Below are 60948 nucleotides of genomic sequence, written 5' to 3'. Positions count from 1 at the left end.
TAAAAATACAGAAAAAATTTAAAAGAAGTGGTTGACCGAATGATCATACAGTACACTGATACTTATAGATGAAAGTGATGACCAATAAGTCATTTCTTGATAGTGTTTTTGGAGAAGATTTGTTGTATAGTAGGTGGAGGTTTAGTAATAGAAGAGCTAGGAGCATTTTGTCCCTTTGAAGGTGGAAGGTTTTTGGGACAAAGAACATTTTGGATTGTAATCTTTTTAGGTGGTTCCATTATACCCTTAACACTTGCAAATTAAAGGCTTTGAGAAACTTACCCTTGTTAAGGTACAATTTATAGGGTGAATTTGTATTAAAATAGTCCAACATGATGGTGTTTTGCCCACCATATATTCTCATGCATGCAAACCCTAGATCACATCAGATTCTCCTTTATTTTATATATTCAGTGTATCATACTACTATGATATAATGTACCATATGCCAATGAATGAATGTATACAATCGGTTATGTATGTTTGATTAAAATCAAATATAAGTACACAATAATTTTACACGGTTGAAAATGTTGATTAAAATTTATTTAATTTTTTTTATTTGTTTGCAGTTAAAAGCTGTTTGTAATTTGTGAGACCATTAATGTAGTGAGAATTCCACTCAAAATCACGTACCAAATATTAGTTTTTTGAATTATCTCTCAAACTCCAAAAGCTCAATATTAAAAAAGAAAGAAAGAAAGAACTTAACAGTGACAAGGTCTATTATAATGTTAAGATTATATATATATATATATATATATATATATATATATATATATATATATATATATATATATATATATATATATATATATATGAATTTGAGTTCCATATTAAATAGAAAAAAATATAAAAAAAAGATTTATTTATATATATATATATATATATATATATATATATATATATATATATATATATATATATATATATATATATATATATATATATAACTTTAAAATGTTGAATCTGTGGTGATAATTAATCTTTTATATAAGTATAATTCATATCTCATCAGTCTAGAACTTTTCTTGAATTTTTTTAAAGATCCATTTTATAATAAATTTGACACCAAGCTCCTCCATAATTAGAAAAGGTATTTGAAAAAGATAACGTTTCAGATCAAATGTGCTTGTCTCTATTTTAAATTACCAAAACAACATTAATTTATTTGATATTTATTGTAAATTTCATATAATTATATATATTTTCATTATTATTTAACATTATATAGGAAAAAATATATTCTCTTCACATTGAATCTTCATTCATATAATGTTTCATTTGTTTTTATTTTTATTTAAAAATATTTACAAAATATTAGTGTAGATGTGGATAAAAACTACTTTTAAGAGAGACAAGATATAAATTTTATAAAATAAGTATGAGTTGTTGCCTTGAAATCAAAGATGAGTATAATCATTCTCGTTTCACTTTATTGTTATTTCGTAAGTTAAAATAATTAAAATTAAAAATTTAATCCATAACTCAATAAATTACAGTTTTTCAATAAATTTATAAAAGTGATCTCTTCTGATATAAATATTTTAATTGATGGGTGGAAAGATAGAATAATGATAATTTGATATAATTAAGAAAGAAAGAAAAAAGAAATTTTGTTTTATTGCGAGCTGAATGCATGTTCAAAAAGGAGTTGTAAATGCAGTTACTTTTTATTAATAAATCTATCATATTGTTTATAAATACTTTTTTTATATTGTTAATATACATATTACTATTTATAAAGTTGATGTTTCTTGGCAAAATCAAGTCTAATAAAAAAATAAAATAAAACGTAACTTATTTAAGCCTTTCACTTTCAAACACTCTATTTGTAAGTTTTATAATTACAAGAATATATATAGTGACCATGGTCAAAATAATGTTATTCATTTTCTTTATCAGCTTTTAGATAATGGTGCAAGAATTCAGGAAAAAAGGAGAAAGATATGGTCCTGATAGAAGTGAATTTTGAAAGCATAAACTTTTTTTTAAGGTTTGAATGACTTGACTATAGACTCTGTAGATCCTTATATTCATTTGAAGTTTTTCAGCCTTTTGACTACATTTCTTCAAAATATACATTTCCATATACTCTTTACTTAGTAAAAGTGGACCTCAAATTTATTTAGGAGGATAATAGGTTTAAAGGATGCTTACTTTCTTGTCTTTTAGTTTAGTGCAAGAAAGAAAATAAATTCCTATAAATAAATAAACATCCATGTCCTTCTTAAAAAAAAAAATATGCAAGTTCGGAAATCAATTTCTATAAGTAAATATTGGAAAAAAATTAAATTTTCAGTTGATTCACATATTTATCCAAAAAATTTAGTTAGTCTCAAATAAATTCTTATCTTAATTTATTTGTTTATATTTTTTTCTTAATTTAGTTCTAACTATGTTTTAAACTAAAATAATTTTATTCCTTTTCAAATTAATACTAAATTTTACTTTTATATAAATATTATAATTATTATAATAATATTTTTATTAATATATTTAATAAGATTAAATTCATTTAAGTTAACGAGATGATATATTTCAATTTGATGATCTAATTAAAATTTTCAAATAAACACGAGAGTTTAAACAAAAAAAAAACCTATATAAATTTTGAAAATTCAATTGAAATAAAAATAAAAAAATATAAAATTTACATTTACATTAAATAAATATATCAAAGTTAAATCTTTTACAAAAAATATATATATATAGCTAAATTATTGTTTAAACTATTAAAATAACTATAATAATAATCAATATTAAACTTAAGCAAGAGAAACTACCTTATAAATTAACAAGTAAAAATATAACAAAAAAGAAAATAATTTTTTTTTATATAATATTATTTTTTATGGATTATACGGGTTAATCCGTCCACTTAGTTATTGGTCCATACACAAACTGCAAATTATAAAGAAAAGATCTAAAGAGACCAATAGATTAAAACTACTCAACTCACACTATTTATAGCACAATGACCTACATATACTACTATACATTGTCATTCATGTACATGAAAATAATGAAAGATAGAAATTTTATCTCCAAACTTTCAATTTCATGACTAAGGTTACCAAACAATAAACATATATAAAACATTTGGGTCCGTATAGCCATTCCAAAAAAACGTATGATTTTGTTTCGGGCCGGGTTAAACAGAACCACGACTGCTTCTTCTACCCACAAGCGCGATTTTGACTACCACCATTCTGTTCCGCAATTCGGCGACGGCCAAAGCAGCTGCCATGAACCGTCATGCAGAAACCGTTTCACCACTGTCTTGATGTGGTGGTCGGCGACGAACCGCACCTACATTCCGCCGTGGCCGTTATTATTTTTTTCCATTTCTTCTAATCTTATATTTTGGTTTGCACCTAACAAAATCTAACAATTCTATATAAAATCGCAAACATGTCATAGAAGATAGGAATAGGAAATGGTGCCATACATATTTAAAAACATCAGAAAAGAAATCAGAAGGGAGTAATCAACTAATCGACCACAACTAGTTTCTGATATTCTGAACCAGAAATTGCTGCTTCCATGGTTTCTACGGAGTCTAGCTCCCCCTCCTTGTCCAAGAACAATGTGAGCAAATTCTTAGAAAACCCACTGAGCAATGCCACTCCTTTCTGAGTTGCTGGCACTGGGGTGGCCTTAGAGTCTCTCAGATTCCAAAAAATCATCTGAGGCACCACATCGCCAAACCCTTTCTCTCCAAACTTCCTAGTGATTGCTTGGTAATCAGTCTCCCAAGGGTTTCTTGAGGCTCGATCAAACTCCATGTCACTGAACACAAACAACTTCTTTATCATCTGATCCGCTTTCAGATTCCCACTCACAGCCACCTCCAAGATCAGATCAAACACCTTCTGAAAATCAGTGTTCCCGCCCGCATCCATGTTATTCACAACCTTCCCCTTCCAAGGCTCCTCACACAACTCAGACACTAACAACCCCAATGCCACACACACCTCCATGGGCAACCCGTCCATACTCCCAGATACATCACAAACAGCCAAACAACTCTTCATCGTCCCTTTCTTCTTCAAATCATCAACCACCCTCTTCCACTGCAACTCAGACACATCCCCACAATCCCCATTATCCAATGACCTTATGATCTGATGGGGAAGCAAAGCACCGGCAGCAATAGTACTCTTCCCTGACTTCACATCCTCCAAGTAAGCCTCAAACCTCTCCTTATCATGCTTCAAAAACTTCTCTTTATAAAATTCCATAGCCACAGAAGCAACCCTATTGTAAGGAATCAAATCCCAACGATTGGCCCCTATAAACACCTCAGGCAACTCCAACACCTTCCTCAAAGGCACCAACACCTCCTTCCTCAACCGATCACGAACTCTATAAGCATAATGCGCCTCATCAACCCCCTCGTACTCATTATATTCCTCCCGAGGAAAAACCCTCTTCGCAATAGTTTCACACAACAAAGTGTGTCGATCGAAAGATGAGTCCACAGAGGGACACCATTTCGCGGCAAGACTGATTTTCGTCACCGACCCAGATTTCAAAAACTCGAGATCCTTCCTCAAACACTCGGCAAAATAATCAGAGACGCGATCATGAAGGAATCGAAAATCTGGGTCGCTTGTATAACGATCAACGAGCTTCTTCGCCAATGCCACCCTTTTCTCTTCTCTTCCAACATGTGAAAGTTCTTTCTCGGAAGCCTCAGTTTTGTCCTTCGCCGCGTCGACTATTTCGTTCAAAGCCTCCCTTTTCCCCTTTTGCGTAGTCCTACGTTTTTTTCTTCTGTTGATCATCCGCCGTTTTGCCTTGCACCGCAGTTTTTCCTTGCACCACTCTCTTTTTTGAATTTCGCGGGCATCGGAACCTTCTAGAAGGAGGTAAAGGATTTCGGGGAGGTCCTTGAAGTATCCAAAGTCAGAGAGGGAGGGAATGTTAGAAGCGAGGGTTTTGGGGTGGTGGCGATGGAGCCAGATCGCCGCGCCGTAGAAGTTCCGGCGGTCGGACTTGCCGGTACCGCGGATTCCACGGAGGTTGCAGACGAGTTTTAGGGCGGTGAAGGAGTTGTGGGCCCACGCAAGTTGGAGTCTTTGGAGGAGGGTCGCTGGTGGGGTGTCCGGAACCACGTGGAAGAAGAAGTCCAGACATGGGTTCCCCGTGGTGAGAAATGTTGGGGATAAATTTTCCGTTAAGGTCATGTTTGGGGTTGATGTGGTGTTGAATGCGGACACCATTAGGTCCATGAAGGGGTCACTTGGAGTGGTGCCTGTAACTGTTGGGATTGGAGCCGGGTCGGGGGTTGGGGCTGGGGCTGTTTGGGCGAGGGTTGCGGTGGGTTCGGCGATGTAGAGTTCAGGTGGACCTATAAGGGTTGGGTTGCTCATTGTGTTGACGAAGATAATGGATTATGTGATTTTGGGTTGTTAGGTATGAGCTTATGCGAAGAAATTAGAATTGAAAGAAAAATTTAAGTTGTGATGAAGTAGATTTAGTTAGAGAAGATGAAGTTCTGAAATTTTGGAATGATTTAGACGAAGGTATGTGTAGAAAAAGGGGGCGGAGAAAGGTAAAGTGATTTCTGCATGGGATTTGCCGAAGAAGATGGTGACACGGATGTATTCAGAGCTTACTCTTTACTTCGGAATTAAGTTTTCTTTACTTTGGAAAAAAGTCTTTACTCCGAAATAAGTTTTAGGTTAAAATATTAATTTTATTTCTACTTTGTTTTTGTTAATTCAATTTTAATATTTTTTTAATATGGTTTTAATTTTATTTAATATAAATCTTTTTGTTAAATGTAACGTGTCATGATTCTTTTAATTTTTTCATTTTTCTTAATTTAAAAAAATTACCTATCATATCAATAAAAATTATGTGTTAAGAATAATTATATTTTATATTTAATTTAGTTTTTATATTTATTATTTTTGTTTAATTTAATAATTTTTTAATTAAAATAATTTTATTTTTTTAAATTAAGATTAAATTAATTTTTATATAAATGTTACATTAATATTTTTATTAAACTTAAAACGAAAATTTTAGAAATAGAAACATTAATATTATTAATTTAAAACTTTAAGAAGTTAAATATTACATAAATTATTTAATATTTTATGTGATTTTTAATTTAAAAATTAATTAAATTATTTAATACTTTATTTAATGATTAAGTTAAAAATCAGTTAAATAATTTAATCTAAAATTAAGTATAAAATTTAAATAAAAATTTAATTTAATTTTAATTTGAAAAAAATACAAAATTATTATATTTTAAAAAATAAAGTAAATTAAATAAAAATAACTAATATAAAAACCGAATTAAATATAAAACAACAATACGTACACAATTTAGACTGGACATATGGATATTTTATTTTAAAAACAATTTAAAAAATTAAAAAAATCAAGTTACATGTAATATATATTATTTTTTTCTGTTAATTATTTAAACAATATTAGTAAAGATGATTAAATTTAACACAATTGATAAAAATTAGAATAAAAAAATATATTATGATTAAATTTACAAAACCAAATAAAATAAATGACTAAATTAATATTTTAACCTATATTTTATAAATTAAAGTCTCTTGTCAAATATTACAAATTTAATAAAGTCTCTTTTAAGTAAGCAGCATGTCCCGCATTGCAAATTTAAGAGTAAGTTTAACAAGGTTGTATAAAAGAGATTTATTGTATGAATTTTTTCATTTTATTATCTAACCTCATTTTTAAGATAGTTTTATAATATTTTTGTGGTTTAAAATTAACAATTTAATTATTTTTTATTTAATTTGATAGTGTATACTTCTAATACATTAAACTTTCGTTTTACTTTTATGATTCCTTAGTACTGTCAAAATGGGTTGTAACGCACAAGTCAATTCGGTGCATCACAGGTTTGAGTCGAGTTAGGTTTAAAAAAAATATAATTTTTTTTGCGAGTTAGTTTTTAATTCGGCTCACCGGGTTGAATCCATTGTGGGCCATGTTAGCTCACCAACTCACTAATTTAATTTAATTATTTATTATTTTGTGTTTCAATATTATTAGTTAGTATTTTTTTATTATATTGTAGATGATGACAAATAAGATATTTTAAAGAGAGAAAAATATAATAGATTTATCTATTGAAAACTCTAATATTATAAATGGACAAATGATACAAAAATTATCAATATTAAAAACTTATTTGTTCACCTTTTGTACACGTTTTTGGATTATGCTTGGATTGTATGATGTTTTTTATTTATTTATTTTGAATTGTCTTTTGAGTTTAACATAATTTTAGTGTGAAATTTATTTGGATTTGAATTAAAAAAATTATAATTTTTTTTTAAAAAAGATTATAATTAAATAAATCAGTAATTCAACCCGTTTAATCCTTTGAATTTTTTAAGTTGACTAATAAATAAATCGAATTAAATTGACTCACTGATCAATCATAGTTAACCAAGTTATCGGTTTTCACAATTCTATAATTCATATGATGCAAGAGTAAATCCTTGCATATCTCTTCCTATCAGCACGGATGAAAATTTTAATCTTCCCACAAATCCGTCACTTCATTTTCCTTCAAATACTTTGAATTAAGTTATTATTCACCTTCAAATACTTTGAATTGAACACGTTATTAAATGCAAATGTACAATAAATTAAACAGAACGTAAAATTCTAACAATTTCATGATATTAAGGTGCTTTACATCACTTTATAGAGTTTCTTACAACCTTTTTCAATTGAACAGTATACATAGTCACGATTACAATGTTATACAATTTTAGTTTTTATTTTATGTAATTTTTTTCTTCGTATTTATATTTCAATTGAATTTTTTTCTTTTATTAAATTATTATTCAGAAGGTGATCATATATTGGTTATTTTTTCACTTTAACATATATTCATTTTAAAATTATCTATATAATATATAATATAATATATTGTGCACCATATTAACACAAATATTTTAGTTCAGAATTCGATTCTCAATAAATCAAACTCTAATCTTCAATGGTCAAAATACTTGTCAGAATTCGATTTTCAGAGAACCATATTCTCCTCCAGTTTTTTATTTTTGTTTTGAATTTTATTAAAATAAAAGGAAAAAGAAAAATTAAAAATTAAAAACTTTAAAAATACATTAATTTAATTTTTTATTAAATTTATTTAACATTTTGAACGTATTTTTTAACTAACATAAAAGCAAAAATGTGTTAAATAATATAAATATTAATATGTATTATCATGAACAGTGTGATACTGTCTGAAGAATGTGAGAACATCTTTGAAGTACCCCAACTCTCCATGAAGAGGTGTGGACAAGAATCTTTGTGAGAAATTTTGGAATGAAAATGCCCGTTGGACCCAACATGGCCCATTTGCAGTGCCAAGCTCTGTCTAAACATTCCATCTCAAGCTCTCCACAATATACTTTTGTTGTCACTTGAATTCTCAAGAAAGAAAGTCTAATGTTAGGATGATGCACATAAACAACAGATAGGTATCTAACACATGTGATTGATTATTCTAAAAATACACAAGATACAAAATGTGTAGAATACATATATAGATATGTATAATTGCAATTCCAGAAATCCAGAAAGGGAACATATTTCTTTGACATCATAAATCCTTGTCATTATAGATCATTTTCTTGTCTGCAAATGAAGAGAGTATCAATCTCATCCCTTTCTTCGTCTTCTACAAAGAACAATTTACTTTTTTCTGTTTCATTAAGCAACCGTACTTCTATGTCTCTATGTTATAAGTTTTCATACTTTTCTTAAGGCTTGGATAATTTAAAGAACTGAATTATCCGTGTTAGATATATGCAAAACAAATGAAAGTATCAGTGTGCTTCATGTAGGAATAAGGTGTTTACCGAGAGGATCAAACCCAAAATCATTTTTGAAATTATGCATTATATAACTCTTCCCCTCAACCTCCTTCTCTTCCCACAAACCCAAATCTTCCTTCTTAACCATTGTAGGAATCACATCTGCCTGCCCATGAAACAAATACAATTCAGCATCGAATAAATTCCATGAAAGAATAAATTTAATAAAAAGATTAGAAAAACACATTTCATTTACCTTTTCATCCATCAAAATCATCTCCATTCAAAATCATCTCATATGTGTATTAGAATCACGGTTCTAAACAAACCACAGTTCTCTAATCCTAAGAGCTAGCTTGAGCGTCTCCCTCTTTCCATCAATGCCACTAATCAAATTCAATTTCCAGGCCATTCTGACCAATATCTTACATACATACAAAAACATTAGAAAATAAAAATTTTAAAAACATCTAAAAAAAGAAACGTAGAAAGACAAATAGGAAAATGTTCAAATTTCATATCGAACCGCAAACAACATAAAAAGCAAATTTTCCATGCAGAAACGAAAAATGATAAAAATTAAACCTTTTGAAAACTTGGATAAAGACATCAAAAAAGAAGAAAACAAGTTTTACTTTTGGAAGCTCGAAAACTTAACATGGTTCGTAATATAGAAAGAAATTACCTTAGGTTTTAAGGGTATAATCTTTTACTTTTGGAAGGTCGAAAAGGGGTTTCTACGGCATATGAAGAGAGAAAGAAGGAAAGTTAACAGGATTTTTGAAGATGAAAAAAACCTAGCACCGTGTCTGAATAGAAAGAGAATGACCGGGAAAGGGAAAATGACATAAAAATCAAACAGTTAAAAAGAAACGTAAAAGGACAAATGGGGAAAAGACTTAAAAACCTAAAAGAAAATATTGTGTTGAAATATTTAGAGAGGGTAGAGGAGTAAATTTAGTGGACGTTTCGTTGTTTATATTTTAACTGTTAATCTTTTTCATAAAAATAATCGCAACGAACAACCATAGAAATTTTGGAACATTATTATGATTAGTACAATGGAAACTTCAAAAGTATCTAATCTAGCTCATAGCATAACATGTCTTAAAAGGGGAAATCATTTCATAATAATTGGGAGTTTATTATATTGCACTTTTTATCATATCAGTTTAACCAACCTTTAAAGAACATTATTTTTGGAACCAGTTCATCCTTCAGTTATCATAACGTTTGGCAACATTTTCACTTTTATGGGATTTATTCACGAGCAAAGGTTCCAAAAAAAATTATCAAATTCTGTGAGATCATACCTATCAATTAGCTAGGACCAACAAGACTCAAACTCCTCAATGGACTCTGACATTTATGCAGGTCAGCTTCAAACGAATCAGGATTAGAAATTCCCTTAGGCATCTTTCCCAACTTCACTAAACAAGTACCCAACTAAAGGAAAATTTTACACGAACACCAAAACAATTTTCTACACCCCAGTAATCAAAATAGTATTAACCTCTCATCGAGACTCTTTGTCCAAAAATTAGAGAGTACAGGTGCATAATACAAGCACGCACGGCAAATGTATTTCCATGGAAATGGCAAGTTTTCAGATGGTGCATATTGATCATCAGGACCCACCAACTTTTTAACATTTCTTAACAAATCAGCCAATGCATCTAACAGAACAAAATCTTAAAATTATAAACAAAATCACAAACATGTTATGCAAGATAGGAATAGAAAATTGCACCACATCTTTTGTGTTTCCGATTCTTTTATATTATTTTAAAAGCATCAGATAAGAAATAAAAATTGAGTAATTCACTAATCCAGCACAACTAGTTTCTGATATTCTGACCCAGAAATCGCTGCTTCCATGCCTTCTAGAGGGCTTATCTCCCCCTCCTTATCCAAGAACATTGTGAGTAAATTCTTAGAAAACCCACTAAGCAGTGCCACTCCTTTCTGAGTAGCTGGCACTGGGGTGGCCTTCGAGTCTCTCAGATTCCAAAAAATTATCTGAGGCACCACATCACCAAACCCTTTCTCTCCAAACTTCCTAGTGATTGCTTGGTAATCAGTCTCCCAAGGGTTTGCTGAGGCTTGATCAAACTCCATGTCACTGAACACAAACAACCTCTTTATCATCTGATCCGGCCTCAGATTCCCACTCACAGCCACCTCCAACATGAGATCAAACACCTTCTGAAAATCAGTGTTCCACCCCCAATCCATTTGCTTCACAAACTTAGTCTTGGACTTGAGATCATCCCCTTCAATCAAATGAAGTTGAGGTTTATCAGAAAAAGTCACAACCTTCGCCTTCCAAGGCTCTTCACACAACTCAGACACCAACAACCCCAATGCCACACACACCTCCATAGGCACCCCGTTCATACTACCAGACACATCGCAAACAGCCAAACAACTCTTCATACTCCCTTTCTTCTTCAAATCATCAACCACTCTCTTCCATTGCAACTCAGCCACATCACCACCATCCTCATCATCCAATGACCTTATGATCTCATGAGGAAGCAAAGCACCAGCAGCAATAGTACTCTTCCCTGACTTCACATCGTTCAAGTAAGCCTTAAATCTCTCATTATCATGCTTCAAAAACTTCTCTTTATAAAATTTCATAGCCACAGAAGCAACCCTATTGTAAGGAATCAAATCCCAACGATTGGCCCCTATAAACACCTCAGGCAACTCCAACACCTTCCTCAAAGGCACCAACACCTCCTTCCTCAACCGATCGCGAACTCTATACGCATAATGCGCCTCCTCAACCCCCTCGTACTCATTATATTCTTCACGAGGAAAAACTCTCTTCGAAATAGTTTCACATAACAAAGTGTGTCGATCGAAAGATGAGTCCACAGAGGGACACCATTTCGCGGCAAGACTGACTTTCGTCACCGACCCAGATTTCAAAAACTCGAGATCCTTCCTCAAACACTCAGCAAAATAATCAGAGACACGATCATGAAGGAATCGGAAATCTGGGTCGTTCGTATAACGATCAACGAGTTTCTTCGCCAATGCCACCTTTTTCTCTTCTCTGGCAACATGCGCAATTGCTTTCTCCGAAGACTCGGTTTTGTCCTTCGCCGCATCGACTGTTTTTTTCAAAGCCTTCGTTTCTCCCTTCTGCTTCTTCCCAGTCCCCGGTTTTTCCCTCTTGTTCAACCCACGTTTTGTCTTAATCCCCTTTTTTTTCTGAATTTCACGGGCATGGGAACCTTCTAGAAGGAGGTAAAGGATTTCGGGGAGATCCTTGAAGTATCCGAAGTCAGCGAGGGAGGGGATGTTACCTAGAAGGGTTTTGGGGTGGTGGCGGTGGAGCCAGATCGCTGCGCCGTAGAAGTTCCGGCGGTCGGACTTGCCGGTACCGCGGATGCCACGGAGGTTAAAAACGAGTTTTAGGGTGGTGAGGGGGTTATGGGCCCACGAAAGTTGGAGTCTTTGGAGAAGGGTCTCTGGTGGTGTGTCCGGAACCACGTGGAAGAAGAAGTCCACACATGGGTTCCCCGTAGTGAGAAATGTTGGAGAGAAATTTTCAGTTAGGGTCATGTTTGGGGTTGATAAGGTGTTGAATGCGGACACCATTTGGTCCATGAAGGGGTCACTTGGAGTGGTGCCTGTGACTGTTGGGATCGGGGATGGAGTCGGGGCTACGGGTGTTTGGGTGAGGGTTGCGGTGGGTCCGGCGATGTAGAGTTCAGGTGGACCTATGAGGATCGGGTTGCCCATAGTGACGAAGATAATGGATTACGTTAATTTGGGGTTCTTTGTGACTGAGTTGTTGCGAAGAAATCAGACTTGGATGAAAGATGAAATTTTGGATTTTGGAGATGATTTGGAGGGAAGATGTTGCTAAAAGACAAGGGACATTTTTCTGGGATTTGAAGAAGAAGATGATGGGTACATGAGTGTATTTATAGCTTACTCTGTCCTTGGGGATTACTCTTCCCAAGCAAAATTTGCTAAATTTTATTGATGCTTAATTTGGATCTCGTCCATATGTTAGTCTTTTTATCGTTACCGTTTTTATATTTTATTTTTTCTCAATTGCTTATATTTTATTTGTATTTAGTCGAGTAGTTGGAAGTTTTTAAATTTGGGGATGATATACTTCAAAATCGAAGGTATCATTTATTTAAAATGTGATGTATTAAAATCAAATGGATTTCAAGATAAAAATATATATATATAGAATTTTGGTATATGACATTTTCAAAGGATATTAATGATATTAATGTTAATTTAAGAAAAGTAGTTACATTGACTTTGTATTTGTTTTCATGGATATATATAGTTACATTAAATGGGAAAACAAGTATTTTCTGTGTTTACTTTCACTTATTTATGTTAATTTGTGAAGAATTGATTTGAAGGAAAGAAAAAAAAAACTAAATCTAATCCTCACATTGATGAAGGGATTAGAAAAGAAAAATAACTTAACATAGATTTTTTTATACATATTTTTAATTAAATTATTTTACTTTTATTTCATTTTTAACCACGATTTTCTTTCTATTCCTTTAAATTCATTTATTCATTTTTCATTAAATTCATAATTTGAAACAAACACAAGTCTTTAGGTAAAAATAGTGACCTGATTATATATATAAAAAAAAACTAATTAAATACAAAGACAAAATTAACATAAACAAGTATGCACGCTTAGTATTTTTAAAATATTTATAAATTATTTAAATTTTAAAAGTAATAATTAAAAAAGTAAAATTAAAAATTAAAATGTGTATATAATTATATATATCTTTTAAAAAAATTAGTTATTAAAATAAAAATAGTATAAGTAATATTGTGTAATTAATATTATGAGTAATTTTTTTTTAAAAAAGTAGTTATTACAATGATAAAAGAATAAATATTTATTTTATGACGAGTAATTATTTGAATTAACAAAATAATTAGTAAAATGATCAAACTGAAATATTTTTGTATTATAAATAATTAGTTAAATTAAAAAATAGTAATTAAGAGGATGAAATTGAGTATAGATATCTTCTTTATGTAATGATGATAGAACTATAAAATAATTTTTCATTATATATAATTATTTAAATTTAAAAATAGTAATTAAGAAGATAAAATTGAAAAACCAAAAAACAAAACCATAAAAATGTATCTTTTTTATATAAATTTATAAATTACTAATTAAATATATTATTAACAAATATAGTATAAATTTAAGGATAAATTTATTAGAAAGATAAATTTATTATAGATTTAATTAAGTTTTATATTAACATAAATTTTAAAAAATTTAATTGAGTCTTCATTAAACTTTAGTTTAATTAAATTTTAAGCTCATCATAAATTTGAAATTTTAAAATAAATATAAGTTAGAACTTAATAAAAATTACATTTCTTAATTAAATTTCTACTATTTATATTTGACGTGTAAGAACCTATAAAATAGAATATTATAGTAGATAGGTCTATTAAAATAATGAGATCGAGTATTTTATTTTAAAATAATCTTATAGTATAAATAGAATTTTCTAAAATTTGTTTCATTATCTAAGTACATTTTATCTCTCTAAAACAATATCCTCTCTGTTTTCTCTCACTTCTCTCTAACTTTTCTCACTCTTGGGTCATCTGTTCAACGATCAGGAAGTGTCTAGACAATCCCTGTATCAAGGGCTACCAATCTGACCGATCAATTGGTTGAATCGAGCACGTAAGTGGTAAACCCCTTTCTTTGGTGTTTAGGGTTCTTGATCCTAAAAAGGATTTATGTTTGCATGGATCAAGAGTTACTCTTATTCAATTCTTGACTCAATTTAGGCTCTAAGGTTTCTCTTCTATCACCATTCGATGATTTGTAGGTGTTTTTAGAAGTTCCTTGCGGCACAAATCACAGTCGGGTATTTTCTAGAACAGTGTGAGGTTACTAGAGGTAAGGGAAGCTAGATAATTACTTTTAATCGAAGTATGTGGTGTGAGTTTTATGGTTTATGATGATTTAACTGTTTAGTTAGAAGATGTGGTTTTTTGTTAATAATACTTGAAGTAATTTGGTGAAATTTATGCTTTGCATGTTGATGGATGTTGTAAATATGTGGAATCTATTGTATGTATGTTTATGATGTTGGATTTGATGTGGATGAACTGAATTGTACCAAATGGACTGTTAAAGGAGAAAAGTAATATTGGTTATTGGTTATTTGGTCTAAAATGGAGGTTCAAGGTAGTAAAATGGTGAGAGAGGGTTGGTGAACTGTTTGGTAAATTTGGAATTGGTTATGAAGTGTTTGAGTCAAGTTTAACACTTGGAAATGTAAGAAAATTGAGTTAGGAGTGTGTGATAGTAATGAGGTAGAGTTCTACTTGGTTTAGAACTCAACTTTGAGGAAGTGAATTAGTGAAAACTTTAGTTTGGGGTGTTATGTGCAAATGGTAAGCTTGGAGAGTTTTGGTAAGTCATTTCAGATTTATTAGAGTCCTTAAGTTACTTGAAATTGTACCATAGATGGTAGAATTCAAATTTTTTTAAGTTAAGTTTTTGCAAGTTCTTGGTTGAGATTTTATGATGGTTTGTTTATAATGAGTTTAGAATGGGTTAGATACGCTTGGTTGAGCATAATTAGTTGTATAACACAATCTAAGAGGATTAGAAGTTGAGAAAATATTTCAAATTGGTAAGTTTTGGTGTAGGCTCATAATTCTGCAGTTTTGTGCTGTAGACTTATGCAGACTTGCTGAGCGAGTAGAGTCGCTCAACGAGTAGTGGTAGAGTCTGATACACTGTCTAGTGGATTCGCCTAGCGAGTTGTGTTGCTGAGCGAGAAGTTGGGGTTTGGTATCACTGTGAGTTTTATTCTATCAGCGAACTGGGTCGTTGAGCGAGGAGTTTGGAGTCTGGAGGTATTGTCTGTGGATTCGCACAACGAGTAGGGTCGTTGAGCGAGAGAAATGGGGGTCGCTCAGCGAAGGGATTTGTTGAGCGACTGGTCCAGGTTGTGATGTACTCTTTTCTTATTTGTTCTTAATTGGTTTGAGATATGTAATGATTTGATTGTGGATGATGTATGATTGTGTATGAGTTTATATGAGTATCAAAGTAAAGATATATGGTTTCAAATGATGTGGAAGAGAATTCCAAGGACAAATTTCTCAGTGGTGGTTTCAAATGTTGTAAGTATGAATATGGGAAGCTCAATCTTGGAGTTCATCCTAACATTCTAATGGTCACCTATTCTCAAGTAGAGAGGGGTGAGACATGTCGTGAGAATAACAAGAAGTCCTAGTCTAGGGGCTTTACCCTAGCCTAAGGTGAGTGATAACGGACTAACCTTGTGTGGTAGCTTAGGGTGGGCCAGCTGTTTCACCACAACAAGTGCACGAACTACCATAGCTGCATATTCATACTAATCCGGATGGTCAAGTCTAGGAGTGATTTATTTATATAAATTTTATTTGGAGTTGATATGTTATGTGTGAATTTTTTTACAAGAATGATTAATATGTCACTAGTGTGTATTTGTATATCACTATTTGTTTTCTTCTAGCTTACCCTTCTACTTGTGTTTGTGTTATATGTTTGTATTTGTTTCTCTTTTCGCTATGATCATCATGTGGGTGTGAGCAGAGGGAGATAAGGTGTCTTTGGAGTTGGCTCTTGATAGGGACGATGTTGCAGTGTAGTTTTCTTCGGAGCAATGATTATAATTAGTTTTGGTTTAGGATGTTTGTATATAAAGTTTAAAGCTTATGGTTATTTTGGATGACTGTAAATCTTTACTTTATATGTTAGTTAATAATTGTGACACCCGGGCACTGACGAGAGCGGGGAGTGACGCCGGTGCAAGAGGCATGGTGCAGGGGCACAGACAAGGAGCGGCTCCTGGCAGCTTCGGGTGGAAGGGGTACATGGACAAATCGAACATACACCGGAATGAGAGGGATCTGGAGACTGTGTAGGTATGAGACTATACAGTTGAAGGATAACTTAAAGGAATTGATTTGACTACTCATATCACCAAATGCATTTGCTTTTCGATAGCCTGACTCATAAGAACTCCATGGTTAAGCGTGCTTAGCCTGGAGTAATTCTGGGATGGGTAATTGTTTTACCATATCATACATAATCAAGTGAATTTATAATATTATAAAATCATTTTTTAGTTATAATATTATTTTTTATATAATTAAAGTAATATTAAGATAACAAGTAAATATATTAATTAAATTAATTTAAAAAAATTGTAAATTAAAATATAAATAAAAGTTATTTAAATGTGAATGTTATAATCTCCCACTATCTAAAGAAAAGGAAAAGAGGTGTAAAGAATAGTATGACACAAGTCCACAAATTATTAAAATTAATAAATAAGAAAGCAGGTAGAATTTTATTTTTATTATTTATTTCCTTTAATAAATGAATGAAAAAGTGGGGATTTTTTAATTATTTTTTACGTACTTAAATGTGAAATTAAATACATAAAAACATTTATTTCTGTGTATTAAACATAATTAAAACATTTAATATACATTAAAACATGCATTGAATACTAATACTTATGATTTTTTTTATTTATTGATGTGTATTTTAATATTGGTTAGTGTAAGAGTTATAAAATAGTTTAATTACAGCTATAGTTTTAAAAGATGATGTTCATATGTTATTATTAAAAATTTAAATTATAAATAAAAAATTATTAATTGAGCTTTATTTTATAATTTTTTTTTTCAAATTCTTTACCATATTTTCGTTTATACTCTTTTAAGAAATTTTATTTCATTTTCATGTTTATTTAATCATCAATTTTTTACTCTATGTTAAGTCACCTTTGCATTTTGAGTTATATATATAACTCTATAATCCATGCATGTGATTTAAAATAGTTGAAAAATGAATCTCTATTTGTCTATTATATGTTTATATTTTTTAGCTAACTTTTCTTTGTGTAGTTAGAAATATTTATAAAGTTTGAGTATGTAATATTTGTGAAATTTTAGGATTTTTAATCCGTAAGGAAAACTAGTATTATTTTTGTACATGTTCATGCTATGATTGAACAAACTAATATGTTTGAATGTTGATGAATTAGTATGATTGGTCTTTGGTCTTAAGTGAAATAACTTGAATATGTGATATATATCTTATATGTGTGAAATTTGTGTGATTTGAAGTAGTGTTATTGTTGAATAGTCTATGTATCATTTTGGTCAATTTGATGTATTTTGAACTTGAGTGGATGTAATTATTGAACTAATAAATGTTTAATAATAATTAGATGAACTAAATACATGATATGATACATCTGTTAAGTTTTTTTATTTTATACAAACTCATTAGGCAAGCAAGTAGCTAGTTATACAAAAATTAAATTTAGACATTCTAGTGATCTCAAGTGACACTAACATGGAAGAAACTTTTTATTTTTGATATTTTAGGTCTTTTGATAAAGACCCATTTTAGAAATATATATGGTAAACCAAAATTTATGTCTATTTTGACCTGTTTTTTGTTTTTCATATTTTTATGTCAAAATTTGCATCTGTTCATGCTATAACAGACATAAATTTATGTTTATTAAAGTAGTAACATTACTCTTGTAGAAATGTCTTTATTTTGACGTTGAGTTTCTTATTAATAGAATATAACCAACATAATCACGGACTCTTGAAGAATGATGACTATTAATTGTCAATAAGACCTACAATTAAGGAAAAATTGTTAGTTAAATAATTACCGTAACTTAAAAAAAAAACTCACTAAATAAGTTCAAGTCTTTTTAGTTTTACTATTGTGAAAAATTAGTTGGATGTCCAACAAGATTGTCATACTTTCTTCCATTTACATGTCATGTCAGGTTTTTGTGCATCTTCTTTCATCTAAAACAATTATTTGAACATAAGTATTATGGAAAGGTGCTGCAAGACCTTACTTGGGACCATATATTTCTTTATTAACACTATTTCCATCAACTTTTGTTTTTTAAACTGTGATTATTCACATGTTGGGACACATTTAATTAGAGCTGTCAAAACGGGTCATTCGATCCGTCCCGGGTCGCCCCACCACGGGTTGGTCACTTATTGAGCCAATCCAACTCAGCTTATTTATTAGTGAGCCAAAAAAATTCGAACACGGCTCGACCCATCACAGGTTGTGGATAAACGGATTGGCTCACTGGTTCACTTAATTACAATTTTTTTTAAATAAAAAAAATTTACAAACTTTCTATAATTCAAATCTAAACAAATTTCACTTCCAAATTTTACTCCCCCAACATGGGTGTTTAATTAATTTTGGAAATAAAGAATTTAAATAATTTTTTCAAGCAAAAAATTAATAAATATTTTTTTATAGAATTAAAATTAAATTTTAATAAAATAAAATAAAGTAGGTGAGTTAGTGGGACAATCCGGTCCACTACGAGTTCAACCCGCATAAACCGGGTTTAAACGAGTCAGATTGAAATCTGATCCGTATAAAAAATATACAATTTTTTCAAATCTAACCCGACTCGAATCAATGATAACTCAGATTGATCCGCAGATTATGATCCATTTTCACAGTTCTTCCTTCTATACAACAAACTCATTTACGTACAACAGGATATGCATTTATTGTACTCCAAGCTTACTCGAGATATAATTTCCTTCACATAGTTACGAGCACGTGATAAAAAAATGTTATATATCTTATGGTAAACTTTAATTGTTAAGGTGAGTTGTATTTTACCTAAATTCAAAAAGAATTCTAAAATCACTAATTTAAATAAAATCATATAAAAATTATATAATGTAGGTAAAATACCAATATATATCTATACAGCTACTACAAATATTATAGATTAATTTTTTGGTGGACTACAGTATATACTTATTTAAGTATTATAAAAGTTATTTGATAAATATTATAGATTATTTTTTTATCAAAATTACATATTCATAAAAAAACAAAAATCATTAAAAAATATAATCAGGAATAAAAATAAAATGTAGTCATAAGCAATGATGAAGCTGAGGGCCATCATGACTAATTACAGCGCCAGCGTAACTGAACCTTTTGCACGTTTTCTTCGTTACCACCAACTGATTGTTTAACTGAAATCACGTGACGAAGCCAAACTGTCGTTTTATACTTCACACCTCTGCACTTTCAACAATTTCATAAGGCTCCTATCTCATGTTTCCATCACCCATCAGCGTGCTTGTGCACTCTGTTACTCCAAACGACGCCGTTCCCTCACACCCTCGGAGCTCGGACCATGGCGGCCATTGACGACGGAGGCAAGGCGGAGAAATTCATCAGTGGGAGAGAAGAATTCGGCAACTCATCCAACACGTTCAGCGCGATTCTAGCGATGGCGCTGTGGCTGGGAGCCATTCACTTCAACATTGCCCTCATCCTCTTCGCCCTCTTCTTCCTTCCTCTCCCCAAATTACTGTTGTTCGTTTTCTACCTCTCTCCAAATCGCCGTTCTTCATTTGTTTATTCACTATAATTGAGTTTTGGTGTTTCGCGTGCCAGGGTTTTTGGTTTTCTGTTTGTGTTTGCAGTGCTTCCTATCGACGAGAAGAGCAGATTTGGCCGAACATTGTCGAGGTAGTTTTTTGACCCCGTTTCCTTTTCGCTTTTCACAATGCATGGCTCGAATCTATCTATTTGTACATTTCAGGTTCATTTGCAAACACGCTTGCAATTATTTTCCCATCACGCTTCACGTAGAGGATATGAACGCCTTTGATCCGAACCGTGCTTATGGTTTGTTTGCGCTCCTTCTTCCCAGCCTAAGATGAATTTCTCTTGAAATGGGAGATAAATTAGAAAAAATCGAACGAAAGATAAAATTTGTTTCCTATTTTTATTTAGTGGGCGGAGTTGTTTTTAGGTTCTTTGTCTTTGCTTTAAGAAGAAACATAATTCTTGGGAAAGTGGTACTATTAGATGAATGAAGGTTTAAATCTTCATTTCCTTAAATGGCTAATTTGTGAAAAGTTTATTAAATCCAAAGGGGATTAATTAACTGGTGAAATGCTATTTCGATCTGCTCTGTTGTACTTAGCGAATGAATTGCAATCGTGCAATAGGCGCTACAATTTTAGTGTAACTTAAGCTTATCTCTCCTCTTTCCTGTTCCACACGCAGCAGAGAAATGTCTTTTTCTTCTTAAGTTACCAGGCTAAATCTTATTATATTTTGTTATTTGGTTAACGCGGTGCTCCTTGATGTGCCTCTGCTTAAAGTTCTATCTTGTATGGGACTTGTTCTGTGTTGTTAATTGGTAAAACGACAGGATCAGTCAATTCCATGAGATTTCTACTTTGGTACCTTTTCCTAGTCCAAATGGATTTTTTTCCGGCTTATCTGTACAAAATTAGGCTAACCATTGAATTTTTACTATTAATATTTGGTCTTTTGTTGGCTGCATAGACCAGCTTTTCATAAAACTACATATTTTGTTTAAATTAAAACCTCAATTATGATGCTAACTGTCCTTGTTGAAATAACTTCTAGCTTAACCTTGAAATGAACTAGATAAAAACTATGATTAAGCTTTAACCAAGCCTAGTCTCTTGTTGGCCTTAGTTGCTGGAGATCTATATGTGTAATTAGGACAGCTTACAATATACTTTATATTTTGCTGTTGGTTAAGCCTCGGATAATTCCTATAATTGCTTTCTATGAAAGACAAACTCACTGTTTCTTTAATTTTCCAGTTTTCCTGGCTTTTTTGTTCCTATGGTTGAATGGTGCTTAATTTGCCAGCAGAATTTAGCCTAATAAGCATTGGAATTCTGTCTAGTCGTATCTTGAATCTTCTTGTTCGTGGCTCTTATGTAACAACAGTGTGCCCAACATGCAGTTTTTGGTTATGAACCACATTCGGTTTTGCCAATTGGCATTGTGGCACTAGCTGACCACACTGGTTTCATGCCTCTTCCAAAAGTTAGAGTTCTTGCTAGCAGCACGGTAAAGCTTTTACTTGGGATCCTGCAAAGATGTATTACGGTAATTTCGGATTTCATTTCAAGATTTTCTCTTCACGTTTAATGGATAGGTGTTCTACACACCATTTTTGAGACACATATGGACATGGTTGGGTCTTACACCAGCAACAAAGAAAAACTTTATCTCCTTGCTAGCGTCTGGCCATAGTTGCATTTTAACACCTGGTGGAGTGCAAGAGACATTCCTCATGCAACATGGCATTGAGGTGCATTTCTTTTCACTTCTCTTACTCAATGCTTACGGGATTTTTTTTTGGAATAAATTAAAATTTGACTTTCCTCTACATATAGTGTTGAGTAGGATGAGATATTATCAATTGTTATAATTATTACAATTAACATGCTGTAAGAATACAAAGAGTTGTTTTTAATTGTAATTATTTCTGGGGAGGTATAGTTCTATATAGTAATGGTTTACATTTAAGGAATTGAATCAGATTTTAAAGTATTTTCAAGTTATACGATTGCTATGGATGCCCAGTTTAACAATACAGCAGTCGGTGCAGGCAATTTTCCCAACTTTTGTGTCACTGGGACTCAACTAAGAATTGCATGCGTTTCAAATTTCAACAGTATATTACTTTTTGTTCCCTATTATCTGTCGTATATAATTTCTATGTAGTCTTAAGGGAGGAAAGAGAAACGCAATTCGTTTACTTCATTTAGTCTGAGTTTTAAGATCAACAACCCTAAAATTCAGCTCACTATATTGTATTTTCGGCATGCCAATAACACTTGAGCTATCTCTAGATGTGAAATTAAAAGCTTGTTGAGTTGACGAGAAAAGATGATGAGTAATGCCCGAATATCAATACAAAAAATGTGTATATATGTGTATGTGAGAAGTAATAAAATGATATCGATGTAATTTACACCAACTACGATCTCTAACACTTTACAATATATAATTTTAATCAATCATACTGTTGAATATAACTATATATTATGTTGATTGTGTGTTAAATTTTATAAAATATAAAACAAAAATAAGATGATAATAAGAATACTGTCTAATAAGCTTTGGTTCTTGGTTCTTGGTGATTTTGATTTTTTTACTTCGTAAATATAGCATACATAAAATAGGCCTTTTAAGAATGACTTTGCTCTATTCAATATATATCTGTTTCATAGAAATAACTGAGCAGCTTGAACTCTTCTTATTGGTAGATTGTTTTCCTTAAGGCACGAAGAGGATTTGTCCGCATATCAATGGTGAAAGGCCTACCTTTGGTTCCAGTTTTCTGCTTCGGTCAGGTATTTGTTTCTGATGGAATCAAATTTCAGTTTACTGTGCAACAATCATCTGCATCTCTCTCTCTCTCTCTCTCTCTACATTCTTCTGCTCATTCTCTGGTATCCGGAACCATAGTTTCCATTATGATATATCATAGAGCTCCTTTTTTATTCATGAATGCATTCATGATGACTTCCTCTGTGATTCCTTTGACGATTTTCTCGTGGACTCCAATCAAGCTCGATGATAACAATTTCCTCCAATGGCAATAGTAAGTTGAAGCTAAGATTTGAGAGCGCAAGCTTCAGGGTTTGATTGTGAAACTGGAAGTAAATCCAGCATGTTTTGAGTGAAATCACAAGATGTTCTCTCTCTATCATGACTTCTCTCATCTCTAGATGATTCTCTCAGCTTGCATAGTTGGATTCTATCATTCTTTGCAAGTGGAGGAGGAAGTGCACATTCACTTCCATGCTTCCACTCATGCAAAATCACATCAATTCTTTTAGTGGACTGTCAGGTGAAAAGGGCAAATAAATCTGAGTTTCTTCTTTGGATGCAATCCGTTGCTGATATATTAGGGCCTTTTGGAGACCGTCTCTCCTCCCACTCACCTAGATGGTGTTTTGGGTGGACTACCCAATAAATATGACTCATTTGTCACCTCTGTGCTAAGATGTCCTGATCCTGTTTCAATCAGAGATTGAGTCCCTATTGTTGGCTCACAAAGCTCAAATGGCAAAGCACAAGAATCTCTCTCTCACTAAGTCGATCTAGGCAAATGTTGCACTAGTTCCAACTTCAGTTCAACCACCTCAGTTTAAGTAGCACAGGCTCAAAAACATCTGCTAACTATGGTTGCCTACTGGTGACTATCAAAATGCAGCTCAAGATTGTGGTAACAGTTTTGGCGGATCATGTGGAGGACCTTAATCCTCAGTCTCCAGTCCAATGACAAATATGTCACTAGACAGGAACATGAGACCTCAATCTATTATCACCAAGGGCTGGGACCTCTTGTGTCCAACTTTTTCCTTTTGGCTGTTGCCCTGGCTTTCCAAGCTGTTGTTCTTCAACACTTCATCCCAGTCTTGCCATTCCATGCTGAATGCCCCTGTCACAGTTTGAAGCTGTCCTTCACATCAGTAATGTAGAATTGCCGACTAAGTTGCGTATAATTAATTTCTGCATCTCCACAGCTGGCACAGTCTTTACTTACTGGCTTTGAGGTTTATGAATTTCAGATTCATGCACCACCGATCATGTTACATCTGACCCATGCATCCAATTCAAAGCACTCCTCCCTTGTGCAGATCAGTTGAAGTCATCATGGGGAATAGGCAAGGTCTGTCCATCAAATTGGTTGATTTACACTCTTTGGTCCTCAATAGTTTACTCCTTGTTCCTGACGCTAAGAACTTTGTTAGCATTAGCAAATTTGCTCAAGATAGTAATTTCATTGAATTTCTTCTCTTCAACTATTTTCTTAAATCGCAGGACTCGTATACAGTGCAGCTGGCGGGGACTCTGGGACATGATGAACTGTACAGATTGACAATTATTGTCATTCCAAGAGATGGTCCTCCTGCTAGTCCCCGGTGTGAAGAATTCCAACATTTTACCCTCTACCTTTTTTGCAGTATATACTACTGTCTGTATCTCCTACGTTTAGCTCTTGTAATTCCTGATAGACATGTTAGTTCACCCAATTGGCACTGTTAATTTGCGCTTCGTCATAATGACACAAGCAAAAAATTATGCCACTCTGCAATATTCCCAGGCCTAATAAATATGCCAATGGTTTAGAGCTTTTTTGTCCGAGAAAGACCCATTACCATCCCTTTTCCCAATCCAGTATGATATACTCCAAACTTCTTGAACTCTAGTGGCTATTCGTGACATTTGGGGACCTTTAGCTGTAGATTCTTCTTGTGGCAGTAGGCTTTCTCACTACTATAGATATATGTTTTGTCGTGACATTTCTTTGCACATACAGTAGAACTTGAAGATAATTATCCTTTTTGCTATAACTTTTTTTGCAGTCAAATGTCTATAAGTGGTGGAAACCAGGTGGGAAGTTCTTCCTGAAAGTTGCAAGAGCTATCAAATTCACCCCAATATGTTTTTGGGGAATTTTCGGGTGCGTTTTTCTTTGGTGACAACCTGCAAGTTTTTCTTATTACACCTGTTTATACTGGCTATGTTACTAAAGAATCTTCAAAAAGGAATGAATCTAACTAATATTTCATGCTTGAAGTTGAGGCTGTGAAATTGATTAAATTGGGGAGAATGAAACGTTCAATATAATAAATCCTACCGTAAAAAGTGAAATCCTGCCTTCCACATTTAAAATGTTATGGAGGATGGCTAGAAGTGAGAGAAGTTAATTTCGGCCATACAACTTTTCAAGGATGGATGAAATTTTCACTTAAATTTAATCTTAACCATTCATTTTGGCTTTATGATCAAGATTAATTTCTTACATGTTCTCACCTAATATGTTTCCTTTTATGTTTAAATTAACAACAAAAGGAATTGACACGTAATAGTATTAGGCTAATACATGTAGAAACAATAGTAAAAATGATTGTTCGAGTTTAGTTGGGAATAAGCTTAAAATATTAACTAAATGTGATTGGAAAAGGTGGATTCAAAATGATATTATGCAGGATGTATATCTTTCCCCCATCAAATTTTTTAATACAATAAATTGCACAGACCACCCCAAAGTTTCTTGAAATTACCCTAACTTTATCTATTTTTTTCTGTCCTATAATAATTCCTTGTTTCAAAACCATTACATCAACATCTTTTACACATCACGCTATTTCCCCTTCATTGATTGAAAAGTATTACAGTGAGTTCACCTAAATGAAAGGTTAATGTAAAGGTAAAACATGCTGAGGAAATTTGTGTAATTTCAAGATATTTTAGTTAGATATAGTTTATGCAATTTATGTTTTTTTCATAGCTTGCAAGCTTGTGTGGTGAAAATATTCAATCTATGTTGAAGACATTCACGTAGCACTGAGTAATTGATCTGAGTCGTATAGCCATTTGTTGGTACAGAAAGATAGAGTCTAAACTAGCTAGCATGGAAGTTTCTGTTCTTACTATTAGTTTTTATTGTTATAAAGCAGATTTTCTAATATCCTTTTCAGATCTCCATTACCGTTCAGATACCCAATGCATGTGGTGGTGGGAAGACCAATTGAGCTCACCAAAAACCCCAACCCAACCACCGAGGAGGTATGTGCCTATTGGGCAGCGTTTATGTTAAATATAATTTACAAGGATCCAGTAATTTAGATCCCTCCCTAGCTATTAAATTTTCTTGTTAAATTAACAAAGATGGTAGTGAACAGAAGTTGGAGTAGTTAAACAAAACACTTGCGTCTGGTTTGATCGATAAGTCTTATCCTTGGCTAGAGTGTTCGAGTACGATGCAATCTCTCCCCCATATGACAAACTACGATCTTCCTTCTCAGTAGGACCACCCGCATTTTCTGATACAAATATTCTGGGTATATATGTTAAGCACAACCAATATTATTTTCTTGTCAATTAATTACTTATCCTTAAAAGACTTCTATTTTCCTTATTTTATCTAATCGAATGATCAAATTTATTCAATTAACATTAAGGCATAAGGGAATTTACAAAGTGATTAGTTAGTAATCTTGTATTAACTGAACTATTTTTATTTATTTTTTGTATTTTTCAAAACTAAATTTCAAATGTCTGATTTTTATATTTTAATCTATATCTTTAATGAATAAACCAGCTTTATAACTCTAACACCTAAATGTATCCGTTCAGTCCACGAAATACTTGTCTGCATAGTTTCATTATCGAAGACTTAATTATGAATACCGCCAATGCGTAAATATGATTTCCTAAAGTTAGCATCATATGATGAATTGGAATTCTTGTTACTACGATTGATATCTTCAAATATTGAGGTCCAGTTGGCTGAATTTCTAACCTCTTTCATTATTTAATCCTTCTTTTAGGTTGCCAAGATACATAGTAAGTTTGTGGAAGCACTTCAAGATCTCTTTGAAAGGCACAAAGCTCCTGCTGGCTATCCAAACCTTGAATTAAAAATTGTTTGAACTAGGCCTTAATATTGTACCATATTTTCAATGGTTTTTTATTTATTATTTTTTTGGGATGGAGTTGGTAAATGTAAGTTAGGCTATAAATTGCTAGTAATACGAACAACTACCATCTTGGGAATAAAATTGATGAATAAAGGGAAATGAGGGAGTAGCTATCTTTTCAATATTGCATATTAACTGGTTGTAAACCGCATAACTGCCTATTTATAGCTTATAAATAGAAATAGAGCTCAAATTCTGTATGTAGATTGTAACAAACTATTGTATTCTTTGTATATCAATAACATTTTTCGGATTTCTGAATTCCTGCTGTGTTTCTCTGTTCTACAAATTCAATAGAGTTTCTAGTTCATACTTTTACTCAACAATTTATTACTTTTTAGTATAAATTATAGATTTCAGTTCATGGACGCATTTATACCTAGCCTTAATATGGTGAATGGTGTCAAAGTATTTGTTAGTCTGGAACCTCTGTTACAATTAGCAGGATATAATAAGAATAACACTGGCAAAACTACGAAGGGTTGATCAGGGTATGTGTCACAGGAGCAGATTTTTCCTGCAACTTCAAAATTTAAACCCGTAATCCTGAAAATTTTTATATTTCGGAATGTACAGTATATAATATAATTTTATATTTTGAATTATACATTTTAGAATATAAAATAAAAAATATAAATTGTATAATTTGAAATAAATTTACATTTAAGAATATATAATTCAAAATATAATTTTTATATTCTGAAATAAAAAAATAAAAAGTATATTGAAGATTATTCAGAATGCAAAATTTATATTAGATATTGTATAATTTGAAATATAAAAATTTATGGAATTGCAAACTGAAAGGAAGAAGTTGTCGTCATGCGACTAGCTGGAATTGTATAAACCAGGTTCAGTCCGGTCTCTTAATGTAGTACTAATTTAAAATATAGAAAATACTTAATACGACTTAATAAATACTTAAACATTTTAGATTAAATTAAAAGAAATTAAAACACTCAAACCAGGTTTTCTTCTCCAGTTTGAATATTAAATTTTGTAAACAACGGAAACAAGTAGTTCAACAAAAAAATAAAGAGAACCAAGTGAAATAATAGCACTAAATAAGAGTAATTGCATACTCTATATTGGTAGAGAATAAAAAGGTTAAGCAAGAAAGATTAAGGTGAATGATTGAATGAATGCTGAACTAAAATTAACAAATATAAAGAAGATAGATTAAAATGTATAGTAGAAAACGTAAGCATAAAATTAGACTATGTAAATTTTGGGTTTCATTCTGATTTGGACTGTAATGAATTGGTTACTTGGTATGAATTACTCTTGGTTCTCTTATGATGATGGGATAGGTGTGATCTTTCACACAGTTTTGATGATTTTGCACTCAAGTTTGAAACCCTCAGTAAAACTGGTTAGAAATTTGCCTTAGGAATCTTTCTCAACTTCACTAAAGCATGTACCCAACTAGATGCTTTACAAGAGGGTGAACCTACAATTACATGAAAGAAATACATTAATCAATTCCATTATTGACAAATCACTCTTTCATTCCCAACTTAACATTTTGGACTTTAACTGATAATTGTAGCTTCTGCTCTTCAATGTCTTTTAAAATTGACAGCAAGTTGGACCTGTAAACTTCACATTTCCTTCGAGCTCGGTCTAGTTGCCGTGTCAACTTCTCAATTGTTCTATCCTGGTCATCCTACAACAAATTATATTGTTCGTTAGAAACATTAGAGGATAAGTTGGGAGAGGGGTGGAGGTTAGAAAACAACAAAAAGTGTTTGTTTTAGAAGATCTAAATAAATACATGTGTAATCCCTCTGAAAATATCATACAGCAAATTAATAAGATTATCTATGATAAGGGACCAAGATTTTCTTGACAAATTTTAATCTTTCAGAACTATTATCACTAATATAGACCGTCAAAGTATCTATTACAACTCTTCCAGTAACAGGAATGGTGTCCCTAGGTCTCGAGACATTTAACCCTCTCACTAACCAAGCTCTTTAATTTCCTTAAACCAGATATGCCAAACCCTCTCAGAAAGTTTGATTTTGATTTTACTCTTAAAAGTTAATCATAAAATTGACATTGTTTGTTTGATTTGGATTCAAGGTGTCTTCTCCTGATAGAATCAGAATTAACAAAGGGTTCACTTAATTGCAAAAGAGAGTAATTTTCACTGGCAAAACTGAGTTTGAATGAGGATATCATAATTCTCATCAGATAATGATATCTCTCTACTCTTCGTAATTTTTTTGTCTCCTCTTCATTGTTGATTGTACTATTCAAATCACATCCAATGGTATCAGAAATCTTTGTCCTACATCAACTAGGTTTCAACTAACTGTAGCATGTCAGTTTCATACGGGTACGTATGATATTTTTTGTACTACAATTACAAGATTATATATACCAAAGGTCTATATTGATAGTTATTCTGGATGCAATTGAACATTCAATTGGCTGAAAAGCTTTAGCAACTATAACTAGCAGAAAGAGGCTCCAGGCAGCCTATGTGCAAACAATGAAATTCCAGAACAAGACCAGAGACTATTGTTTAAAAAAAGAAATCTAAATTGATGCGGAAGAATTAACTGAATGCACTGGAGCAGGGCCTTTTCAAGTCCTCACCGATTTACTTTATGAGAGTTTTGAGGGAGAAGTTCTCCAAAATTTGAAGGGAGAAAGTTAACAGTTGAACTGTTAATCTTTTTCAAAAAAAATCACAACGAAGAATGTTATCCATAGAAATTTTGGAACAGCATCATTATGATTAGTAGAATGGAAACTTCAAAAATATCTAATCTTTTAAATGGGAAAAATATTTCATACCAATTGGGAGAGTTTTTGATATTGCACCATATTATCATACCAGTTTAACTGGCTCATAAACAACCTTTGAGAATACTACTTAATGAAGAGGACAAGTGGGACTTATTTTCCTTTGAAATAAAAGGTTAGAAGAATTACTGTCTTCTCTTATAAACCACTTTCCTTTAAACTTGAAAAGAGCATAATAATACAACATATGAGAAAATCTATGAACAACAAAAGTACAGAATACAGAAATGTTCCAGCAGAAAAATATGCTATATCATAAATTACCAAAAACAACAGACCTTATATGAAGATTGTTGCGAGCAAAATGGAGGATCACTGCTTCTTATAGTTGTTTCATTGTTCTGACGAAGGTATTCTTCACAAGTTCCGTTTACAATAACCTGTCTTCCATCATTTTTTGTTGCAGATGCCACCTTACTCGCAGCTTCCCGAAGAGCACTTATTGCTACATCATAAACTTCCGAAGAGGTTACTCCCTCTTCAACATATTTAAGGGCCTGTTGACGAAGATTTCTGAATCGGAAGGTTAGAGATTCGTGAGAACCATTTGACAAATTAGTAGTATGTTCATCCAATATGACACCACTTTTAGCAATCCTGGTCCATCTTTTTAAAATATAATGAGATGGTAAAGTAAGAAGGTTTGTCACCCTAAAAACAGTCAATATATGTCTACAAACTAGACCACAAAACTCAAACATCTGGCAGCTACAAGTAGCTTTCATCTCAAACGAATTAAAGTTGACAAAGTAGGCTCGGTGCATTTCCCCATATTTGGCAACTCTGTACACGGTAATAATTTCTTCTTCGTCTACTTTGTTTGCCAAGAATGTTAATGTCTCAACCAATTCTTCTTGAAATTTGATAAACAACCTCCTTGTGTAAACTCCCGCTGCCTGTTTCTCCATAGGTGATGGAGTCTTCAGAATTGGAGTAGTGTTAATAGTATCATAGTCAGCTTTGACTTCTTTTTCAAAACGGCTCTCTAAAGCCTTCTCATACTGCTTGACAAAAAGCTGAAGCGTTGTTGATGCATTGATATATCCATCAAAATAAGAGTTTATGCTATCACTTCGCTGTGTTATTGACATTTCTGCAAAAAATGTATCCCTCAAATACACCGGTACCCACTGCCGCCTATCACTGTAAATTGCTTGAAGCCATTCATGTTTCGTGAGATCATACCTATCAATTAGACAGGACCAACAAGACTCAAACTCCTCAATTGACTCGGTCAGGTTAATGCATTTATGCAGGTCAACTTCAAAATTATGATGTTCAGAAAGCATATGAGACAACTTCTCTTGGCACTCCTTAAAAATGTGCCACTTACAAAATCGGTGACGGGTACTGGGAAATACATGGTTGATGGCTGCACATATCACCCTATCATGATCAGTAGTAATTGAAACTGGAGGTCTATCTGACATTGCTTCAAGCCAGGTTTTGAAAAGCCAGACAAAAGATGCCTCGGATTCATTTATCAGGAGAGCACAACCAAATAATACAGGCTGTCCATGATGATTTATACCAGTGAAAGGTGCAAAAGGTAATCTATAGCGGTTAGACCTATATGTTGTATCAAAGGTGACAGTGTCTCCGAAGTAAGTATAATTAGTCCTAGCATTGGGATCAACCCAGAGGATATTACTCATGCAGTGATCTTCGTCACCTTGTACATCAAAGAAAAATGAAGGATTCTCTGCTTGTTTGCTCTTCAAGTAGTCCAAAAGGATTTGAGTGTCACCTCCAAGGGTCCTTTGCCTACTGCTTCTCATATAATTCCTACAGTCACGCTCAGTGAAACCAATATTGCTAATTCCACCGTATTCTTTTATTAGAGCAGACATTATTCCACTAGGTCCTATTCCAGCACTCTGCAAAGTATCAATCAACGACTTAGCTGGACCCGAAACATGACGATGAGAACGAAGGCAATGCACCTTGTCCGGCGGAACCAAGTCATGATTATGTTCTTTGACAAATGAAGAAACAACCCATCTGCCAGAATCTTGAATTTTCACAACCAACATGGCCTTGCAACCAACGCGGGTTTCGGCACGTGGCCGCTTGACTCTTCCATCGATCAAATGCTTCTCCTTCTCCACACGAAAACCTTCCTTGGCACACACAAAGGACCTCTGAATTATAGAACCGTCACGCCTGGAGCGCCGAGACATGCTCACCCGCGTGCTAAAGCCAACACGGCGAGCGTAGGAATTGTAGAAGGCCTTTGCAGCCTCTTCCGATTCAAAGTCCATACCTTGACAAGGTTCGAGATTAGTGTCCCCTCCAAAAATGTGAGGGCCCACACCAGCAGCAAGAACAGAATTAGCAGCAGCTGGACTATAATCAATATTAACAAGGTCCTCACCGTCCTCAACAGGGTGCTCCATGTCAATGGTAGCATCATACCCCAAACCAATCATATCAAATTCAATAACCTCGTTGCTCAGACTCAAAGGCTCAAACTCCATTTTACAGAAAACCCAGTAATCAAAATAGCATTAACCTCTCAACAAGACACTATCTTTGTCGAAAATTAGAGAGTAGTGGTGCATAATAGAAAAGGGGTTAAAGGGTTCAAATAATTAAACACAACTGAAGCCATTAAGAAAACATACCAATCCTTCATCATCACCGTCATCGTTTATGTGCATGGATAACACAATTTGACCTCTACGAAACCATCACAATGGAGATGCATGCATAATCGGAATAGAGGAAAGAAGAATGGGAGAATGAATCAACATGAAGATGGCGGAGACGAATTATTCAGGGGAGAATAACGATTTAGAAGTAAAAATTGGATAAGGAAAAGGGACAAATGCGGATCTTGGAAGGAGAGGGAGCAGGAGTAGAATGAAAGTGAAAAAAGAGAAGCAGAATCGATCGTGCTGGATTGTTTACAAGTAATGGGTGGAACCAAAGTTGGGTTTTGGGTGAGGTAAGTGAGAAACGACAATGAGAAACAGCAATTACTGTGTTCAGCGTTACATTTCAAAAAGTGGAGAGAGAAATTTGAACAAGAAGAAGAAAGAAACATGTTTTGTATAAAGGCAAACCGTACCATAACTTGGTTATGCTTTCTCAAAGCACGTCAAATTTTGCATCTAAGAACGAGACATTGATTTTTTATTGGCAAAATAAATATCATAGGTAATTAAAAAAAATACATAAATAAAAATAACGATGACTATAGTAATAAATATAATATAGTAATCTCAATATATTTAATTTGACGTGCTATAATGAGACAAATTTATACAATTTCTTTATTTCAACTCCTCTAATCATCATGGTAAAGTTATGAAGCATCTTCTCTTGTAAAAGAAATTGTAATTTATCCGAAGGGTCAATCATTTATACCATCTACCAAGCAAACACGTATATTTGATAAATTTTGCAATATGTTACAGATTTCATCATTTTGAGGAAGCTTGTACAAAATTACATTCAGCATAGGTACTTCCACTAACCATGGCTGAAAAGAGAGAACTTATTAATGTCAAGAAAATAATAATAAAATTAAGCCACAAGCCACATGAAGTAGGTTGACCATAAAGTGACTGCAACTGACGCCAAAGCATATGTCCATAGCATGATAACTGAACATTCACCTTCACCTGCTCCAAACAGCTGGGCAATGGTTCCTGAACATAGGTATATATGTCAAATGTAAAGTTCCTTATCTACTGTTACTACTGTAAAATTGCAAAGGTAAAAGAAGTAGATACAAACGATATCATATATAAGAATGCCATGAAACCTTATAATTGTTTATGTAGTGTGTGTTTTGCATGATCCATGAGAGACAATTATGAAGTACATGTTTGATGATATTATTATACCTATAGCCATTGCTGGAGGAAGTGCATATTCAAGGAGAAGAACAAACTGATACAAGGGATCCGGTTGCACCAAACCCAATTGAGTTGCTCCTTTAATAACTAGAATACCCAAAATTGGAAGCATGATATATCGAACTACTAATATTCCAATGATTGTACTGAATGAAGTATCTGCTCCCTTCAAGCCTGTTCCAATGTTCATCCAAGAAATTAAGAAATTATTCAAAATCTGCCATTGCCAAAGAGGAGTAGAAACAAAACGGTATGGCTATGCCAGAAACTATTGCCTTTAAGGAGGTTTGCTCCCATTATAAGAGTTATAACTGGGATTGTAGCTTCACTGCATGTAATAACACAGTGTGAGGTTCAAAGCGAATTCAGTGATCACCAAGAAAAGTAAGAAATTGGTCGTGTGTTAGAGTTTTCCAAAGTACAAACTTTTATTCATTGGTTTCTTGGGATTTTTAATCTGAAAATCTTAGAAGTTTTGGGTTGCAGACATACCCCAACATGGTAACAGAGTCTTCAATCACATGAAGTGGCGCGTCGCTGCCAATCATGAGTTTACGTATCAGGGGAACCACCCCAACAATAAACCCAACAATCTGCATTACCAAAAACAATCTTCAGTATTTCACTAACGTAAGTTCAGTTCAATGATGTCCAAGGGAAAAACATGTATCCTACCGATCCAAGAGTTGTTGGTGAAAATACGGCTTTGAAATTGGAGTTGCCAAAAAACTTTCCTGATAGGTCTTTGATTTTAGCTGAGATTGATACCTGCAATGAAACATCCAAAACTTGTTTGAATTGTGTTTCTAGTCATTCAGATATTTTGAAGAAACAAAAAATGTTTGACCCTTATAGGGAGCTTTACTACTCCTGCATAAGATAGAAACTCAACAATTTTAGAATACTTTCAAATGAGGTCATGTTAGTAATATGATGAATACTTTCAGATAAATTTTGGATAATTAACAGAAAGATGCAAGGTGATACTTATGAGGGTTATTGGTAGCAACCTTCACTTTCTCCTCGGATTGATTTGAAGAAAGCAATAGGGTGTATGCATCATTATCACCACCCATGTTATCAGGATTTTTTGGGTCTTCTTCCTCAGAGAGGAAATCTAGTATCTCTCCTGAAGCCTCCTGTGTGAATGAGCTAGTTCTATGTTCTTCTTTAGGAACTATACTTGCTGAAATTCTCATTATGTTGTAGACATAAATCCATATGTAAACAGCTCCAACCTACAGTTTCATAATATGAACACCATTTCAGAAATCGAAAGGGAAACAACTATAGCCAAATAAATTTTACCATTTTTCCCAGTTTTGGTTGGAGAACTTCATATTTATATGTACCATTGTAATTTAAGATTTAACATGAAAGAATCTGATGAAGTTACAAACCGCCATAGAAAGCGAAGCATAAGCCATTCCATATTCATAGCATACATTGGAGTCTCCGAAAGGACTACCTTTGTCTTTACATATATCCGGGATAATGATTACAGGCAAGTTTCCTAAATTTCCTGTTCATGTTCATGTAAGTCTGAAAATAAGCTCAACAACATGATGTATCCGGCAAAAACCTATGCTACAGCTTTAGCTTTAGCAAAAATATGAAGCATTTCAAACATAATGGAAAACAACAACCGGGCAACAAACAGTTAGAAGGTTTTGTGGAACTTTCATGGATACAAGTTCATTTCTTTTTGAAACAGAAATATTTGGACTCCCAAATTATAGCAATAAGTTACTTTGTTTGCAACATTAGTAGATGTGCATGTGCGCACCATTTATGATAATAGTTCAATGAAGCAACATTTTTATATTAAGGAAATTAGGATTCGAATGCTGAGTTATAAACACTTAAACTGTCCAAATTCCTAATGAGCACTCAATTTTCTTTCTTCTATGTCACATCACGTCATATGAATAATTTATTTCACCTCTCTTTATAGTTATTGGTGTGCATGGATTTTTTTCCTAAAGGTGTGTTGATTTGTAAGCATCTAATTGAAACTCTCAATTTCTCAGTATCTCGTTATATCAACTACATACTTTTGTTTTGGTATACACATGAAGAGGTGTTTCAGTTTCTGGTATAGACATCAAGATGTGTTTCAGACCCTTAATCACATTTTAATTTTCAGAAATTAAGATTAGAGTGTTGATTTATTAACTTCCAAACAATCAAATACTGTCTTGACGAGAAATTATGATGTGATCTTTAATTATTTATTAACTTTTTCTTGTAAATTAAAAAAATGAGTACATGCTATATAAACCATTCAGTTATCAAATTCAGTGGACTTCAACAGTGAAAGCAGCACATAGATTTACATGTTTGGGAGAAACTCTACCTGCAGAACAGACACCAATGATTAGTCCTTCCAAGTGTTTGGGAGGCCTTGTTAATTTTACAAGGATCCATCCTAAGGCTGAGCCTATTATAAACGTGATGAGGATATTGACGGGCATGAACCACCTAAACAACAACATAAGATGTTACTGACGAGTGTTTCGAGAAAGAATTACCAGAAAGATACAACATCAATAAAGCAAAACCTCGATCAAATCAAATACTCACAGTAAAACAGCATTCTCAGAAGTAATAGTGTCAGCCAAATTGCCACCCACCAGAGCAGGATAAAGCACGTAATGAACAAGCTATCATCATGGATGAAACACTGTTGTCAGCAACATATATAATAATATAGTATGATATTCAAATGGAGTTAAGAAAAAAGAAGAAAGAAACTTCATTAAGAATTCATGGAGTTACATTGTTCACTTGTATCCTTGCATCTTTTCCCAATAAATTTATGTTTTCCAGTGCAAGAACTAAGCCAACAGCAGTGATTAGCAGTATTTTGATCACAGGCATGGATGCCACCCACAGAAGCTCCACAAGTCCCATTTTCACGATTCTTCCAACAAAAATATGTGCTGATTACAAATCCTACACAGAAACAAAGACTTAAGCAAACAACAATAAAATAGTAAACCACACAGATCTTGGAGAACACAAACTTTAGATCCAAGCTAGTACTATAAGAAGGTCCCAACAGATGTAAAGAGCATGAAAACTGTAGATTGCAGTGATTATGAGTATGTATCACAGACAAAAGAAACATAACTATAATACAGAAGATATAAACCCAAAACAAGAGTAAAATTAACAAAAATCTACTAACAGACCAATGAGCATAATCCAGTTATATGAACAAGATGCTACTTCGTTCTATCGGAATTAGTACGAAAACGAACAGGTAGAAAAGCGCTGAAGTGGACAAAAAACTATGACCTGGCATTGATGCCCCAGATGACAACATGAACACGGATTCCACATGATTGGAACAGGGACCAATCATGTAATAAAAAAATGAAAGACAAACTTGAGAGCGAATGTAATAATGCAGACTGTCAAAACCAGCTTCCTTAACCTGCGAAAAGATCTTCAAACCATGATCATGTAAGTGAAACAAAGGTAACAGTTTGTCACTGAGGATGGTGAATTGTAGGAGAAAGTTCAAACCCACTATTTTTTTTTTTTTTTGTAGTAGTATTATTATTAAGTGTGAAAATTTTTGATCATTTTATTTGAAATGATAACTTCTACGTAGCAGGATTCTCGTTTCGTTACTCAAATGATTATTAACCTTCTCATGTTATCGTACTTACCCAAATGGTCAACCTTGTACTGTTTTCAACCGTAGAAATTTTCTAAAACACATGAAGAACACACAATTTGATGTTGGATTACTTTTATCCTTGAAACTTTGGAACGAGGATCAACTTGGACAAGAGGCATGCCCCACATGTTGTGCTTTAAGTGTCTATAAACAGATGCTCATTTGTCGTCTTAGTGAATGAGAGAGATTAGACTATATGTTGACATAAGACTGAAATCTAAATAAATTTACTAAAAATTTGTTTTTTTCTTCCAAATAATAATAAAAAAAAAACTAATTTGGTTTTATGATATTTTTTTATCACTAGCTCCAAGGATTTTTACACGGAAAAGAATAATTTTTATTCAAACAAAATTGCTAATGAAAAATGTCGATATTCTTTTAATGATAGCCGTATTGGATCACTAAAAACTAAAAATGTTTATATGATTTTTATAGACTTACGAAATGATTAATATAATTTATGCTTAAGCCGGAAAAAAAGCACCACACCCTCGATGTGTGGGAGGGGAAGATGTATGAGACAATTTCAAGTGTCGTGTATATACTTGCCTTTTCTTTTGTTATTCACAAATTCGCGATGGTGACGCATAAAAATTCATTACTTTCATATCTGATGATGTTTGTATTCTTCTTCACATGATGAAGCAACCTCAATTATTGTCCGCGCCATGTCATTACGATATTAAAAATCATATATGTAAGTTTGAAAAAAAGTATTTTACCAAAATATGGGTGGACATGTGAATGGGTGACGAGACTCCTTGTTATTGATAGTCGGAATGAGATTCCTTACTACTTAGAGAGGAGAAGATTTATTTGCAAAAAACTTTTCAATTAAAAGAGTTTATTAAGTATGGGTATGAGGTATTGAGTAAGTATTAAGTGAGTATTTTTTGAGGGATTCTCTTTGTATTTATAAAATCCACATGGATCGTAGACCTATATTATTATTGGAATAATATTTATCTCATGTATATATATATATAAATAGTTAATAATGACATAATGATACCTCATCATGAATAATAACCATAATACTAAACTATCGATGTGAATATTGTCCTAATAGACGTAAGTTTGGGCATTTCCAAAATGGAGAGGCCTAACAGACCTTTTCGGGTTGTGCTCTTTAGTATGTCTTTTTAGGTTGTTCCACTATTATTTGTTGGGTTAGGATGATAGTGTTGATAGGGTTGATTAGAGGTGCATATGATGTCATTCTTATGTTGAGGGCATAGCAAGCCTTTACCTCCTTCGAGTCTGTCTTGAGAGTGATGATCACCGAATGGTCCTTGGCTGAGAATTTCATTGCCATGTGTAGGGGTGGACACAATAACTCCAAGCTTGTTGAGTGTTTTGCGTCCCACCTGAACATTGTAGGATGAACTTGCGTCGACTATGAGGTATCGTACCGCCAATGTTTGATGGGCGTTAGGTGTACCGAAGGTCATCAACATGACGATGTACCCTTTGGTGTTGATCCATTCTTTGGGAAAACCGAGTTGAGGCTTTGGATAAAGTTGAATCAGGTTGGTGGGAACGTCCAACTTTGTGAAGGCATGCCAGAATAGAACATCAGCGAAGCTTCCGTTGTCTATAAGGACCTTGTGGACTCGTTAGTTAGCTATGATTATCGTGATGACCATTGTGTTCTTGATCTGGGTAGAGAAATCCTTATCGGAGAAAGTTATAGGTGGTAGGTGTTGTGGTGAGAACTGACTTACTGAGTTGATACTTCTTTGGTATCTTTTCTATGCAGCCTACCTCTCCCTGCGAAACCTCCAACTATGGTATGGATGCTTTCCTTTAATTGGGCCAAGTTGAGTGAGACAATTTGTCTCCGTATATGACTAATTGCGTCATAGCGAGTTGCTGGTCTTGGGCAGCCTCGGACCCTGGAACTTGGAGGAACATGTTGGGTTGCTCTAGCTATCCTTGGCCCCGTCCTGCAAAATCACCTTGTCCTCGGCCTCGACCTCGGCCCAAGTAGCTTTCGCATCCTTAGTTGTTTCTTTATTGGATGAATCATGATAGAGCCCCAAAGCGAATAAGTTCTTCAATGCACTAAGTATGGAGGCATCATGTAGTACCAATCTAAGGTCGACTCGTCCAAGGTGGTTGAAAACAACATGTAAAAGACTCATTCATCTTGTGTATGGATACTTACCTTAATTAGATAAGCTTTTGGATGTGTGGTTGGGTCAATCGTCCATCATATTTCCAAATGTTGATGACAACCTCCTTGGGGATGCAAGCTCGAGCTACTTCTGTTGTGAAAGAATGAAAGTTCTTGACATGGTCAATCCTGATTTGAAAGTCTCAGTCGTGATTATAGGGATCTCGACGTTCTTCTTGGCCTATCCACCTATTAGGGTGTCTTGTAGAATCCTAGGACTCCATTGATTTTGTGCCTTGGTGTGAGCTACTATATTTGCGCTGACCAGGCTCTTATTCGGAGTGGCGGGATTGTTTGTGACTTTCTCTCGTTATGTGTTGGGATGATCTGCTTTGTTCTCTCTAAGTTCGACATTGAGGAGATCAGTCTCGGTTGGAGTTGCAAGAGCATCCACGAGTCTTCTTCATTTGATGTCGAGTTTACTTACACTAGTGTTGAAAAGACTGGTCTTGGCTTTGCTAGAAACTCGCAGAGCTAGCTGGTTGTACTTCGTTTAAAGCTACAAAGTTCTTCTTCTTGATAGTTGGGTTGAGGAGAAGGAGCTGGTTTTCCATTCTCTAGGTTGGTCAGCTTATACTGAAGTTCCTAAAGCTCGTGGAGGTTCCTCTGTTGTTGGCCATGAAGGGCTTCAAGCTCGACATCATAATATTTGTGTTGCTCATTATTATGTTGGACTAGCGTATGCATTTGATGATGCATGGTCGCCACTGGATAGGATTCCTTCTCATGGGAAATTTGTGTTTGACTCCAGGTGGTGACCATGGGAATGTGAGGTTAAGAAAAAAGTTTTATCGAGACCCCTGGGCGCCAAAATGATCCTACCAAAATCTTAAACATGGACTGTAGACAAGTGATACGATCGTAGCGATGACTTGAATACTATTGATAATCGAAATGAGATTCCTTTTTACCTAAAGAGAAGAAAATCTACCTATAAAAATACTCTCCGAAACTCAAGAGAGTTTGAGAGTTTAAGATTTATAAGTATAAAATATTGAATAAGTATTAAGTAAGCATTTTTTGAAAAAAAAAGTATATTTATAAAAACAACATAATGGTTCACTTATGTTATCATTTAAATAATATTTACTTAAATATATAATAATATAATAATTAATAATAATATAATAATATCTCATTATAAATAATACCTATAATATTCGTTAGTGTATTTATTAAGTGAGTTAAAAAAAATATATACGCAAAAGTGAAGCTGTTAACCCTTAAGTTTCTCAATCCTTCTTTGTCATTGAAAATAGTATAGTTTCTCAATCCTTATTTATCATCGGGAATTGAATAGAAAAAACCAGTGACAATTTAGACAAACAAGTTATCATAATTAATTTTAAATAGTTCTGTGTCTAAAATCATTTATGACTACTGTTAGGTTCCGTTTAAGTTTCTCATTAACTTTTGTTTTCGGTGGTTTAAACAAAATTTTCCTCAAACTTTATATATTTAATTAATTATAAGAAAAAGAAATGTAGTAATACAAATTTAAATATATTTTTAGTCCTCATAAAACGAATATGTTTTATTTTAATTTTAGAGAATTTTCTCTTCATTTATTATTCGTGTAAAATTTGGATTTTTCTAATCGTAATAAAACATATGAATTTTTTATTTTAATGTTTGTAAAATGTTTTTCTTTTGTTTTTAACTTTCTTAATTTAAAATTATTAATTTTGGTCCTAGCATCTATTTTAAAATAAATAATTTATATTAGACAAATCTTATTAAGGTTTGTTTGTACTGGATATAAAAAATTAGTGAAACCATCACAATCGTCTTTAACTAATAATTTATCCTAAATGCAAACACTGGACAATAATATACTACCACAAATTAATCAAAGAAGAATAAGATAAAGAAATGAAAAATCAATTTTGTGTAGAACCCACCACCACATAATGGTGGAACTATGTAGAACATGCACATTCAACACTCGTAATCGAAACTGAGACAGCAAAACTTTACCTATTGAGACATAAAGATTTAGGTAGCTGTATTTAGAAAATACAGGTATGGCTGTGTTTTCATCCAATGCATCATCATTTTTACTTTTAGAAATATCTTTTGGACCACAGAAATTCAGATATTTGGCCAGTAAAAAGTGGTTGGTTTGATTCATTCACATAAATATTTTCAGTCACTCATATAATGATCGACTCACATGACTACATAACCAACATATTACAAATATTTACATATAAATACTATTTTGTTTTGATATTTCACAAATATTTGTTCTGGTATTTTATATATTTATTGTATCTACCATTCACAATATAATTAAAATAAGTTAAGAAAATATAATATTAATATTTATATCATGTGTCAAAGTTAAATATGTCATAAATAAAATGTATAAAAATATTTTATTATTTAAAATATTAAAAAATTCTAATTACGTATCAAATCAATTACTCTATCTTTAACACGAGTCTTCGTACATCTAAATTGCTCATGTGGTACTTGTAACAGCTACTCGAACACCAAAATCGATTAAATTAGATAAAAAGAGATTAATGTAACCTACCTTCTTACCTTACTTTAATTCTTTATTTATAGATTTTATATATATTTTTGATTAAAATTAGCCTAATCATAACAAAAATGTGAATAATCATTCTCATTCGATTTATTAAATAACTATCCAAATTCATTGATTTATCATTTGAACAGTTAAATAATAATCTAAACTTGTTTATTATTAGCTTAATGATTCACCGTTTGAATTATAATTAATTAGACAATCATAAAATATATTAACCAATACTAAATATAAATAAAAGAAGTCATTTAAGGTTTAAACATGAAGAAAAAGAACGATAACTCAATAAAATAAAATAAGTTTAGTTTGAGTCAGAAATAAAAATATTGTGGATTTTGATTATAGGTTATGCATATTAGCGTATCATGACTCCTTATTGGTTAGTATACATGGAAATCCGGCTTAAGCATAATAATGGATTAGTTTACTTTTTTTACTAGCCTGACTTATATGATCTCTTTCGCATTATTATCCTTATAAAAATAATTATTTTAAATATCAATCTTTTTAGTGAATTGATTTAAATGTTGATGCATGGATAATTTATTACTGCTTCTTTTATTATTAAACATACGACTAGGAATTTATATATAAATTTATATAAAATAAGAAAGTTAAGGATTATAAAGATAAAAAAAATTAAATTTACTATCTTAAGATTTTAATTAGAAGAAGTTGTTAATCTCTTGTATAAATTTATCTGTTGTTGAATATGGGATGAATTCACTTCAACTGTGATTTTATGAAATATACAAGAATGACTTTAACTATTCTCAGTTATTTTTCACATTTTTTTCTCGAAAAAAACTTTATAGATTGCGAAGTTTTTCCTCGGATTCATCCATATCCGTGATAGAAAGTGGGGCTAAAGTCTGGCCATATATATATATATATATATATATATATATATATATATATATATATATATATTGTATATTTATATTATTAGCACTATCGAGCATCACAGAAATATAGAATATCAAAGCTTTTGAAAACAACTATTCTTTTTAGTAATTGATCACAGTCTAGGTTTTATCTATATCTTCATAGTGCACTCACTTTTCGGTCCATCGGAAGAAGACATTATTGGAATCAACTTCTCCAACTTGTATACATTTTCAGAAATTTTATTCAACCAAATGGAACTAAATAATTTAAAAAGGAAAAAGTATTATCTCTTGGGAAGATCCAAATGGAAAAAATATAAAGAAAATTTATCAACTTCAAAATCAGGAGTTTTCACATTCAACTTATCTATATCCTTTTCTGTTTGATTAATTTAATTCATAAACTATATTATTTATATTATATTTATAGACTTTTTCTTAGATTTTATTTGCGTAGATATCACTTTGATTAATTTGTTTGATGTTCTCCTAATGATTTCAATGTAATAATTTCAATTTTACTTTGTAACCATCCAAATGATTATGATCCAAAAATTCATTGAATTTGTTTCAGATTAGATATAGGAGTGTTTTTTCTTGCTAGGCCCAAATGCCTTTTCTACCTCCATCATGACTATATTATCCCCCACTTATAAAAAGTAAAAAAAAAATGTTTTTAAACAAAATTCCAAAATTTGCTATAGTTCAAATATATTTTGCTAAAAAAATTATTCCGTAAACAAAAGATATACTTTATCTTTAACACTTTTTGGAAGGTGGACGAGGACACTCACTTTTTTTTTAAATTATAATAAAATATTTACACTGTTTAATTTTTATTGAATATTTTGAAAAATATTTTTCGAGTTCAATGTGTAAAGACCCAGAAAATAAAATAATAGAGTAGATAGAGATATTAAAATAATTGAACTGAGTTTTTAAATGTAGAAATACACTAACCGTATAAATAGAAATTTCTAAACACTCAGTTCATTGTCTTAAAACTGTTTATTTCTCTAGAATCATTATTTCCTAATTTCCATCTCCCTTCTTTCTAGATTTTCTCACTGGAGATTCATCTAATCGGTGATCAGAAGCTTTCTAGACGATCTAGACGTCAAGAGCTTCCTATCTAACTGATCAATTTTGTTTAGAACTGGTAAGTTTCGTTCTCTGGTTTTAGTGAGTTCTGGTTTTTTTTTTGCTACATGCAAGGAACCATACTGTTTGCATGTCTTCCGTATTCTTTTTCTTCTTTTTCTGAGTTCATTGTGGTTCTACGGTTGGTCCTCTTTCACCAATCGGTGGTTCATAGGTGTTCTTAGGATTCTCTTGTAGTTCAAACAAATTCGTTGGATGTGTAGAAGTTGTTCGGTTCTGTTAAAGGTAAGGGAAGTTAGTTAATTTGATTATGATCTTCTGAGTATGAAAATGTTGTTTGATGGTCTTGCATGTGTATGAAATTAGATTTTTGGTGTGCTCGACATTGTCTCGTGAACTGTCATATTTTGTGAACATGTTGATTTGTTTCTTGTAGTGTTTTGTTACTGTGCCGTGTGAATTTCTATGAATTTGAATAGTGAAATTGGGGAATTGAGATTTGGTATGGAGTTGGTTGATAGGAAGAGTCTGAACAAGTTGTTTTGGACTTGTTAGAACTCTTAGAACCTTTCAAATGTGGAAAAAGTGGGAAAATAGATCTTTTGGTTATTAGGTTGTTGTTTATGCATATTTTGGAGTAAAATCTGGTATGGGATTCCTTGGATTTATGTTAGAAAGATTTAGGTACTCTTGGATAGGTGTAAATGGGTATATGATTCGTGTTTAGAAGTTTGGAAAATGTTTAGTTTGGTAAAATCTGATGTGTTCATAATTTTGCAATAGTTTCTGCAGAATTATGCAGAAAATTGAGTATGCGCTGTTGACCGCTCGGCCATGCGCTGATTTGGCCGTTCGACCTTGTTCTATGCTCGGTCTCGGTAGTGCTTGTTCTGTACTAGCGCTCGGTCTCGGTAATGCTTGTTTTGTACTAGCGCTCGGTCTCGGTAGTGCTTGTTTTGTACTAGCGCTCGGTCTCGGTAGTGCTTGTTTTGTACTAACGCTCGGTCTCGGTAGTGCTTGTTCTATACTAGCGCTCGGTCTCGGTAGTCCTCGATCTTATACTGGCACTTAGTCTTGGTATTGGTGTTCGGTCTTAACTACGTTCGGCCTTTGATGGGCCTTACCTGTTAACGGTCGTTCGATCTCTCTTAGTGGTCGGTCCTAAATAGTGTACGACCACTCCTTTAAGTCTTATCTGTTATGAACCATTTGGTTCTGTCCTTTGGGAAGTGAGAAACCGTTCGATCTCCACCAGTCACAGAGTGTTCGGTCAGGTTAGTATGTAGGGAAAGTTTCTCCCGTTCGGTCTTGTTGATAGGTTAGGTTGATCTTTTTTGTTTGGTCGTGTTCAAGAATGTTGGTTGTTTTACTGTTCAGTTTTATTATACTTAAATGTGATGGATGAGGAGGTATGTTGGTATTGAAGTATGGTATGATAATTCTAATGTAATGTGAAGGTATGATGAGATACTTATAATATGGTTATGAAAGAGTATTCCAGGGAGGAATATCTCGGGATTGGTTATGGAATGGTAAAGTATGAATGTGGTTATGCTTAGTTGGCGTTTATCCTGATATTCTATGATTACTCATTCTCAAGTAGAGAGAAGTAAGTCATGTGTGAGAATGGCAGGAGGTCCTAGTCCATAAGGTGAACTTGGGCAGAACAGACTAACCTCGGGTGGCAGCTGTTGAGGGCATCCCAACTATTACATCACCCGGGTGCAAAAACGTCGTAGCTACACAGAATTCATACAGTCCGGACAATCAGAGTAAAAGTGGTTGGTCATTGCATGTATTGTATGTTCGGTCATTGCTAAAAATGTATGTTTGGTTGTTGCATGATTGACATGTTGGTTTTGTTTACTCTTACGTTTGTCTGAAGTATATATTATCATAGTTAATTAAATTACAATAGCTTACCCTTATTTTCCTGTCTTGTCATATTGTCCGTTCGGTCGTCCTTGTCATTGCAATGATCATCCTGTGGGTGTGAGTAAAAGATATTGAGGGTTCTTGGAACATGCACTGGCTGGAGAGGATGGTTTCCGCTAAGAGTAAGACCGTTCGGTCTTGTGCTTATTTTTTTGCAGTTAGTATAGGACTGTTCGGTGTAATACACTGTTTGTAGGACCGTTCGGTCGATACACCTCTTGTATGACCGAATCGGTTAGTTTTTATATTTTGTATTAGTGTAGATTTCTGTAAAGTTTTAATTTATGGTTATTTTAGGATAAGTGTAAGTTAACTTTATTTCCTGTAACTGTTCTATCTTATTGTAAATGTAAGAACTCTTAAATATAGTTTACAACTATATTTTTGGGTTTAGGGTTTAGGGTTGTAAATGTAAGAACTCTTAAGTATAGTTTACAACTATATTTTTGGGATGTTACACAATAAAGCTTTTTAGAACATTATAAAGGAGGAAAAATACATTTTAGATTAAATATTTCGAAACACATTTTTAGATTTAAAAATATGTATTGAAACCGTCCTTCTGAAATATTAAAACAAATTCGGAATAATTATTTTAGATTTGGAAATTATTTTCAAAATAGTTGTTTTGGATTTTTTTTTAATTCTAAAATAACAAAAAATATTTTTCAAAATATTGATTCCAAAATTGAAAAAAATATTCGAAATAACGATTTCAGAAGTTGTTTTCATATTCAAAAATATAGTTCGATACAATAATTTTAATTTTTTTTAATATTCTGGAATAACTCTGGGTAATGTATTTATACATTTAGTAATATGTTTCAAAATATCATATTCAGAATGCATTTTTTATATTTTTCAAATTGAATGTTTAAGTATCTTCCGAAATATCCAATTCGAAAAGTATCAAAAAGATGCAGAGATTTTTATTATATTATAAGGGGTAATTTGGGGATTATAACTTTTGGGACATGCAGAAACTAAACGGGAGGGTGCAGGAAGAAAAGACTATTTTCGGCCGATACGATACGAACCAAGTTCTAGGCCCAAATTCTCAGATCGTCTCGGAGTCCTGGCAGCAACGACGTCGTATGGTCAACCCTGTTGTTGCTCGGCGCGTGGCGCGTGTACCCAAGCACGCATCAAAATCTGCCGCTTCAACCAGCAATTGGTGTTGGGATGAAAATTCCTGCAAACCGTGGAGAAGAGGACAAACAATTAGGGTTTCTCAAATTCATCAAACCTCCGTGTTCCATTTTAGGGTTTTCTTTTTTTTTTTTTATCTGCTCACACTGCTCCATTTCCCTTGAATTGTAATTTGTACAGGTAATGCTACATTGCAGTGTTTTTTCCAGTCTTCCTTCTGTTTTTCGTTTTTCGTTGTCTTACTTCGAATTGATTTATTCTGTTCTCTTGAGTGCCTGCAAAGAATTTCGTAAGCACATTTTTCCGTTTTGTGAATTTCATAAGCGCATAGTTCCGTGGCTCCCGTTTCATCTTAATGGCGGTAATTCGACCATGATTTTCTGCGCTCAGTAGGTTTTGGTTCATGGGGTTTTAAACCTTTTTTTTTTCTCCCTCTCCTTGTTTTTTAAAAATCCCCTTCTGTGTATTTTGGGTGCCTGTGTTTTTTATTGTGAGCTTGTGATTTCTATTTTATTTTAAATTACTGTAATGGGTTGGTATAGGAGGTTGCTGTGTTCTCATGCACAATTAAAATTGGCAAATGAGTGATGCAAAAGAACACGAAGAGGCTGCCCAGGGCGAGCCCTTGGTCGTGGAAGAGAACAAGTTGTTGGTTGATACAAAGGATCGAGTTCAGCCTCAAGATGCCTCTGCTGCTGTTCCAGAAGAGGAAGCGTCAAACCTTGCTGAAAATGGGTCAAATCATGTCGAAAGTGGGTCAAATCCTGCTGAAAATAAGAAGGAAGAGCCATCTGCTGCTGAACATAAAAATGTGGAACCTCAGGTTGTTTCAGAAGGAATTTCACAAGAGGATGTCCAAAATACTCTTCACTCTGTCCCATTAGAGGTTCATACTCAGGTTTTGGATACGACAGAATGTGAAGAAGCGTCTAAAGCGAAGGGGGAAGCTGAAAATTTTCCCACAAGTGATAAGAAGGTTGAGAATAGTGATGATATTCGTCAGAATAGTATTGATGATGTTGGAATGGCTGTGGAAGTGAAGCCTGAAGGCTGTGGAGTGATTGACAGTAAAACTTGCGACAATGGTGATCCAATGCCTGCAAGTCATAATGAGCCTGCTATATCACAATCTGCTCCTGCTGATACAAACACTGAATTTGTGAATGTATTAGAAGTTGAGAATAAGGCTGATGAAAAGCAAGCTATCGATCCTGCTGATAATGGGAATTCAAACTCAAAGCACTTGTCTTTCTTGGATGCTGACCATTCCTATGATGGTAATGAGTCAGGAACCGAGGAGGATCAGTCAGCATTCACGAAGGAGCTTGAAAACTTCTTTAGGGAGAGGAGCATGGAATTCAAACATCCCAAGTTTTATGGAGAAGGACTAAATTGCCTCAAGTAAGTGATTCATGTTCATTTAAACTTTTTCTTATTTTTAAATAAATACACTAGTCCATAGTATGATGACTTTGACGTAAAGCTTACTTATGTCTGAATATTAGGTTGTGGAGAGCTGTAACGAGATTGGGTGGCTATGATAAGGTATTCATTTTTCTTATTCCCTGCTGAATCACTTACGCAAAGTTATGCATCACATCTTGGATGAACGATTAGATACAGTAGAAGTTCATTGTAATTTCACATGGAGGTTGCTGGTTTAACTTGTTGACAGTCTTCATGTCAGCGGTCTAGCTATCATGTAACATGATTTTTTTGTCACTTCTATGGATTGCAAGGTGCCAGCCGTTGGAAGACCAATGTTATTTGTCCTAGTAAAATAAAGTGAACAAATGCATACATACACATATATATGGTAGAAGAGACTAGTGAGTGGTGAGAATCTTAAGTTTTTACAAGTAATATGACATATATTTATTGCCATTGAAAAACTGGCTGAGTTGTTGTTGTTCATTCCATCTACCTCAGTGTATTTACAGAATACACATTCCTTTTCTACGGAAGTCAACTATATAATCAATCCGACAACCAATACCTTGAGTCTAGTTAATTAATTAATTACAGAATATGGCAACAAAACCATCTAATTAAGGAAGAGTAATATTTACAGGCTGTACATGTTAACTTCACATCAGCACGTGTCATACTCTGTTATCATTCTGTAGGTATTTTATATTGCTAGTGTATAGTATGAAACCAAACATGTTAGAGATGTGATTGAAATACATTAAATAGGGAGATTTGATATGATTTCATTGGGAAATATCTTAACCAAATACTTTTCAGTTTGATTTTGTTTCTTATTATTGGATCTTTTCTTCATTATAAATAAGAATAGTTTTTTGGATAACACATGTATTCGTTATATTCCTTCTCGGTTTCTCTTTTCTCAACATGGTACCAGAGGGGTATTATCATCTTTGACCTGTTTTTATCACTAATCCTGTCAACAAAATATAATTCAAAATATACTTAAAACATCCTACATTTTGAGATTTAATATTCCTAGTATCCTAATTGTATTGATGATAGCATTCCTGACATAGAAATCTTAGGTGATGTAGTTTCTTAGTGGCGTGAAGATACCAGCTTGCCAAATACTCACCTAATAATCCTGTAATCTGTTTTTGTAATGATGCATCTGACACTTTGTAAATCTGTCTACTATTTTACTTATAAAATTGTTTAATTTTTTTCAGTTGAATAGATGTCCTGTATTTACAATTGGATGAGCAAAATGTTAGGGGGTTGTCTTTTGAGCCAAATTAACTTTGGTTATTCTCTAAGCTTGTTAGATTGTTTATTTATCTCTTGTTTTGATGTTTCCAAGACACGCACCTAACTGGCTTATATTTATAAATAGGTGACTTCATGTAAGTTATGGCGGCAAGTGGGAGAGTCTTTCAAACCTCCGAAGTATGGATTTATCTTCACTTTCAATGTCTTTATCTTGTTTATTGCTCTGAAATCAAAGTCTTCTTATGTATGCATATTTTGTATTTGTCTTCTGTTTAGTTTTTATATCTCTTGTGTTTGTTTTGCCAAACATAGCCTCTCTGGAATGGTAGTATCTATTGGTACGGGTGTTGCGATGATTTGAAGTGTTTTTATAGTTCTTAGTATAAATGGGAAACAAAGAGTGCTGGATGCATGTATTGAAGTTTGAATGGTTGATTTAAGAAGCATATTAGCTTAGCTTTGAACCAGCTGTTTGTTTTCAATATTTAAGGCATGGTTTACTGGTGGGCTTCCAATATTTCCTCACTGTTTTGGCTTTTCCCCAGATCCTACTCAACTGCACTTCATTTTCAATTTTCTTTTCCTTTTCGTTTGGGGGCTGGGGGTTGGGGCGTTTGTCAAAAAAATGTGAGCTGTCTGAATGGAATTAATTATAGATAATATAATGTATAATATATTAACACAGTGCAATGCTCTCAAACTATGCAGGACATGCACCACTGTCTCATGGACTTTCCGGGGATTTTATGAGAAGGTGACTACTCTGCTACTCTGCTTTCACTAATTACACAGGATTTATACATGTACTTGGTTGTTGTTCTTTTAAGGCTTATAAGTAGGCTTTTTATATCTGCTTGAATATTGACATTGGTGTAGATAATAATCATAACTGAATTGCTTTTACAATTGTAACATTCATGATACGCGCTATCAGAGAAGATTTCACACCATTTACATAGTTTTCTTGTGTCCATATTTTCTATTAATTTAGTAGTTAGCATTGACATGGGATACATGTCATATTTGTTTGCTTTCTCAGAGTGACCTATAAATATCTAGCCATGCGTGTTTTAGAGGTTAAAAAGAAATAAAGGCCTATTTCATTATTTTTGCTATTTGCTAATGTATGAAAATTGATCAGATATTGTGCCTTTAGAAGTATGCAGCTGTTATCCATGGTATTTAATGCTATTTGTTATATCCTACCCCAGGCACTTCTTGATTATGAAAGACATAAAATAAAAGGTGGTGAGCTAAATGTGCCGATTTCTTCTCACCCAGAGCCAATAAATATTGAAAATCAGGTAATGTGTAATTTATACCTTTGCTTTCTGTTTCATGAGCAAATATAAGTCCCATTCTCATAAAATTCCCAGATATGAGAACGGGAGATATTGGAAAGCCACATTTGACATCCGCATAATTTCACTGATTTTTTGCATTTGGATTTTACTTATTTTGTACTGTCACTCTCTGTCAATTTTCCTGTGACCGTTAGTTTATTGCAACTGTTTTAAATGATGGGCAAATTCAGGCTTCAGCATCAGGTAGAGCCCGGAGAGATGCTGCAGCACGGGCTATGCAGGGTTGGCACTCACAACGTCTCCTAGGGAATGGTGAAGTTAGTGACCCTATTATTAAGGTCTGGAGGATTTTGAATTATGGTTTTTTGTTCCCTGAATTCTTTTATATTGTCTGTTACTCTGCTTTGACCCCCATATAATTGGTTAATACTTTTCTTTTTCTTAGGATAGGAATTCCATGTCTGTGCAAAAGCGTGAAAAGCAGCTTAAAAGCATCAGTATGTCTTTCGTCCTATTGCTTCCATTTTTAACAGTATAGCAGATTTTAAACAATTCTCAGAATTGAATTATCTCCTTATTGTCTCAGATTTGCACAAACGTAAAAAGCCATCTTCACCTTACATGGATAATGCAGTCAAGGCTGCACGCAGTAAACCTTCTAAACCCCAGTTAAGACCGGTTACTTCATTTTCAATTTCTTTTCTTGTGTTTTCTGCGTATTTAATTGTTGTTTAATTAATTACTGAAACGTTTTGCAAACCAGTTTCTTTACTTGAAATTAGGAAGTACTTTGGGACTTTGGTTTATCTGCTGACTTGCTCACCTTTGTTTATTTGTGTGGCTGCTAGATTGGACACAACTGTGATTGATATAGGACCTCCTGCTGACTGGGTAAAAGTCAATGTACAAAAAACTGTAAGTTCTGTATCTTGTGATCAAATAGCATAAAAGCCATGTATATAGTTATTAATTACTGATTTCGATAGAAACTCTTCCGTGCAGAAAGATTGTTTTGAGGTATATGCTTTAGTTCCTGGCCTTCTGCGGGAAGAGGTATGCATTCTGGTTGTCATATATTTTTTCTGTATTAATCTGTGTTATGATGAAAATTAAGCATATTACTTTTTTATTCCCCTCAATCTTTACTTCAAATTGTTCCATATCCAGCCTATCAGTAGTTCATGAGTTACATAGGACACTTCAAAGATTATCGGTTTAAGTTGTGATCTCAAGAAATAGCTATTTCATAAAAGCCAATTCTCTTCTAAAGAAAGAAAATAATACTTCATTCAACTTTTTAGAGATTTTGATTCTGGCAGATGACCATCAGAATTGACTTATAAAGTCAAAATTTGTATTCTACATTTTCCTTTTAAGTCAAAATTTTACCTCTGTTGAACTTTGTTAACTTTTGATGCAATAAGGCCTCAACCTTAAATGCTTACGTTACAATACTGAAAAACAATCCCGAAAATCTGAAATGGAACTGTGGATGCTTTTTTAAAACCAGGTTCGTGTACAGTCAGACCCAGCAGGACGCCTAGTCATAAGTGGTGAGCCTGAGCATCCCAACAATCCTTGGGGTGTGACACCTTTCAGAAAGGTATATTTAACTTTTCTTCAACAATGAAATAGAAAAACCGTCTTGCTTTGAAAATTTATACACTACTGCTTTTGTTTCAACTTTCAATCTGTGTTGTATACATGTTCTAACCATCAATGGTCTGTTCTTGCTGCTATTATAGTCGTCATACCAAAACACTGAAGAATATAAAGTGAAACAACCATCCATGTCTGTAACAAACTATTACTTTGCCTCATTAGACTTGCAAGTTTATTTTCTAATACTCCTACCTAGATGTTAGTAATTGTACGGTTATAGGTTTATTAATAAAATCCTCATCTAAACCCCCTTTTTTTGGGTCTATACATGATTCTTCAGGCATATTATGTCATATTACTCTTCCCTCACTCTTAACACAAGAAATTCTATGAATTCAGGTCGTCAGCTTGCCCTCAAGAATTGATCCCCATCAGACGTCGGCGGTGGTGACGCTGCATGGGCAGTTGTTTGTTCGTGTACCATTTGAACAGTCCGAATAGTGGTTCCTTTTGGTTTGATGACTTTCTCTTTGACCATGATATATATATGTAGGATAGTTGACCCGAAAACCATTTACTTACAAGAATTATTTCTGTCTGTAAAACTCATGCCAATTTCTGGCTTAGCGTAGCATTTATTTCAAGCCAGTTAAATTAAAAATCATGTACAACTGTTAACCGTGTTAATACGAGCTAGGTAGAATTCTGTATTTGTATTTGCTGGGGAGGATTATTGTAACTTGCATAGTGAGAGTATATTAAACTTTTGACCTTTTATGTGTTGCTGCTATTGCATTTGCTTTGCTCTGTATACTCCTCTCTACAGTAATTATGTCATGTTTGAATGAGAAATTAAAATTTTTTTAGAACATTTGAAGTATGGATTGGTTTAATTTTTTACTATGCATGGAATGGTGGTATACTCGACCTAGAGTTTATACGAGTCAGACTAAACTAAACTAAAGATTAAACTGAGTTGTTCTGAGTCAAATGTTTGGGATTTCTGAATTGAAACTCGGATTGAGTGATAAAATTGAATTATCTAATATTTTTAAAATAAAATTTTATTTTAAAAGAGAAATTAAGTTATATTATACAAATAAGAATATTAAAGTATAAGAGATTTTAATTAGTCTATCCAAATAAAATATTTACAAAATAAAATAAAAAGTTAAAATTTTAAATAATCTAAATATCATATATTTTAATGTTTTAAAACTGTTAAAAGTTTTCTTGACAATATCTTATAAATAATGCATATAAATTGAATTCAAAAGTTCAATAACAATATATTCATGTTTAAGAATGAAAGTCTCGTATTTTTCAATAAATTGATTGATTTAAAATCGCACCAGATGAACGAAACGGAAGGGAGAAGGGAATAGGAAGAAAATTCTTAGATGGCAGCGTGTGAAAAACAATTAAGAAACTCAATATAAAACTAAATAGGATAGCCACATAAGATGACACCTCATGCAGTAAAAAAGTAGTAAGAAAATGGAGTATCAATGGATATTTATGTAAATAATTTTACATTTTCTATAAAAAAAGTTATTTTTTTATTTCTCAATAAACTATTCCTAAACTATCTTTTTTGCCACATCAAAGCACTAGGATTGATAAAATTTGAAACGTAAACCGTGTTACCAATTTAATGCCCATGAAATAAAATATAAAAATATCTGGTTAGAAAAACCCCACGACAAAGCCTTATCTTTAAACTTGTAATTTGAAGAAAATAATAATAATAACAACAATAATTTAGCCAATTTTAAACAAACTCCTTACATAAATAGATGATAAAGGTCAACAATATTACATGACTAAATAACATGCATATATATATATATATATATATATATATATATATATATATACATGGATTTGGTGCAATTTTTCTATTTACCTTGTGAAAACCGTTATTTTATTATTATTGTTTAGTCAAGTTCCTTGCTCGTGGGAAGAAAAAAAGAAGAAAAAATTGTTTTAAATTGAAATTTCGTTTTTCTTCGGGAGGTATTTCTTTAATTAAGATATATCGACTTTCGATCCATACTTACCAAATGTAAGGTTGACTTTTTTTATGGTCAATAATGGTTCTCTTCCATATCAAGACATTTTTGAAATTAGGTTATGTTTCAATTGAATTTGTGGTAGATTTAATTGACTTTAAAATAAAAGTTTCACAACCTCAAATTCATGTGCCACTTTCAAAACCTTCACTTTCAAGATGCAAAAACATACAAACCGATACTTTTGTAGAAATAGAGTAATTTAAATTTTATTTTGAGATAAAAAAAATTATTTAAATATGTAATTTACTATACAATTTATTTGAATTCAATGTACTTTCGTGATTTAAATAATTTCTTATCCCTTTAATGCTTAAGTTCATCTCTCAATTGTTTTCTAAACACTTAAATTTGGTTAATTTACACGTATGAAAAATAATAAAATAAATGGGAAATCTATTTTCACATAAAAAAATTCACACAATAATTTTTCAATTGATTTGGAATATTCACCAACTTTTGTCAATGACTAATTTTCAATGAAAAACATTATTAATTAATGACTTTTAATATATTTTTCTCCCTCAAGCAAATTGATAGTAATCAGTTTTAAATTTGACCTAAACCATTAATTTTATGTGAAATAGACATGTTTTGACTCCTTTATTTTAAAATAATTTTTTGTCTCTTTTATGTGAAATTTCATTTTTATTTTATCTGCCATAGATGAAATCATCCCATACCACGTGATTAAATTGCAAATGATGAATTTCTTCTCTAGACTTGCATTGCAGTATACGGTAAAATCATATTGAATTTAAGTTTTTTTTTAAAGATAATAATACTTTAACAACATTTTTTTTGACAATATTTTAACATCGTATCATTTTATGATTAGTCCATGTTGGTGTTTATGATTACTATTATTGATTGTGAAGTAATTTTGGTCCAATAAAAAAATGACACGTAGATGATGTTAAAATATTATAAAAAAAATATTATAAAAAAGTATTACTTGTTTTTCGTTTTTCAGTGTGTATTTCTGTTCGGAGATACCTAAATGCACTTTTAACCGAAAGCAAATAATTTTCTTGCTTTACACAAAAACATTGGAAAAAGGGCAAAGTACACAAAAGCTTATTCAAAATCAAACATGCTTTCAATGTTCAATTTCCTCATTTAAAAATTATCAAAACTCGGTCATGCTATATATATATATATATATATATATATATATATATATATATATATATATATATATATATATATATATATATATATATATATATATATATATATATATATATATATATATATATATATATATATATATATATATATATATATATATATATATATATATATATATATATATATATATATTTATTTATTCTTTCACATCGATAAAAAAAAAACCATGAACATTGTGCCAAAAGCATCTAATTATTTAAAAACTTTGGCGCGTATAATAAAGGTTAAAAAAATCATTAAAACATTGTACTATAGTTGGATAATGTTTTGTTGTTACTTTTCATTATCCTTAAACTTCAAATAAGTAGTTCAGAAGTGGGCACTCTTTTGAATATTTGCATGTTAGTTTGGAATTGAATAAGTGAAGTAAATGGATAACCGGTTACGCATAAATTGCTCAAAGCATTTATGTCAAAACCAAGCTCTTCTTTTAACACAAACAAAGCTTGTTTCCACAGCTGAAGGAATAGCCATTTCTTCTTTTAACCCAGACAAAGGTTCTTTCCACAGTAAAGGAATAGCAAATTAAATAGATTATCCTAAAGATAAGACACTAGTTATGCATTGTAAGGAAAAATGAGTTTAGCTCATTAACTTATACTGCTGGTTTCAATTATATATATATATATATATATATTATCAAAGATAACTTAATATTAAGAATTATTCTTTAAAAACTAATGTGTACTATGACCGTCTCATCAGTCTAAGAACTAGACAATTCTTCTAGTCTATGATCTCAAAGGAACCGGTCAGATAGTCGAGCAGTCGAATTAAATCGAAATTAACGCTAAAGATAATTATATTAAGTCTAAGTCAGACTATTACATAAATTGAACTATAATTAGACCACATGCTAACTTGAAACTCACCATCTTGAAATCTATAAATACATATTTGTAATAATGTGATAGGTTGATTATATCTATTGTACATTTATTGTTAATATTGTCAAATTCTCACTTACTTTATCATTAGAGTATATTATGCAGATAACTTCTAGTTAGATCCAACACTAGAGAGCGTAAAATGGAAGAAAAACTTTAACCTATGTGTGGAGTTGAAAGACTTTATCAAGGAGAAAATTTAACAAAACTGAAACAACTGATTTAATTTATCAAATTGATGTATAAGATATGTTTTTCCTTTTTCTTATATCTAGATATCTTATTCACTTTTACGGTGAGTTATATACATATATCAAACCTAAACCTGGATGTTCCGATCAAAATACAATAATATTAATAGTTTACGTGTTTGTTGATAAAGATAACAAATTTTCAATGAAAACTGTGGATTAGCTACTCTTTTGGAAGATTAGTGGACGTTTTGACAAAGTTTTCTGTAGAGATAAAGGCAGCAGAAATGTGCATAATAGGTCTGAAAGTTGGTTATTATGATTAAAGGTAAAAGAAACAATATTTTAACGAAACAGAGAGAGGAGGGAATTGAACACAGAATGAGAAAAGGAAGGCACTAGCATAAAAGCCAATTATTCAAAAGTCAAACGTTGTTAGACTAACAAACAAAGCTTGAATAGGCATATTATAATGCATGCTACGCAACTCATCTGCGGAATCTCACCAATTTGTTACTCATATCATATTCTTGTGGCGCTTTTAGTCACCTACTTTGAAAAAGAATACATGGCATTTTTCTCTTTTGCTTATTTCCCCTTACCCTACCACACCAATCAATCATTCAACACCCTTGTTCTTTATTTCTTTATGCCTCCTTCCAATATTTAAACACACACAAGTTTTTCAAGTTTAGTCTTCATCACCTCAAACTCCTTTGTCTTTGCATCATCAGACCAAAACACTCCAAATCCCCACACATTTCCATCCTTCTTCCTTCATTCTCCTTCACACCACCATCCAAAAAGTCACCATCCAACCTTATATATTTCTACGCAGCTCCTACGCCAAACCCTACAACATGGGTCATATGAGTTACAATAGGGTTAGCAGTGGGAGAGGATCATCATCTTATTGCCATGGAAAATGTAGAGGGTTTAGGTTAAACCTCAGAAGGCTTTACTTCCTGCGTCTCAGGAAAAGGTTCACCTTCTTGCTCAGGCTCTTTGATAGGTGGAAACTCTCCTATGCTCAGGCTCTTCAGCTTCTCAAGAAGGTCTTCCGCAGAAAAAGTGGCTTCAAAAGAAACTACAGCAACAGCAGCAGAAGTGGTTTGGTCAGAGATGAAAGAATCAAGGGCCAATCTGATTCTGGGCTATCATCTTATGGAAGGAATAATTCTTTCTATGCAGAAGCCATTGCAGATTGCTTGGAGTTCATCAAACGAACGTCTATTTCTTCCATGGACCAAATCCAAGACCCAGTTGCTCATATTCAAGATAGAAACTCTTGACTTCTTTTTTTCTTCTTTTTGGTAGAGAAAATCATACAAAGTATTAGCCTTTTTTTGTTTTTACTTTCTGGGTCTCCTCTTGATTGTTATGAATTGGTCTTCTTCTTTTCTTTTCCTTTTTTTTAGGAAGAAGCATTGATAAGATAAGATATAATCCTCTGTGTATATATTGATTTCCTCTGAAGTTTTGCATCGGTAATGGGTTATTAAGTGTGAAAATTGTCATATAACTTGTAAAATATTCTTCTTTCAGATTATAAATCTCATTGAATTACAACATTACAGAAATGCAGATGTTTTTCTTGTTTTATATTCATTATATTGTATTAGCAATGATTCATATGTTTATTAAAAAAACTGACTCATCATCTTTAAGTACACACCTCTTTTTAATTCACAAGATTCAGATACAAATTTTGCATAAAAAGTTGAAGTCTAATTTCATTCAAATTAGAATAATATTACGATAGATTTTCCCTTCTTGATTGCACGTTGCAACGTCTGAACGAGTCGTTCTTCTTAGTTGGAACATTTGAAGATTCGGAAGCTGGTATTACCGTATTACCACCTAACACTAAAATCTTGTTTTTGACTAATCTAAACCTAAAGCAAGTCTAAAGAGAAGATTATTGTTGACATTAGAAAGATGGTGGCAATCATATCCCAGAATTTTTAAAGTTTTAATCTTTTACATAATTTAATATATATACACATGAATTCCATTGTTGGGCATATTAAAAAAATGAGGAAAATTTGTTTGCATATGGGTGTTGATGGTGATTAGATATCCACTAATGCTTAGCTTTAGAGGTAATAAAGTAGGGTTTTGTTGGTGGGTCAGAGTGTGGCTGCTATGACAAGGCCATGTTGTGTCTAAATTGGCTTACAGGTTGGCTCTACTTACCGACCCTGTCCAAAATAATATGGGATTTCAAATTCTAAAACCGACCATTCTTCCACAATATTGTTTGATTTAGATGCTGTGACGACATAGGTTTTTTGTTTTCTTGTTGGTTTAGCAGTATCCTGTATTATTATTATGGTTCTCATAATAATATTAAAACCCTAACTTCAAGTAACTGTGTATGGTCATTATCAACTTCTTTCAATCATTGATTGAATTAAAAGTTTCATACAACATTTCTTATCTTCATCATAAGTTTTCCATGGTAATTGGATCTTATCTTGTCTATCCATGTAAGGAATGTGGTTTTTTTCTAAAAGAAAATAGATAATCCATGTTGATTTTAAAATAAAACTTGTTTCTTGCAGTACTCGTAAAAGTTATTTTATGATCATCACCTTTTGTTGTAATAATGCTTACGAATAATTTTTCGCATTTAAATACGTTTATGAAATGTTGACTTTTGATTCACACATCATTAATGTTTTTCTTTTTACAATGAACCTGTTCTTTTAGCTGAAATCTTAAATCATCGTGATTTTCTCACTAGTTGGGTTAAAACGATCTCAAACCTCTGTTTTAATATCAAAATATGCACTTTTCTTTTCATTTTTCTTTTGGATATTTTGGACAACTAGAGACAAGTTTAACAATAACCTCCTATTTTAAGGAAAACAACATGAGAAAACTAATTGTAATGAAGATTGATTTAGTGAAATTGAAATTGATAATATAAATCATATTATTATATAAAGGGATTCATCTATTTGTTATACATATTTCTTTTTTCAATTTTACCCATTTTAATATATAAGTAATCATTTTTTTAAAATTAAAATAAGTACTTTACAAATTTTATTCAGTGACAATTTTTTTTTTAATTTAACTATTTTTTATTTATTTTTTTAAAAATAATTACTTTTTTAAACTAAAATAAGTATCTATAATAAAATAATTATCTAAAAAATAAATAAAAACTATCTACCATAAAATTAAAAAAATATTTATATTTATTTTTTAACTATACTTTTATTATTTTTTATTATGATGAAAAAATAACACATATGTTTAACACTAATGTTTTTATTAGTTATAATAAAGATCAAAGTGATATTTGATCTGTAATTAATGAGGTGACAAACTGCTATCACTTTTATGAGTAAACTTTTTAAAATAAAAAACTCTTTGGTTTTTGGTTTTTTCCTTGAAGGCATGTAGTGTTTTAGGGTTTTTCATGTGTAATGTGATATGATTATAATTGTTAGACTAAGTTTATAATGATATGTTTGTTGAAAGTATTACTGTTTTTTTACGCACAAAAACAATTTTCCAATAAATTATATATATGCTTTGAATGGATTGTTCATATTCATAAACTACAATAACTGTATGAAATGAATTG

The 60948-nt window shown here is 32.4% G+C and overlaps 6 protein-coding genes across 10 annotated transcripts; 2 read left to right on the top strand and 4 right to left on the bottom strand.

Moving 5' to 3' along the window:
- Nucleotides 1-3401: 3401 nt before the first annotated feature.
- Nucleotides 3402-5628, bottom strand: LOC108335836 (uncharacterized). Its single transcript, XM_017572012.2, has one exon. It carries the CDS (start codon nucleotides 5376-5378, stop codon nucleotides 3495-3497), a length of 1884 nt encoding a protein of 627 aa, XP_017427501.1. The 5' UTR covers nucleotides 5379-5628; the 3' UTR covers nucleotides 3402-3494.
- A 4904-nt stretch (nucleotides 5629-10532) lies between these two features.
- LOC108335835 (uncharacterized) lies at nucleotides 10533-12830 on the bottom strand. Its single transcript, XM_017572011.2, has one exon. The coding sequence runs from the start codon at nucleotides 12588-12590 to the stop codon at nucleotides 10659-10661; it is 1932 nt and encodes a 643-aa protein (XP_017427500.1). The 5' UTR covers nucleotides 12591-12830; the 3' UTR covers nucleotides 10533-10658.
- A 7036-nt stretch (nucleotides 12831-19866) lies between these two features.
- LOC108336089 (diacylglycerol O-acyltransferase 2D) lies at nucleotides 19867-27494 on the top strand. Of its 3 annotated transcripts, XR_001832807.2 has the most exons (10): nucleotides 19867-20274; nucleotides 20356-20430; nucleotides 20504-20589; nucleotides 21692-21798; nucleotides 21887-22042; nucleotides 23004-23090; nucleotides 25113-25210; nucleotides 26232-26319; nucleotides 26436-26594; nucleotides 27084-27494. XR_001832807.2 is itself a non-coding variant. In XM_052869911.1 (9 exons), the coding sequence occupies exons 1-9, from the start codon at nucleotides 20093-20095 to the stop codon at nucleotides 27183-27185; spliced, it is 963 nt and encodes a 320-aa protein (XP_052725871.1). In that variant the 5' UTR covers nucleotides 19867-20092; the 3' UTR covers nucleotides 27186-27494. The 3 variants fall into 3 exon arrangements, 2 of the variants coding, with proteins under 2 accessions (XP_052725871.1, XP_017427903.1); XM_052869911.1 differs by lacking the exon at nucleotides 26436-26594 and having other exon boundaries at nucleotides 26250-26319; XM_017572414.2 differs by lacking the exon at nucleotides 26436-26594 and having other exon boundaries at nucleotides 19875-20274.
- A 957-nt stretch (nucleotides 27495-28451) lies between these two features.
- On the bottom strand, nucleotides 28452-33132 carry LOC108334586 (protein FAR1-RELATED SEQUENCE 5). Its single transcript, XM_017570449.2, has 2 exons — nucleotides 30326-33132; nucleotides 28452-28899 (listed from the first exon to the last, which is right to left on the bottom strand). Exons 1-2 carry the CDS (start codon nucleotides 32522-32524, stop codon nucleotides 28732-28734), a joined length of 2367 nt encoding a protein of 788 aa, XP_017425938.1. The 5' UTR covers nucleotides 32525-33132; the 3' UTR covers nucleotides 28452-28731.
- A 257-nt stretch (nucleotides 33133-33389) lies between these two features.
- Nucleotides 33390-37443, bottom strand: LOC108334744 (protein PIN-LIKES 3). 3 transcript variants are annotated; one of them, XM_052869910.1, is made up of 11 exons: nucleotides 37211-37443; nucleotides 36689-36865; nucleotides 36494-36573; nucleotides 36267-36391; nucleotides 35311-35432; nucleotides 34921-35148; nucleotides 34586-34678; nucleotides 34403-34503; nucleotides 34186-34238; nucleotides 33899-34084; nucleotides 33390-33700 (listed from the first exon to the last, which is right to left on the bottom strand). In XM_052869910.1, the coding sequence occupies exons 2-11, from the start codon at nucleotides 36821-36823 to the stop codon at nucleotides 33576-33578; spliced, it is 1248 nt and encodes a 415-aa protein (XP_052725870.1). In that variant the 5' UTR covers nucleotides 36824-36865; nucleotides 37211-37443; the 3' UTR covers nucleotides 33390-33575. The 3 variants fall into 3 exon arrangements, with proteins under 3 accessions (XP_052725870.1, XP_017426168.1, XP_017426169.1); XM_017570679.2 differs by having other exon boundaries at nucleotides 37105-37222; XM_017570680.2 differs by lacking the exon at nucleotides 37211-37443 and adding an exon at nucleotides 36937-37092.
- Nucleotides 37444-47321: 9878 nt separating this feature from the next.
- LOC108336086 (AT-rich interactive domain-containing protein 6) lies at nucleotides 47322-53799 on the top strand. Its single transcript, XM_052869908.1, has 13 exons — nucleotides 47322-47583; nucleotides 47946-48804; nucleotides 48909-48948; nucleotides 50228-50280; nucleotides 50812-50857; nucleotides 51315-51407; nucleotides 51638-51745; nucleotides 51853-51904; nucleotides 51994-52075; nucleotides 52256-52322; nucleotides 52410-52460; nucleotides 52918-53010; nucleotides 53409-53799. Exons 2-13 carry the CDS (start codon nucleotides 47984-47986, stop codon nucleotides 53508-53510), a joined length of 1608 nt encoding a protein of 535 aa, XP_052725868.1. The 5' UTR covers nucleotides 47322-47583; nucleotides 47946-47983; the 3' UTR covers nucleotides 53511-53799.
- Nucleotides 53800-60948: the final 7149 nt, after the last annotated feature.

Source organism: Vigna angularis, chromosome 10, assembly GCF_016808095.1.
Source record: "Vigna angularis cultivar LongXiaoDou No.4 chromosome 10, ASM1680809v1, whole genome shotgun sequence".
NCBI classification, from domain to species: domain Eukaryota; kingdom Viridiplantae; phylum Streptophyta; class Magnoliopsida; order Fabales; family Fabaceae; genus Vigna; species Vigna angularis.
The sequence above is the reverse complement of the archived record's forward strand: the minus strand, read 5'-3'. Positions and strand labels throughout refer to the sequence as shown.

Bases quoted from the DNA above. Each gene is read 5' to 3' on its own strand.
- LOC108336089 (XM_017572414.2), top strand. From the start codon at position 20,093: ATGGCGGCCATTGACGACGGAGGCAAGGCGGAGAAATTCATCAGTGGG. The intron at 20,275-20,355 runs GTTCGTTTTCTA...TTCGCGTGCCAG, and splicing joins CCTCTCCCCAAATTACTGTT to GGTTTTTGGTTTTCTGTTTG. The intron at 26,320-27,083 runs GTATGTGCCTAT...TCCTTCTTTTAG, and splicing joins CCAACCCAACCACCGAGGAG to GTTGCCAAGATACATAGTAA.
- LOC108336086 (XM_052869908.1), top strand. From the start codon at position 47,984: ATGAGTGATGCAAAAGAACACGAAGAGGCTGCCCAGGGCGAGCCCTTG. The intron at 48,949-50,227 runs GTATTCATTTTT...ATTTATAAATAG, and splicing joins GATTGGGTGGCTATGATAAG to GTGACTTCATGTAAGTTATG. The intron at 52,323-52,409 runs GTAAGTTCTGTA...TCTTCCGTGCAG, and splicing joins AAGTCAATGTACAAAAAACT to AAAGATTGTTTTGAGGTATA.
- LOC108334744 (XM_052869910.1), bottom strand. From the start codon at position 36,823: ATGGGACTTGTGGAGCTTCTGTGGGTGGCATCCATGCCTGTGATCAAA. The intron at 36,574-36,688 runs GTAACTCCATGA...CCATGATGATAG, and splicing joins CAAGGATACAAGTGAACAAT to CTTGTTCATTACGTGCTTTA. The intron at 34,085-34,185 runs GCAATAGTTTCT...ACATTGGAACAG, and splicing joins GGGAGCAAACCTCCTTAAAG to GCTTGAAGGGAGCAGATACT.
- LOC108335835 (XM_017572011.2), bottom strand. From the start codon at position 12,590: ATGGGCAACCCGATCCTCATAGGTCCACCTGAACTCTACATCGCCGGA.
- LOC108334586 (XM_017570449.2), bottom strand. From the start codon at position 32,524: ATGGAGTTTGAGCCTTTGAGTCTGAGCAACGAGGTTATTGAATTTGAT. The intron at 28,900-30,325 runs GTCTGTTGTTTT...AATTTGTTGTAG, and splicing joins CGCAACAATCTTCATATAAG to GATGACCAGGATAGAACAAT.
- LOC108335836 (XM_017572012.2), bottom strand. From the start codon at position 5,378: ATGAGCAACCCAACCCTTATAGGTCCACCTGAACTCTACATCGCCGAA.